Below are 68,864 nucleotides of genomic sequence, written 5' to 3' on the forward strand. Positions count from 1 at the left end.
TAATTAATGTATTAACTAAAAATATAATTGATTAAATAATTAATTAATATTAACATATTGACTTAATTTTATAGTTATTCACTAATTAACATCATTTCATCATCTCACATAGTATTCCTAATTAATTTATTTATTAACTTGTTAAAGCATTATTTTACTAATGTTTAGGTGCTTATTATTTAGATAAATCATTTTCGCTTTTAATCATAGTTACTCTTTTTCCTACTATTCCAACCCAATTATCCAAACATAATTTACTTATTCTTCAAAATATCTTGATGCTCATTCAAAACTCAAATTAGTTTAATTCCTGTTTATTTTAGAAATTACACCTATTCCGGAAGAAACAAAAATAACTTGTTTTCGAACTAAACTACACATTAGAAAAACAGAACTAACTTTCAGCAACAAGATATTTTGAAGAATAAGTAAATTATGTTTGGATAATTGGGTTGGAATAGTAGGAAAAAGAGTAACTATGATTAAAAGCGAAAATGATTTATCTAAATAATAAGCACCTAAACATTAGTAAAATAATGCTTTAACAAGTTAATAAATAAATTAATTAGGAATACTATGTGAGATGATGAAATGATGTTAATTAGTGAATAACTATAAAATTAAGTCAATATGTTAATATTAATTAATTATTTAATCAATTATATTTTTAGTTAATACATTAATTANGGCAGTTTTTAAATTTAAAATATACAATATCAATTTAAATAAAAAATTTATTATTTATATTTTTAGATCTATATATACATTTTTTAAAAAATTTTAAAAAAATACGGACCGGCCCGGCTCGGCTCGGCCCGGCTCGGCACGGCCTGTGCCTTTCGGACGCGAGGGGTCGTGCTGGGCTGGAGGCTAGGGAAGCCGGCCGAGCACGGCGAGGCCGCGATATTGATGTCGGGTCAGGTCAGGCCGGCCGGGCTAACCCTAGCCTGTTTTGGTCCGACACAATGTGGTCGTGCCGGCCCGGCACGGCCACATTACACCCCTATACGGAGGTACGGCTCACACAAAAGGATTATTTAGATTGATGAAACTTTTTGTGTGGAAAAACTATAGTGAAATTTAAGATTTTCTAAATTCTATTATCACTTCAGTTTTGCATGTTGATGAATAATTAACCAGAAAGTGAGTTATTATTACTTTTTTTTTTTTTTGTTGCTGAAAGTTAGTTCTGTTTTCTAATGTGTAGTTTAGTTCGAAAACAAGTTATTTTTGTTCTTCCGGAATAGGTGTAATTTCTAAACATAAACAGGAATTAAACTAATTTGAGTTTGAATGAGCATCAATTAAAAATTTTAAAATTTATAAAAATAATTATAAAATAACAAATATTTAAATTTATTTTAAAAATATATATGTATTATTTTTTTGAAAAAAAAGAATTAAGTGGGTTTTAGTCCATTGGATCAAAACCACTCCTCCTAAGGTTTGCAAGGGAGGAGATCTCTTGAGGAGGGCCAAGCAGCACTCCTCCCCAGGAGATTAGACCCAGGCTCAACTAGGGGTGGCAATCCAGCTCGCTGTTCGCGAGCTAGCTCGTGTTCGGCTCGAAATGAGCTCGAAATCGAATCACTCGTTTAGTAAACGAGCCGAACATAAGCCGAATTTTTCGGCTCGTTTATTAAACGAGTCGAACACGAGCTGGGGTCAGCTCGTTCGTGTTCGGCTCGATAACAGCTCGAATACATATATTTTATATTTATATAATTTATATAATTTATATTTATATATATAAATAAATAATTATATATAATATATATTTTTTTATTATTTAATTTTTAGAAAAATAAAATTATAAAGGCGAGCTCAATCATAAAAAAATTCATTTATATATAAAGTTTCAACTATTAGATCAAAATTTAATTGATAAGATTTTATAAATTTATTTTTTATATATATTCAATACAATCCTTTTAACTTATTGGCTACTAACATGATGATTAAAGGATAACAATACATGTTAAAAACTATATAGTACTAAAGAGGAATTTCGGTGAATTCAACGACTTCAACCCACCTAGCACGCAAATTTAACCACGGATCAAGGGGAACTCAGCGGGCACGTGCCTTCAGTCCCAAACCATCCAGAAGTACAAGAAATCCAACAAATCCCTATTGGGTTGAGCCAAAACAAAAATTGAATCAACAATCCATCAAATGTCGATTCGGTTCAGGAAAAATGAAATTCAGCATCACTCACCTTAAACCTGCAGTTGAAACCTAATTTTTCATGTTCGTCTCTACCTGAGGGATACCTTAGAAGCATCAAATTGCAGCAAGAAAGTCCAAAACAAAACTAATTTCCAAAAATACTTGCCGTTGTCCCTGCTCCAAGGCTGCTGTTGTAGTTGTCGCTGAAGCTGATTTCTTGAGGCTGCTGTGGCTAATTCGGCTGATCCACGGGGTAATCAAGGCATTGAGGAATACCAAAATACTCTAAAGTATGTTACCAAGATCCTAATCCACCAGAAAACTCACTTGATCACCATGAAATTCCCATGTGAAGGTGATTCAAACTAAAAAACGAAGAATGCTGAAATCAGTTTTTCTTTTGGTTCTCGACCTCAATGAAACCGAAAATCTCACTCATCTTACCTCCAAATTGGTTCAAACAAGATGCTAATCATTAGAGGATGAAGTCAAGGTTACTCCCAACCCTTCCAAAGCTCACTCCCTAGAAGAAATTCAAACGGATTTTAATAAAATCCAGAGTTGACGCAAATCTGTCCAAAAATTCAGCATTTAAAACTATCTTCAATCAACTTCAAAATTAGAGCTACTAACCTGGTTTTTCAACACAAGAAAGGTATGAACAGCTTCCCAACATCCCCTTACACAAATGCATGCCTTCAATTTGAAAATTGGAGTATCGAAACCCCTCCAATAAGGCTCTCTTTCTCCAATAACAGTGCTGCCAGCCTGCTGGTAGCTGTAGTTAATATCCCTGTGTAAAGGGTATGGTAGCTGAGAGAGAAGGAAAAAAAAGGAGGAGAAAATAGTGGCAGAGAGAAGGTAGGTCATGGAGAGAATGAATGAGGAACTAGTTAGGACCCGCTCGATGCGGCGGAAAAAAAATATGATAGTAAATTATTATAACTATTAAAATCATTTTTTTCTTTTATGTATTAATATTTTTAAATATTATTTATCTCAGTATTGAATAATTAAAAAGTAAAGAATAAATTAAAGAATGAAATTAAAATATATTTTTTTAAAAAATATTTAAATCTAATAAGTAAAATGAATAAATCAGTTTAAAACAAAATAAAAGATCATTACAGTATTAAGAAAAATAAATAATATTTTTCTATTATCATCAAGGTAGAATTAAAAAAAATAAAAAAATTAAGTAGAGTGAAAGTACTATCTTTAGTATTCTTGGCGGCAACGTTTTAATTGTGCCATCATTAACTTTTATCGTTGCACATACAACTAAAAAAAGTATTTGATTTTTAAATTTTAAATTAGTGAAGAAATTAGTAGATAATTATCAGAAGCGCAAAAAATAAGACTAATGAAAAGACATTTGAAATCAAAATGGATATTTTTTACATTGTAAAAAAATTTAACTATCAAATATTATATTATTTTATAAATTAATTCATAAAAAAATTATTCGTGAACTAAAGTGAAAAACATGTAAAGTTTAGGGAATAGGGGCCAAAATAAAAACAGAGCGAAAAGATTGGGGCCCAATATGTAATTAATCTTTTAAAAAATTGATGTAAGCCCCACAACCCCCAAAATAAAGGGAGGTCTTTTTTTGAATTCCAAATTAGTATATTTATTTATAAATATAAATTATAAATAAATAAATATTTATAAAGTGTGTGAGAGAGAAAGTGAGAGAGAAAAAAAAAAAAAGGGCCCCATGGGGCACCACCCAAACCCGGAGAGAGCTTGAAAAGGTTGTCAAATAATAAGTTTATAAATTTTCAGCCATAAGCTACAGTCCAAACTCCTCAATTTGGGGTAGTTGGGCTGGGTTGAAATGTGCCAATGGCACAATTTCGCCAAACCTACACTTGTGCTGAAAGTAAACTACTTTTTAATTTAATTTGCGACGCTAATTCGCATCCAAATCAAATCCGAATCATTCCGACGCCTTTCCGATGTGTGTCAATTAAACCACATATCGCAATCATTTCGGAAAAACTCTTTTAATATTTTTCCTGTGCACTACAGTTTAATACTGTAGATCATTATCGGATGCTTTATTATCGAAAATAATATAAAAGTAAGCACTTTTGTTTACTTTTAAAAATTTTCTACGTAGATATGTATTTTTTGGTATTTTGTGATTGGACATAGAGTTTTAGTAGAGCTCGAATTCAGATAGTTCAGTTATACTCTTTTCAAGTTTACTCTAGGGGTGGGTGTGTTTCAATTTATTTTGAATTATAAAATAAATTAAAACCAAATCAATCAAAATTAGAAGGTTTAAGAAATGGCATGTTTGGTTGCCTGAAAGTGTTAGCAGTGAGAAAAATTATTTCTACAAAAATAACTTCTATAAAAGTAATTTTTAAGTTCGATTGTTTGGTTTTTGGCTCTATAAAATAAGAAATAGAAAATTATAATTTTGTGATTTTGACTGTTTGATTAGTTGATTGTAAATATAAAAGTGAAAAATATAAAAAGACAACTTATGCCTCTAATTTAAATTAAATTTATACTTATATTTGAAGTTTAAAATTAAATTTTAAATTTTAAATTTAAACTTAAATCTGAATTAAATTTATAATTAAAATTTAAGACATATAATTAAATTTTTAATATGAATTAAAGATTAAGTTATAACTGGTAATTGAAATTAAATTTATAGTTCAGATAAATTTAATTTAAAATTTAAAATAGAATTTAAATTTAAAAACTGAAATTAAATTAATTTAAACTTTAAAACTAGAATTTAAAATGTAAATAAAAATTTAAATTTAAATTCTAAAATTTAAAAACAAATTTGCAAATTTGAACTTAAAAATTTTGTATTGAATTTGAAATTGCAAATAAAATTCAAAATGTGAAATTAAATTTATGATTTCAATTCAAAGTTGAGCTGAAATTCAACTCTAAAAATAAAATTTAAAGATTAAAGTTAACAGCAAATATATCATTTTAGATAAACTCTTTATTTTCCGTGACTTTGAAATTTTTTTCAACCAAAGTCAAAAAGTGAGATGTAATTATAACTCTTTTAATCTAAGAGTGACTTTTACAATCAATTTTGTGAACCAAACAACTCATAAAGTATTTTTTTTTTAAAGTACCACTCATTTTCGGCCAACTAAACATGAATTGAAGTAGGGATGTTTGGATTTGGGGCAGGTTTTCAATAATCCGTACCCGAACCGGCTATCAAACCCAAAGCCCAAATGCGAACCCAAATCTGAACCAGATTACTAAACTTGAAATCCGAAGCCAAACCGAATCCGATAGAGTTTAAAAATCTACAGCTAAATCCGAATCTGACCAAAAATTAAAAACACAAACTCGAAACCGAAACAATTATATTTCTTTACCATATTTTCAAAACATATTATATTAAACCCGAAATTTTAAAATAAAAATTTAAATGTAACATCACATCATATACCACGTAATATAAAATCAATTTGGGTTCGGATCGGACATAGAAAAATTGATATCCAAATTCAAATCCGTTGGATTTTTCCTTTTTTATATTCGTATCCGAAAACTATTTTCGTTTAATATCAAATAAATATGTTCTGTTCAAATTCGGAGTTAGATTCGAATAAAATTTCGGGTAACCGTACGGATTGACATCCCTAAATTGAAGTCAAAACCAAACTAATGATATGAAAAGAGGAACCATACCGAACCGAAAATTTTAATTTGGGGTTTTTTATTTAGGCTTAGTTTGGTATTGAGATCTATCAAACGCTATTAGATAAAATGAAGTTAAGGAAAAAGTATATAAGGATATGCTCCTGCGTTCTTCGGTAGGACCGCAAAAAATATATCGTAACCGACTCATCGCGATATACGGAACGCAATATTACGTACTGAACCAAACAGGATATTTTTCCAACGTATTTTCTCACGCACGTAGCGCAATCTCCCTACCATCCCAAACAAAGCCTAAAGTTCGTTTGGTTTAGATGTTTGGATTTTTTTTAAAGACAGCTGAAACGGTTTGCATGTGAAGTTGATTTTGTTCAGCTGAGAAGTGCGACTGGAGATCGCTGTTCCGTTACCATGTTACCACATGGGCTCTTCCGGACCGATCGACGGTCATTGCTGCTGGTACTAGTAGTCGTATAGTATGCCGGGCAGGCTGACCGCTCCGTCCAGCTACCACCGGCACGTCGTCTGCCTTCTGGAGCGATGCGCGCACATCGGCCAGGTCAAGCAGCTCCAAGCCCACGTCATCACCTCCGGCGGTGGGCAGAGCCAGTTCCTGTCCTTCAAGCTCCTCCGCTTCTGCTCCCTCGTCCTCTCCGACCTCCCCCACGCCAGCCTCATCTTCCGCTCCCTGCCCGCCCCCAACGTCTTCCTCTACTCCGCCATGCTCTCCTCCCTCCTCTCCCCTCCGGCCGCCGCCGGGGCCGCGGCCGCTCTCGAACTCTTCAACCGACTGCGCCGCCTCGGCCGACCCCGCCCCAACGAGTTCGTTTACCCCCTCGTCCTACGCGCCTGCGCCGATCGCCCCGATCCCAGCATGCTCAGATCCATCCATTCCCACCTTCTCAAGACCGGCTTCGATGCCTACGGCGTTGTGCAGACGTCCCTTCTCGATTGCTACGCGAGACGCGCCGACTTAGCGACCGCGCGTCTCCTGTTCGACAGACTGCCTGAGCGAAACGTGGTCTCTTGGACCGCTCTTATCACCGGGTTCGTGCGAGTCGGTTTGGTAGGGAATGCCCTCCTTCTGTTCGAGGAAATGCCTGCAGAGAGGGATGTGCCGTCGTGGAATGCGGTAATAACAGGCTGCACGCAAAACGGGCTTTTCTCTGAAGCGGTCGAGCTGTTCTGCAGGATGGTCGTCGAAGGGGTCAAGCCGAACCACACGACAGTCTCTTGTATCCTCTCGGCTTGCGGTCACCTCGGAATGCTCCGTGTGGGTAAATTGGTTCATTCGTACGTCTGCAGAAGCCAGCTCGGCCTCACTCCCTTCGTTTCAAATTCTCTTTTGGATATGTATGGCAGATGTGGGAACTTAAAAGAAGCCCAGTGGATATTCGATGTTTCGTCAGATAGAAGCCTGATTGCGTGGAATTCTCTAATCAATTGTTTCGCACTCCACGGGCATTGCGAGAGGGCGATAGCAGCATTCGATAACATGAAGTTGGAAAGAATTGAACCAGATGAAATAACCTTTGTAGGTCTCCTGAATGCATGCACGCATGGTGGACTTGTTCAGCGGGGGCTTCAATATTTTGATTCTATGAATGCTGACTACAAAATTGAGCCAAAAATCGAGCATTATGGATGCATAGTGGACCTTCTTGGTCGGGCAGGGAGGTTCGAAGATGCAATGAATATTGTCAAGGATATGAAAGTAGAACCTGATGAAGTCGTATGGGGATCATTGCTTCATAGTTGTAGGCTTCATGGTAACATGATGTTGGCAGAATTCGCCATTACAAGGCTGTTGGAAACGGACCCGACGAATACAGATTACGGACAAATGTTGGCGAACTTGTACAGCCAACGTGGCATGTGGGAAGAGGTGAGAAAGGTGAGGAAGGTAATGAAGGAAGTGGGAGGGAAGAAGTTGCCAGGGTGCAGTTGGATCGAGGTTAACAGAAAAACTCATCAGTTTTATTCTGGGGATAAGTCCTGTAGAGGAGCCGAGGAGATTTATAAAGTTCTTGAAGATTTAGTTGAACTAATGGAAGGTTGACAAGTATAAAGCTAATGGCAAACCTCATTCCTGGATTAGCGATAGATGGCAACCCCTAGGATTTCAGTCGACAGTTCAGATTAATCGAGTATTAAACCCCGGTTCCTGCACATGGTGTTGGGAAAATGACATAAATCTCAAATTAGAGAATCCACAATGATTAGGATTAATCAGGATGAACCTGAGATATCATGGTTGGAATTGATTGATATAAGCATGATTTGTGAAACAAGTCAAGTTTAAGTTGCTTTCTTAACGCCCAGAGCACAAAATTTTGGAGTATATTCAAGTACTTGATCTCAAGTGGTTGCATTGTAAGATAACATGTGAGATATGCTTCAAACGGTTGCATTGAAATATATTTGTGGGGTTAGTTCCAAGTTTGAAAGAATTCTGCTGAGAATTACTGAATACTGCAGCTATAGAGAACTACAGTACCAAGATTGGTGGTGCAAGCTGTATAACCGTTGTCTTTCTTGCAAGATTAAGAATTGGCATATAATTTGTATCTTGATTTGACAACATTACTAATACATCATATGTTTGGGTAATCTCAACTTTGTGCCGATTCATATGTACATACGTTTGGAGATGTTCATATGAAGATTGCTAAGAATTTATTTTGAAATTTTGTCAGTTGTTGGTGATTCAGCTCCTCTGGTGGATTATTGTGCGCTATCTTTAAAACGTAGAAAGCAGTGCACTATAGTAAGATGGTGAGGGAAAACATCTATCTAACAATGTTTAAGAAGAACTATTTTTTGGTCCCTTTCCTCTGATGGTTAGTTCGTAAACAGAAACTATGAACCTTCTTTCTTCATCCCATCGGGTAAAGAGAAAGACTCAGGGCTCTATAGAATGAAGCATCCGGTCAGTCAGGCAGTGATTTCCTTCGTGATGCGACTCTTGGGCTCGAGCAAAAAAGAGCTTGATCTCGTGTCCAATCTACCCGATTCTCTTTTTGCTGAGAAGGGTAGACCTGTGAATTAAACAGAAACTATGAACCTGCTTTCTTAATACCGTTGGGTAAAGAAAAAGACTCAAGGCTCTATAGAACAAAGCGTTCAGTCAGTCTGGCAGCGATTTCCTTCGTGAAGCAACACTTGGGCTAGGCTCTATAGAACAAAGCGTTCAGTCAGTCTGGCAGCGATTTCCTTCGTGAAGCGACACTTGGGCTTGGGAAAAAAAGAGCTTGATCTTGTGTGCAATCTACCCGATTCTCTTCTTACCGGGAAGGGTAGACTTGTGAATGAAACAGAAACTATGAACCTACTTTCTTAATCCCGTCGGGTAAGGAGAAAGACTCGAGGCTCTATAGAACGAAGCATCCGGTCTGTCTGGCAGCGATTTCTTTCGTGATGCGACTTGGGCTCAGGCCAAAACGAGCTTGATCTCGGGCACAATCTACCCAATTCTCTTCTTGCTGAGAAGGGTAGACCTGTGAATTAAACAGAAACTGTGAACCTACTTTCTTAATCCCGTCGGGTAAAGAGAACGAAGCATTTGGTCAGTCCGACAACGATTTCCTTCGTGATGCAACTCTTGGGCTTGGGAAAAAAGAGCTTGATATCGCGTGCAATCTACCCAATTCTCTTCTTGCTGAGAAGGGTAGACCTGTGAATTAAACAGAAACTGTGAACCTACTTTCTTAATCCCGTCGGGTAAAGAGAACGAAGCATTTGGTCAGTCCGACAACGATTTCCTTCGTGATGCAACTCTTGGGCTTGGGAAAAAAGAGCTTGATATCGCGTGCAATCTACCCAATTCTCTTCTTGCCGAGAAGGGTAGACCAATTTGAATAGGGATAATAATGTGAAAGAATTTCTGCACTCTTTTATAGCAATGTGTGTGGGAACTCAGTAGAATCCCGATTTGAAATCTACAATCCTATTTCTTCCCCCTTTGTTTTTTTTACAATAGAAGATTAGGTTGAAATTGCCCAATGTAGGCAGCCCCACGAAGGCAACAAAATATCACTCGGCAGCACTAAAATGTTCTTGCTCTGCAAGAAGAGATGAAATCTTTTAAAGAACTTACAAAGATCGAGATGAATCTCAGGTAAACAATTTACTCATGTTTTTTGGCTAAAATCATGAACTTCATTAACAACTCGGTAGTGTAAACAGTATATATGTCACGCCCGGGTCCCAACGGAAGCCAACCCGGCACGTGCAAGCACAAGGTACCTCCCCGGTGCACACAAAGCGTCCTCTACAAAACATTAAATAGATAAAACAAGGAATATAACCCTAGCATGGTAATCAAAGCATAAGTATAAAACTAATCCATAAAACAACAAGTAATAAAGGAAAGTAACAAGTTAATACAACTAAAAGTACAACTATCCCAAAAAAGAATATAGATCATGTCACCACAAAAAGATACAACTGGGATCATAGGGTAGTCTCTATATATAATGGCCAGATACACCTCTCAAAGCTAAACAAAAGAAAGGTGTCCATCTATACAGGTATCCCCCAAAAGGCTCTAGCTAGACGCAACTCTATTGCCCTGGTCCCTAGCCTCTCCCGCAGTTGAAGGCTTTGAAAATAAAAACAACAAATAAATGGGGCTGAGAACTATTAAACAATAGTTTCCAGTGGGTAAGCCGCCGAGAAAAGCGAATTACACCACTAGGTCAGCTGAGGCAACAATAGAAAAAAATGACTAATAGTATAGCATGAATAATCTGTGAGAATTAAAAGTTCTAGCACTACTATGCCTCCAATTTACTATGTTAGCGCGGGTGATAAAGGATTGTTAAATCATAATTCTTGAGCAACTCCTTTATGTGTAAGTCGGGTGAGGGGAGTAGACATTTTAGCAAATCCCTCAACAAATCTTCGGTAGTATCCTGCTAGACCAAGAAAATTTTTGATCTCGGCAACACTAGTCGGCCTACGCTATTCCTTAATTGCTTCAATTTTCTTTGGATCCACAACTATCCCAGCCTCTGAAATCACATGTCCTAGAAAGGCTACCTCTCGAAGCCAAAATTCGCATTTCTTTAACTTAGCAAACAGCTTCTTTTCTCGAAGTACTTGCAACACCAATCTCACATGGTTTTCATACTCCTCGTCACTTCGAGAATAGATTAGCATATCGTCGATGAATACTACAACAAACCTGTCCAAATAAGGCTTGAAAATACGGTTCATTAGATCCATAAAAGCTACCAGGGCATATCACGCCCCGAGCTTCGCCAATTTGGTCGGATTCGAGCACACGACAGACGCCGAACGGACAGTACCTCCCCTGTCCGCCCAAGGCTCCAACAACAAGTATATTACAAGCAATTCAACAAGAATAATTGCTAGATATACAAGGTTTGCACGAGGGCAAACAACAATCACAAGCGAAAGCATCGAACTAAACAAAATATCCTATATACATGTCATTTGATTTTATTTGAATCAAACACAAGTAGTCTATATCATTCATTTACATCACAATTTTCTTTAACCAAAACATAATTTACATCATTTATATTTTACATCATTTTTCTTTACCTTACGATTCCAACATACAAAAGTTGAATACACAAGTGTAGGGTATGCCTATATAACTCCGGGGCCGCTATCTATGGCGCGACTCCCTTGCCTCGATCCTCTGCCGCCCCGCTCGCGTACGGATCTGCAGGGTTAGTGGTAATGAGAACTAGAACGAAGTTCCCAGTGGGTTCGGCCGCCGACCACGCCAATTCGCCCACTAGGTCTAATTCAGGCATATGTATTTCAATAAAGAAGAATAACAAACCAACTAATGCACTTCTAATACAATGCCTGCAAGAAAACGATTCACAGATAGATATTCACATTCAAACACATGATTATTATTTGCATGCATGTTCTTTTTATTTTCCTTTGGCCTTTACCCAATCAACCTGGGGTGCTCCTGGTTTACCCCAACTCACAGTCCACATATCCCGTCTAACGGGGGAGGCACAAGGCACAACCACCCGAAGGATCTTCGCCAGGCACGTCTACCCGTGGTGCATTTCTTCTCCGGAGTACACCGCTCGTGGAGGAGCGACCTCGCACAAGCCGGAACCAATACAGTGAGTATGATCCCATCCTCAATTTGAGGAAGTATGGCCAACCTGTCACAATTCCCACTATCTCAATGCCGATGAATGGTTACTACCTATTCATGCATATAGTGTCACTTGCTAACGTCGTGGTGGTCCTGATGCCACAATACATATAATGCCGCTCGGGTTAAACCTTGTTGAACTATTCACTTATCGATATCAATCGAGTCACTAATGTCCATGTCGCCTTTGTTTACTACGATCACGGTCATTTCTTACATTCACATGCATATAGGGTCTTTTACTTTCCTTTTTCACATGGTTCTATATCACTGCAATGATCTTAAGCAGATAATTGTTACAACCAACATACACTGTTCATTACCCTACATGCAAAAATTCTATAATACCAATATGCTTAAATGAAAGAACATAGACATAGAAAGAGATCCGGTGTTTCCGAATAGCACCCTCCACCTTTATGTGTCACAAGGATGCCGCGGTTCCGATTTCACGATTTTTGGGCTTGGTCGCCGCGAGCTACGAGGATTTGTACTATTTTAGCTTGTTTTCTTAATATCTTCGCTCACGCTCGTCGTATCGCCGAACCGAGCGCACCGATGCGTTCGTAGACCTACCAATTAGGTTAAAATGAGATCAAATCCAAGTTTGAACCTCAAAATCACAAAACTCTAAATATAGGTCCTCCACAATATCATCTTCTCCAATCAAGCCCCTAGCTTGACAAAACATGGAGGAAAATACTATAATCCATCTTCTAGAAGCATACTAGAAAGAAAAATCCAAACCCTAGCTCAAAACCCATGAGAACTCACCTTGGGAGTCCAAGACTTTCCTTCAAAGCCTTGATCAAGCTTGCTCTTCACCTTGGAGAGCTTCTTCTCCAAGCTTTTCTCCTCCAAACTCTCCTTGGTTCAAGCCCTAGAGAGAGAGGGAGAGAGAAGAGAAGGATTTTTAGAGAGAGAGAGGGAAGGCTTGTGTTTGGGTGTGAGGGAAATAAGAGCTAACCCTAACCCTCACCCATATACAACCATCTCATGTAACATTTGCACTTAAACCCCTCTCAATTTCATTTTTGCAACCAGCCCTTACTGGGCATTTTCGGGCTCGGGGACCGGTCTCTACCTATCAGGGACCGGTTCCCGAGAGCTGTCCTGCAACCTGCGCAGAAAGGGACCGGTCTCTCCCTGATGGAACCGGTCTCCGGGGACCGGTCTCTCACCTAGGGACCGGTTCCCGAGAGCTCAATTTACAGGACTTAGCCGATTTTTCCCTCTGCTTGGCTGATCAACGTTCAGGAACCGGTCTCTCATCCAAGGGACTGGTCCCCGAGAGTAAAAATTCTGGAAATTTTTCAGAATTGCAGTTTCACTCTCTCAGGTCCCTTTATACTTCATATATAGGCTCCAATGCACTTTTAGCCTATAGTAACTCATTCCTTTCCGCGTTCCGCTCATTTCGACGAAACTCGGCACAACTTATGGGGAAGTGATATGTTACATTCCCCTGTTAGGTCCTATGTGTTGGCAAGTTTCGTGGGTCGAGTCGGAGTCTTGAAGAAGTTCGGAGCGGAGTATTGAAAATCGAAGAATTCAAGACTTCGAAGAATCGGAAAGGACGCAAAACACGCAAAACTTGAATCACGATGCGTAGGTAAGTTTTAAATCTTGTTTATGGTGATTCATACTTATTTATAGATCTTAGAATCATATTTTCAAGTTGTAATTGATTAGAAAGTTTCTAAGAGTTTGTAAAATCCGAAACAATGCATTTTCAGCGAAAATTGCATTGCTGTACCGGTACAAGGGTTTTCTGTCCAGGGTATAGCCATCAGCATTTGCGCAGAAAGTTTGATGGTTGTTCCGGTACAAGCTTCATGCTGTACCGGTACAAGCCCTGTTCCGGAACAAGCTGAAGCTATCCAGAGTACAGGAGCTTCGCGAGAAAATCTTCGTCATGGTGACTGGACAGCTTTCCTTGTTCCGGTACAAGGTGCTGTTTTTGGAAAGAACTTTTTTAGTCCTACTCTGTTTTGATTCTTAAAGTCTATAAAAAGCTTAGGGGTTCTCTAATTGATTAGCATCACGAAAATACATATTTGAGAAACCCTAGAGGCTCGGATTTCATCAAAAACCTATTTTCTTACAAAAAGCCTCTTTTAGATCGTATCGAGATATTGGAATTATTATATTAATATGTCGATTTGATCTCCGCTTCGTTTGGATTCTTTCCTCGTTTCTACGATAGTCCAAAGCGAAGGATCACCATAATCATGCATACTCTTCGAGGACGGCGTCGTGGGATTTCGGCGTGAAAACAGGCGGTTCGTGGATTCGGATCGTTGGCTCGGTGGATTCGAGTGCGTCGGTAGATTCGGCGTAGTGGAGCTTCGTGGGATTCGAAGTGAAGGCGTTCGTGGACTCGAACTGAGGGCGTGGACAACCTGGAGGGTAGCGCGAAGATTCATAAGAGGTTAAGAGAGTTGAGTCCGTGGAGTCGGTAATCATTTGTAATCTTTTCTCTTAGTGAATTATTTTTTTCGCGTGTTGGTCCCGTGTGTTTTTCTCCAAGTTGGAGTTTTCCCACGTAAATCTCGTGTGCTTTTTATTTTCCGCATTTATTTTTATTGCATCGAGATTTGTGGTTTTTGGCCGTTCACCTATTCACCCCCTCTAGGTGATAGGATACAAATCTAGATAGATCCTTGGGCTCGCTCAAAACTTTCAATGGTAATTAGAGCGGGATCTAGATAAATTGTTACTCTAATGGCCGAAGGTGGTAACATTAATCGACCTCCCGCTCTTCGACGGCACGAATTATGCCTATTGGAAAGTTCGCATGAGAGCTTTTCTAATCGCAATCGACTGAGCGGGTATGGAAAGCTATTGAATTCGGATGGAAACATCCTACCGAAGTTGTCGATGGTGCTACCGTCTCTAAACCACGAAATAAGTGGACAAAAGAAGAAAACGAGACATCTTCGTTTAACGGCAAGGGCATAAACGCTTTATTTAATGCATTGTCACAAACGGAGTTTACTCGCGTTTCGGCGTGTGAGACCGCCAAGAAAATTTGGGACACTCTACAAATTACACATGAAGGTACTAGTTTAGTAAAAATTCAAAAGCTCCAAATGTTGACTAGTCAATTTGATTCTATTCATATGGAGGAGCATGAATCTTTTACCGATTACTACACTAGGCTTCAAGATATCATTAATACATGTGCTAATTTGGAAGAGAAAATTCCGGATTCCAAAGTTGTTCGTAAAATTCTTCGAACTCTTCCGGAACGTTTTCGGGCTAAAGTAGCCGCGATCGAAACGGTCAAACATCCAGACGAGATGAAAGTAGAAGAATTAGTAGGAGCTTTACAAACGTATGAAATGACTTTTCCTACTAATCAATCTTCTTCCAAGTCTTCTTCTAAAAGCACAGGTGTTGCATTGAAATCTACAAAGGAGAAGAACGAAGACTCGAGTTCCGACGATGACTTATCAATTGCGGACTTTGAACAACAATTGGCGCTTCTCACGAAGAAGTTTCGTCGGAATTTTCGAAAGAAGAATAGATCGGACAAATCTTCATCGTCTACATTTAAGGAGAAGAAGCGTGCAAAGGCTTCGAAAGAAAAGGATGTCTTTGAAGGCGAGATCCAATGTTTCAAGTGCAAAGGCTACGGTCACATAGCTATGGATTGTCCCTCAAAGAAATCATATACTAAGAAAGCAATGCAAGCAAAGACGTGGGATGATACAACTTCGAGTGACTCAAGCTCGAGTGATGAAGAAAAGAATGATCAAATTGCTCTATTTGCTAATGCTCCCTCGTCGAATGTTGTGTGTTTATCCTCTTTTGCTACTAACTCCAATATTTCTCTTTCTTCACATGATTCTTCGAGCAACAATGGTGAAAGTGAGGAGGAATCAAACGACGACGACATAGCGGAAGCGTACAATCAACTTCTCATTGAATCAAAGAAGATGGCTAAACTCAACAAGAAGTTGAGACGTCGTTTGTTGGAACTTGAGGAGGAAAACAACAACGTAAAGAATTTGAATAAGGTTCTTGAGGAGGAAAGGGATTCAAGTTTGAAGATTAATTCGGACCTCCAAGAGAAGCTTAGTGATGCGGAATCAACGATCAAATCCTCTAATGACAAGATTGGATTTTTGGAGCATCAATTTCATGAATCGCACAAGTCCAATCAAGTCTTGACCAACCAAGTTCGTCAACTTCAATCCGATCTTCAACGATTTTCTTCGGGATCAAAGAAGTTGGACAAAATGCTTGGATTGGGTCAAACGAGCAAATTGGGTCTTGGATATGAACGGACATATGTTGAGAAGGATCAAACGGCGACATCTAAAGTCTCAACAACTTCAAAAGGCAAAGTGTGTCATCGATGTGGCATCGAAGGACACATCAAAAGGAATTGCCCAAACAAAAATGGCAAGTCACAATCGGCAAATTCAAAACATCCATCGGCATCATGTACTATTCGACATCCCCCACGGAATCAAAAACAAAATAATTTAAGTCGAGTGCCTCAAAAGAATCGGACTTCTAAGCCTAATCGTCAAGTTCTACCTAAGCCTCAAGCGAAGAAAACACCAACGATTGATCAAAGATCTAAGCAAACGGCACCAAACGTCGACAAGCCGAGAAAACCAAAGATCCGACAAGTTTGGATCCGGAAAGGTGATATCTTTCCTTACTCCTCGTCTTAGTCATTTTTTGATCTTTAGTGTAATGCTTTGATTGGTGCTTGTTGTTTATTTTTATTCATTGCATTACATATTTGAATGATTTTTGGTGCATTGATTTTTTTTTATCATTTGAGGAGAAGGTGTTTGGGAATTTCAATTGGTATTGAAAAAGGAGATGATTGAGAATCGTTTTTGGAGAGAAAGTTTTTTTTTTTTTAAAAAAATTGTTTAAATGGGTTTTATCTTCACAACCATATTAAGTTAAATTCATATTAATTATCGTCTTTACTCCACTATTTATTATTTTGACGATAATTTATTATATGATTTCTTAATGCATATATTCATCAAAACTTTGAAATCAAATTTGATTTTTTGGTGATTAATTCATCTTGGTTGTGAGCGTTGGATATGATGAATGGGTATTCTCTAATTGACTAAAATTCGTCAAAATTATTTTCAATTGTGAGATTGTCTAATTTAGGGGGAGTTTGAAATTGTTTAAAAATAAAAAAAGGAGAAAAAGAAACTCCTAAGTTTAAAAAGATGTGGAAAGAGTTACATCCAAAAGGAGTGTGAAAACTACCACCACATGTAGGAAAGAGCTACCACCCCGGTCGTCCGGCAAGTGTGTGAAGCTACCACATGAAGATTAAATTGGATAAGCCGAAAAAGGTTGGAAAAATATAAATATTTTAGAATTTTCGGAGTAATAAGGTGCTAGTTTGAAAAAGATGCTCAAAGAGCCACCCCCGGTGCCATATTAGTTAAATCTCTATTTTGAATGTATTGCAACAAATTGGTGTCAATTTTGTTGAATTTCTAAATATCATTTTTCATCAACTTACATCTTGATGTTTTTGAATCATTAAATTATTTTTGATTTTGAAATTTTGATGTTTTGATGTGTTTTGAAATTTTATAATATCTTATTTTCATTACAATGATTTTTGGAGTAAAAGCCTTAACTATATGAATTTAATTTAAATGTGATGGATTTTTAAAGTATATTTTTCGGAAAAAAAAATTTTCACATTTTGGTCCTTGTACCGGAACAAGAACCCGTGTACCGGTACAAGGTCTGCGGCCGAGCGGAATATAACCGGGTATAACGCTTCGATCTTTTTCAAAACTCAATCGTTTTCCAAAATTTTTGGTTCTGCGAGCTCTAGAGACTCTCTTTCATTCGTTCTACACATTTTCCCTGTGAATTTGTAAGTTTTTAGCATCAAATTTGTGAGTTTTATCCCGATTTTGCTATTTTCACAGTTTTTGCGGGATAAGGGTTTGATCTCTGCTCTAATCCGTTTTTGATACAATTTTTTGCTATAGATCAGTGTCTTAGGCTATTACCTTGCTTGTAGAACACTTGAACAACATCAAAACAAGTTATTTTTCGCTGATCTAGAATTTATGCTTTAATATGCATGTAATTTCGGGATTTTTTTTGAAAAGTTCAATTTTTGCTGAAATTTTTTGCATGATTTGGTTAGAAATAGCATTTGTATGCATTCTAATGTTATTAGAAATTTTTTCGCTATTTTTATAGATTTTTTTTTAAAAATTTGTTCATATATGCAATTTTTGATATAGGAAAATGGGATTTTTACTCGTACTGGTGCTTTTGGTGCTTATGGCTGGGAGACGAAGCCGTGGCAGTGGTAGAGGTCGTCATGGGGTTTCTAAAAGGACACGTACCACTGAAGAAGCGTCCGGGTCTGATCCGGATTATCAGGAGAGCTCCTCTGAAGAATCTGAAGAACCTATTGCGCAACTTGACAAAGGCAAAGGTTTAGCTGGAGAATCATCTCACGGTGGTGGTTCTCGTACTCGTGAGGGACGTTCAAAACAAGCTGCAGAGGTTCCTCCAGCACGGCGAAGGTTGTTTGCATCAAAGTCGTGCATAGCTGAATGCTTTGTGAACTTCCATGATTTGATTCGGGAGGTTCCTGATTTTGGACGACTACTACAGCGCGTGCCTATTAAGCCTGTTGGACGGGTCCCTGCGAAGGCTCCTTTCTGTGTAGAACTTATTAGGGAGTTCTATATGAATGGAAAGGCGCTTGCTGAAGATAATGAAACCGGCACGTTTATCTTTGAGACTGTTGTGCGTCAGAGGAGATTTCCAGTTCTTTGATTTTTATTTGTGAGATCAAACCAAGTAGCTCTATATCATCATTTACATCAAATTTTCTTAAAACACAAACATCAAATTATAATCCATAATATTTTGCCTTTTTTCACATCATTTTTTCTGTTACCTTACATTCATAAATACAAAAGTTGAATACAACAAGTGTAGGATATGCATATATAACTCCGGACCGGCCCTATTATGGGCGGGACTCCCTTGCCTCGATTGCGGTTCTGCCCGCCGTCCGATCGCGTACGGATCTGCAGGCGTAGTGGTAATAGAACTAGAACGAAGTTCCCAGTGGGGTTCGGCGCCGGACCACCGGCAATTTCGCCACTTAGAGTCTAATTCAAGGCATATATGGTATTTCAATAAGAGAAAACAAAACAACTAATGCACTTCTAAGACAATGACCTGCCAAGAAACGATTCACAGATAGATATTCGAATTCAAAGCAATGATTATGTATTTGCATGCTATGGGGTTTTATTTTCTTTGCCTTACCCAATCAACCTGGGGTGCTCCTGGTTTACCCCAACTCACCGTCACATATCCCGTCAAGGGGGAGGCACAAGGCACAACCACCGAAGGAATCTTCGCTGAGGCAGCGTTCCCGTGGTTGCATTTTTCTTCTCCGGCAGTACACGTCGTGGAGGAGCGACCTCGCACAAGCCGGACCAATACAGTGAGTATGATCCGATGCCTCAAATTTGAGGAAGTATGGACCAAAGCTGTTCACAATTCCCACTATCTCAATGCCGTATGAATGGGTTACTACTATTAGAATATAGTGTCATTGCTATACGTCGTGGTGTCCTGATGCCACATAATATAATCCCGCTCGGAGTTAACCTTGTTGACTATTTCACTTTATCGATATCACATGAAGTCACTAATTGTCCATGTCGCCTTGTTACTAACGATCACGGTCATTCTTACTTCAATATGGCATATAGTGTCTTTTACTTTCTTTTCACATTGGTTCTATATCACAATGATGATCTTAAGCCAGATAATTGTTTACACCAACTAACTGTTCATTTACCTAATGCAAAAATTCTTATTATACCAATATGTTTAAATGAAAGACATAAGACATTAGAAAGGAGATCCGGTAATGATGTTTCCGGAATAGCACCTCCACCATTTTGGTCTCACAAGTGTATGATGACCGCCGCGGTTCGATTCCAGACTGGATTTTTTGGCTTGTGTCCGCCCGAAGTTACGGAGCGGATTTGTACTATTATTTTTTTTACGCTTCGCTTTTCTTAATATGCTGTCCGACTCACGTCGTGTATCGCCGGAAGCAGACACCGCACCGATGCGTTCGTAGGACCTTACCAATTATGGTTAAAATGAGACAAATCCAAGTATTGAAGCCTCAAAATCACAAAACTCGTAAATATAGGTCCTCCCCAATATCATTCTCTCCAATCAAGCATAGGCTTGACGAAACATGGATGAAAATACGATAACTCCATCTTCTTAGAAGACAATACTAGAAAGAAAAATCCAAACCCTTAGCTCAAAACCCATGAGAACTCACCTATGGTGTCGTGAGTCCAAGACTTCCTTCAAAGCCTTTGATCAAGCTTGACTCTTTCACTTCGGAGTGCTTCTTGCTCCAAGCTTTGCTCCTCCAAACCCTCCTGTGCCGTTCGCAGCGCTAGAGAGCAGTAGGGAGAGAGAGAAAAGGATTTTTAGAGAGAGGCGGGAAGACTTGTGGTTTGAGGTGTGAGGGGAAATAGAGCGACCCTGAACTCCGTCACCATAATACAACGATCTCATGTTAAATTTGCACTTAAACCCTCTCAATTCATTTTGCAACCAGCCCTTACTGGCATTTTCGGGGCTCGGAGCCTGTCTCTACTATCAGGGACGGTTCGTCGGAGAGCTGTCCTGCAACGTTTTCCCAGAAAGGACCCGGTCTCTCCTGATGGAACCGGTCTCGGTTGACGGTTCTCTCACTCTAGGGGACGGTTCCCAGAGAGCTCAATTTACAGGGACTAGCCGATTTCCCTCTCCTGGATCTGTATCAGACGTTCGCAGGAACCGGTTGTTCTGCATCAAGGACTGGTCCGCCGGCAGAGTAAAGAATTCTTGGGAAATCTTTTCAGAATTGCACGTTTCACCTTCTTCAGGTTCCCTGTTCACGTATCTCATTATTAGGGCTCCTCAACTGCATGTTTTAGGGCCTATATAAGCTGCGATTCCTATTCCGGGCCTCTTCCGTATGGAAGCCTCCGCATACCCGTTGCGCGACCTCATTCGATCGAAACTCGGCACAAACGTGCTCACACTATGGGGAAGTGATATCTTACTATTCCGCCTGTGTAGTACCTATGTGTGGCAAGTTTCGTGGGGTCGAGTCGATACAGTCTTGGAAGGAAAGTTCGGAGCCGCAGTATTGAAAATCGAAAGAATTCTCAACGACTTCGAAGAATCGGATAGAAAGGACGCACAACGCAAAATTGAAATCACGCATGCGTAGGTAAGTTTTAAATCTTGTTTATGGTTGATTCGATACTTATTTATAGATCTCTAGAATCATATTTTCTAAGTATCACACTTATGTAATTGATAGAATTTTAAGAGTTTGTAAAAAATGCCGAAACAATGATTTTCATGCGAAAAAATTGGCATTGGTACCGGTAAAGGGTTTTGTCCCAGCGTGCTATAAGCCATTCAGTATTTGCGCGAGGAAGGTGTTGTATGTTGTTCCCAACTAGGCCTACAAAGTTTCATGCTGTACCGGTACAGCCCTGTTTCCGGAAACAAGCTGGAAGCTATCAGAGTACAGGAGCTTCGCCAGAAAAATCTTCCGCTCATGCGTGCTACCCCTGGACTAGTCTTCCGGTGTTCCGAGTGGATCTACAATGATTGCTGTTTGGAAAGAAAGATTTCTAGTCCTAACTCTGTTTTTTGACTTCTTAAAGTCTATAAGATAGCTATAGGGGTTCTCTAATGATAAGCATCACGAGAGAATACATATTGAGAAATCCCTAGAGGCTAGTCTGGGGATTTCATTCAAAGAACCATATTTTCTACAAAAAAGACCTCTTTTTAGCATCGATATCGAGATATTGAAAATTGATTAAGTATGTCGATTGATCTGCCGCCTTCGCTTGGAGTTCTTTCCCTGTTTTTTCGATAGTCCAATACGCGAAGGATCACTATTAATCATGGATAATCTTCGAATGAACGCGCTCGTTTGGCTTCATTCGCCCGCTGTGAACAAAGGGCGGTTCGCTGGATGTCGGATCGTTGGCTCGTGGATATCGAGATGCGTCGTAGATCGGGCTGTAGTGGAGCTTCGTGGAGTCAAGTGAAAGGCGTTTCGTGCGACTCGAAACGTGGGGGCGTGTGCACAGACCTGGCTTGAGGTGCCGAAGATTCATAAGAGGCTTTTAGAGGGTTTGAGGTCCGATGAGGTCGGTAACATCTTGTAATCTTATTTCTTAAGGATGAATTATTTTTTCCTCCTGGTGTTGTCCCTGTGTTTTTCTCCATAGTTGGGTTTTCCCACGTAAATCTCGGTTGTGCCTTTTATTTTCCGCATTAGTTTTTATTGCATCTGCAGATTTGTGTTTTTTTGGCCGTTACCCTATTCACCCCCGCTCTAGGTGATAGATACATTAGATAGATTCCTTGGCGGCCCTCCTCAAAACTTTCAATTTGGATATAGACCGGGATCTAGATAAATTGTTATCTAATGGCCGAAGGTGCTAACATTAACGACTCCGCTCTTCGGACGCGCGACAATGTATTGCTATTGGAAGTGCGCTAGGGAGCTTCTAATCGCAAATCGTGCATGAGCGGGTTATGGAAAGCTATTGATTCGGATTTGAAATGCTACCGAGTTGTCGATGGGGTGACGTCGGCCTAATCATTCGAAAAAGTGGACTATAAGATGAAAACGAGTCATCTGCGTTTGAATGGTAAAGAATTAATGATTTTATTTCAAGCTTTATCACAAACGGAGTTACGGTCGAGTTTTCGGGCGAGTCATGCGAAAGGTCAGAAAGACAAAGTTGGTGATACTTACAAGTTTACGCATGAACAGGAGACAAGTTTAGTAAAGGGTCAAAAATTGCCAAATGCTAATAGCAACGTTTGATTCCCAATTCTTCATGGACGAAAAATAAGACTTTCACTGAGTAATATACATCGATCTACAAGATGTTGTGAACATATTGTGCTAACTTGGAGAGAAAATCCCGGATTCAAAGGTGGTTAGAGAAATCCTTTCGAACTCTTTCCGAACGCTTTCGGGCAAAGGTCGCCTGGATCGAGAGAACGCGTCAAGCATCCGGACGAGATGAAAGTAGGAAGATTAGTAGGAGCTTTACAAACGTATGAATGACTTTTCCTACTAATCATCTTCTCTCCAAGTCTTTTCTAAGCACAGGCTTTGACATTTAAATCTACAAAGGCAGAAGGACGAAGACTCGGGTTCCGACGATTGATCTATCAATGCAGGACTGGTTTGAACAACAGCGTATTGGCGCGTTCTTACGAAGAAGTTTCTCGAAATTTCCGGACAAGAATGATTTTGGGACAGGCGCTTTCATGTCTAAAGCGTCAATCTTTGTCTAAACGCATGCTTCGTCTTCAAAGTCTAAGGATAAAAAGCGTGCAAAGGTTCGTCAAAGGAAAAGGAGTGTTATTTGAAGGCGAGTGAGATCCAATGCACTTTCAAGCGGTGCAAAGGCTACGGCACCCATTTGCGCCGAGATTGTCCTTAAAGAAGACTTGACACAAAGGCTATGCAAGCAAAGACGTAGTTGGATGATGGCAACATCAAGTGAGATCATTCGTTCAAGTGACGAAGAAAAGAATGATCAAATTGCCTTATTGTAATACTCGTCACTCGAATGTGTGTGTTTATCCTTACTGTTGCCCTACTAACTCCAATATCTCTTTCTTCACATGATTCATCGAGCAACAATGGCGAAATTGAGAGGAATCAAACGACGACGACATAGCGTGAAGCGTACAATCATACTTCTTATTGAATCAAACGAAGATGGTTAAACTCCAACTCTAAAAGTTGCGAGTCGTTGGTTGCGAAACTTGAGGAGTGAAGAACAACAATCATGAACGACTTTTGATAGTAAACTCGCCGAGAGAAAGAGAACTCAAATTTGTGAAAAATAATTTCAATGCCATCCAAAGAAGAAGCTAGATTGAAGCGGCCAAGTCGATGCATCAAATCTCTCTCTACACGACAAGATTTGATTTTTGGAGCCGATCAATTTCGATGAATCGCACAAAGTCAAATCAAGTCTTGACCGCAGTCAATGTTCCTGTCAACTCCAATCCGCGATCTTCAACAATTTTCTTCTGGGCATCAAAGAAGTTGGACAAAGATGGCTTGGAGTGGCGTGCAAACCGATGCAAATTGGGGTCCTTCTCGCGATAATGAAACGGACATTATGATGAGAAAGGTCAATATCGGGGACATCTAAAGTCACGCCCCGAGCTCCACCAATTTGGTCGGATTCGAGCACGCGACAGACGCCGAACGGACAGTACCTCCCCTGTCCGCCCAAGGCTCCAACAACAAGTATATTACAAGCAAATCAACAAGGAGAATTGCAAGATATACAAGGTTTGCACGAGGGCAAACAACAACTACAAGTGAAAGCATCGAAACTAACTAAACATCCAATATACATGTCATTCGATTTCATTTGAATCAATCACATTTACATTCGTTACATCATTCTTGCATTACCCAAAATAGAATTTACATTATCCCTATATTACATCACTTTTCACTTTACAATTTCAACATACAAAAGTTGAATACACAAGTGTAGGGTATGCCTATATAACTCGAGGGTCGCTATCTACGGCGCGACTCCCTTGCCTCGATCCTCCGCCGCCCCGCTCCCGTACGGATCTGCAGGGTTAGTGGTAATGAGAACTAGAACAAAGTTCCAAGTGGGTTCGGCCGCCGACCACGCCGATTCGCCCACTAGGTCTAATTCAGGCATAAGTATTTCAATAAAGAAGAATAACAAACCAACTAATGCACTTCTAACACAATGCCTGCACGAAAGCAATCACAGATAGATATTCATATTCAAATACATGATAATTATGCATGCATGTCCTTTTCACTTTCCTTTGACCTTTACCCAATCAACCTGGGGTGCTCCTGATTTACCCCAACTCATAGTCCACATATCCCGTCTAACGGGGGAGGCACAAGGCACAACCACCCGAAGGATCTTCGCCGGGCACGTCCACCCGTGGTGCATTTCTTCTCCGGAGTACACCGCTCGTGGAGGAGCGACCTTGCACAAGCCGGAACCAATACATGTGAGTATGATCCCATCTTCAATTTGAGGAGGTATGGCCAACCTGTCACAATTCTCACTATCTCAATGCCGATGAATGGTTACTACCTATTCATGCATATAGTGTCACTTGCCAACGTCGTGGTGGTCCTGATGCCACAATACACATAATGCCGCTCGAGTTAAACCTTGTTTAGCTATTCACTTATCGATATCAATCGAGTCACTAATGTCCATGTCGCCTTTGTTTACTACGGTCACGGTCATTTCTTACATTCACATGCATATAGGGTCATTCACTTTCCTTTTTCATATGGTTCTATATCACTACAATGATCTTACGCAGATAATTGTCACAACCAACGTATACTGTTCACTACCCTACATGCAAGAATGCCATAATATCAACATGCTCAAAGAAAGGACATAGACATAGAAAGAGATCCGGTGTTTCCGGAAAGCACCCCTCACCTTTACGCGTCGTAAGGATGCCGCGGTTCCGATTTCACGATTTTTTGGGCTTGTTCGCCGCGAGCTACGAGGATCTGTACTATTTCATGTTGTTTTCTTAATATCTTCGCGCACGCTCGTCGTATCACCGAATCGAGCACACCGATGCGTTCGTAGACCTACCAATTAGGTTAAAATGAGATCAAAACCAAGTTTGAACCTCAAAATCACAAGACCCTAAACATAGGTCCTCCACAATATCATCTTCTCCAATCAAGCCCCTAGCTTGACAAAACATGGAGGAAAATACTCTAATCCATCTCCTAGAAGCATACTAGAAGGAAAAATCCAAACCCTAGCTCAAAACCCATGAGAACTCACCTTGGGAGTCCAAGACTCTCCTTCAAAGCCTTGATCAAGCTTGCTCTTCACCTTGGAGAGCTTCTTCTCCAGGCTTTTCTCCTCCAAACCCTCCTTGGTTCAAGCCCTAGAGAGAGAGGAAGAGAGAAGAGAAGGATTTTTAGAGAGAGAGAGGGAAGGCTTGTGTTTCGGTGTGAGGGAAATAAGAGCTAATCCTAACCCTCACCCATGTACAACCATCTCATGTAACATTTGCACTTAAACCCCTCTCAATTTCATTTTTGCAACCAGCCCTTACTGGGCATTTTCGAGCTCGGGGACCGGTCTCTCCCTATCAGGGACCGGTTCCCGAGAGCTGTCCTGCAACCTGCGCAGAAGGGGACCGGTCTCTCCCCGATGGAACCGGTCTCCGGGGACCGGTCTCTCACCTAGGGACCGGTTCCCGAGAGCTTAATTTACAGGACTTAGCCGATTTTTCCCTCTGCTTGGCTGTTCAACGTTCGGAAACCGGTCTCTCACCCAAGGGACTAGTCCTCGAGAGTAAAAATTCTAGAAATTTTTCAGAATTGCAGTTTCACTCTCTCGGGTCCCTTTACACTTCATATATAGGCTCCAATGCACTTTTGGCCTATAGTAACTCATTCCTTTTCGTGTTCCGCTCATTTTGACGGAACTCGGCTCAACCTACGGGGAAGTGATATGCTACATTCCCCACCCCTTAAAATTGTTTCGGCCGCGAAACTAAATCATTCGTAATTCAAAATCCATACCTCAACTTAGTTCCTCGAAGAGATAAGGATGACGCTCTTTCATCGCGTCCTCAAGCTCCCACGTTTCTTCTCGTTCGCCGTATTCGCTCCAATGGATCTTAACATACGGAATTTCTCGATTCTGTAGCTTTCGCACTTCCCGATCAACAATGTACGCCGGGAACTCCTCGTAAGTCATGTCCTCTTGAAGTTCTGTCGGTATATACGAGAGAACATGCTCCGGATCGTAAACATACTTGCGGAGATTGGATACATGGAACACATCATGCACCCCCACAAGCCTCGGCGGTAATGCTATTCTGTAGGCCACCGCGCCAACCCTTTCCAAGATCTCGAAGGGCCCGACAAATCGGGTACTTAACTTCCCCCGAACTCCAAACCTCTTAACACCGCGCATCGGCGATACCTTTAGAAACACGCGGTCTCCAACCGCGAACTCAATGTCCTTCCTTCGCTTATCGGCATAGCTCTTATGCCTTGATTGCGCTGTCGCTAATCTTTGCCGGGCAAGACGAACTTTCTCCTCCGCCTCCCGAACAACTTCTAGGCCAAGAACAACTTTCTCGCCCACCTCGCTCCAATGAATTGGCGAGCGACACTTCCTTCCATAAAGGGCTTCGAATGGCGCCATTGCAATACTTTCTTGGTAGCTATTGTTGTATGCAAACTCCGCCATCGATAAGTAATCGTGCCACCCTCTACGATAGTCAAGCACACATGCTCGCAACATGTCCTCTAGTATCTGAATAGTTCTCTCAGATTGTCCATCACTCTGAGGGTGAAACGCCGTACTAAAATCGAGCCGCCGCTACCTCCGGATCCGGCGAGGCCCGTGAGTTGAGGGGCCAGCTTGTGGCCCTCACTGACATGGTGGCACAGTAGACGGAGGTAGCGCGCCGACAGGAGACGCGAATGAAGTGCTTGGAGGACCTCCTACTTCAGTAGGCTGCTGCTAGAGAGACTCAGGTTCCTACGCCACCCACACCGGTGGAGGTGGTTGCACCCCGAGGGTCGTCCCCTGCACTCGACACATCTCGAACGACGCCTGCGATAGCACCACAGGAGGAGGCGATTGCGGCACCGCTAGTTCAGGTGCCTACGGCGGGGGCAGTTTTTCCCGTGACGGTTGTTGGAGAGGAGAGGGATAGATTGATGGAGCGCATCAACGAGTTCAGGAGGTACAGTCGCCGAATTTTTGATGGAGAAAAGGTCGACCACTGGATCGTGGAGAAGTGGTTGATGCATATGGAGAAACTCTTCCACGACACCTTCGTGAAGGAGAGGGATCGAGTTTGGCTCGCAACTCACCACCTGGACGGTGAGGCCTATCACTGGTGGTTGGATTGTCAGGAGAACCCCAGCACCGACTTGGCGGCTATTACTTGGAAGAAGTTCAAGGAGCTTCTTTTGGCACACTACTTCCCGACCAGCATCAAGAGAAAGATGGAGCAAGACTTGCGCAACTTGCGCCAGGGAGACCGGACTGTAGCCGAGTATGAGAGGGAGTTTTCTCGGCTTCTGCACTGCGTGCCTTTCGTCGTGTGGGACGACGAGGATAAGGCCCGCATCTTCGAGCGAGGGTTGCGACCGTCGATTTTTCGGTTTATGCAATCCTCTAACCTCCAAACCTACCGGGAGGTGGTGGATCGTGCGCTCATTGTGGAGAGCGGCGCGGCAAATGTTCAGGAGAGGCGAGAGGCCTTGGATAAAGGCAAGGGTAAGAGGCCGACGGCTGAGGGTGCGAGCCAGACGCACTCTAGGAGGCCGCCGAAAAACCCTCGGAGCCAGCAGCGTGGGCGCGGCTCGGCAGCACATCGAGGAGGATCTGATCGCCGCCGGCCTTCCTGGTGTGTGATCTGCGGTGGTCCTCACTACCCACCGCAGTGTCCACAACGGGCGGGCGGGTGCTACCAGTGTGGCCAGGAAGGCCACATCCGGACTGAGTGCCCGAGAGGTTCGTCACCGGCACCGTCGACTGCATCGGCACCGGCCCTACTAGCCGCCAGCCAGGAGACTCCATCGGCACAGTACCGACCTAGGCAGTCATCCGTCCAGCGATAGAGCGAGGGATCTCGACAGGCCCCGAGTGGACGCATGTATGCTGCTCAGACCAAGGAGGCGGCAGCAGCCGAGGATGTGGTTGCAGGTATCATTTTACTTGATGGCATTCGAGTTCGTGCATTATTTGATATTGGTGCATCACATTCATTCATAGATCGGCTGGTCGCCGAATTGCATGGCATCCCATTGGTTTCTTTGTTGCATCCGAGACATGTTGTTGTACCCGACCATATTTTGGATATTAGAGAGTATTGCTCCAGTTGCCCTGTTCGGGTAGGAGACTGGATTTTGCCCGTGAATTTGCTAGCTCTGCGCAAGCTGGAGGATTTCGATGTGGTTTTGGGCATGGATTGGCTAACTAAGTATTATGCCACAATCGATTGTAAGAATCGCATGGTTACTTTTAGAGAACCGGGGCAGACTGAGGTGATATTTAGAGAATACTGGAGTTCGCTTTTTGCGATGACGATCAGCTCGTCTTGAGCTAGGCAGCTGATCGGCAGAGGCTGCATAGCCTACTTGGCTAGTGTTGTTGCGAGGGACGATGATGACACCCCTAGGATTGAGAATATCCCAGTGGTGCGGGAATTTCAGGATGTGTTTTCAGCGGAGCTACCGCGTATGCCTCTTGATAGGGAAATTAAATTTGTGGTAGATCTCGTTCCTGGGACTACCCCAATTGCAAAGGCACCCTATAGCATGGCACCGGCAGAGCTGAAGGAGCTAAGGGCGCAGCTGTAGGATTTGTTGGACAAAGGCTTCATTAGACCAAGCGTCTCGCCTTGGAGAGCGCCAGTTTTGTTCGTCAAGAAGAAAGACGGATCTTTACGCCTATGTGTGGATTATCGTGAGCTTAATAAAGTCACGATCAAGAATAAGTATCCGTTGCCGAGGATCAACGACTTGTTTTATCAGCTTCAGGGATCGTGTGTGTATTCCAAGATAGACTTGCAGTCGGGATACCACCAGTTAAAGATCAAACCCGAGAATGTATCGAAAACGGCTTTTAGAACACGGTATGGACATTATGAGTTCACAGTTATACCGTTCATGCTTACTAACGCCCCGGCAGCTTTTATGGATCTAATGAACCGTGTTTTCAAGCCTTATCTAGACATGTTCGTCGCGGTGTTCATCAACGACATCTTGGTTTACTCCCGAAGTGATGCGGATCACGAGGAACATTTGAGGCTTGTACTTCAAATACTTCGGGAAAAGGAGATTTATGCCAAGTTGAAAAAGTGTGAATTTTAGCTTCGAGAGGTGGCATTCCTTGGACATTTGATTTCGGGATCGGGCATAGCCGTGGATCCTAAGAAGATTGAGGCTATCAAGGATTGGCCGAGACCGACGCGCGTCACGGAGATACGGAGTTTCCTTGGATTGGCCGGCTATTACCGGAGGTTTGTCGAGGGGTTTGCTAAGTTATCTACTCCCCTTACGAGGCTCACGCATATAGGCATTAAGTTTATTTGGAACGATACTTGTGAAAGGAGCTTCCAAGAGTTGAAGCAAAGATTGACTACCGCCCCAATCCTAACCCTGCCAATTGCTGGAGCAGGGTATGTGGTTGATAGTGATGCTTCATTTAATGGATTGGGTTGCGTTTTGATGCAGGATGGCAAGGTGATCGCGTATGCTTCTCGCAAATTGAAGAATTATGAAAGGAATTATCCTACACATGATTTGGAGTTCGCGGCCATAGTCTTTGCATTAAAGCTATGGCGCCACTATCTTTATGGCGAGCGGTGTGAAGTATACACGGATCACAAGAGCTTGAAGTACCTGTTTACTCAGAAGGAACTGAACTTGAGGCAGCGCAGATGGTTGTAGCTACTCAAGGATTATGATCTGACGATTCTTTACCACCCGGGCAAGGCTAACGTGGTGGCGGATGCGCTAAGTAGGAAATCGACGGAAAACTTAGCGATGCATGTCGGTACTCAACCGCAGTTGATCGAGCAGATGAAGCGGTTGGAGTTATAGGTGGTGACTCCAAACACACCCTTGAGGTTGATGACCTTGGTAGTGCAACCTATTCTTTTGGATAGAATTAAAGAAAGACAAGTTTCCGATGTGAAATTGCAAAGGATTAGAGACAAAATGGTCAATGGTTGCACCGGCGACTTCCTTGTGGATGACCAAGGATTGATGCATTTTCGTGGATGGTTATGTGTACCGGCGGATTCGGGACTTAAAGAAGATATTCTTCAAGAAGCACACCGAGCACCCTAGGCTATACATCCGGGAGGCACCAATATGTATAAGGATTTAAAGTTACTCTATTGGTGACCCGGGATGAAAAAGGATGTTGGTGAGTTTGTTGCTAGATGTTTAACTTGCCAACAAGTGAAAGCTCAGCACCGATTACCCGCGGGGAAGCTTCAAAGTTTATCTATTCCCGTGTGGAAGTAGGAGATGATCACCATGGATTTCGTGACTGGATTGCCCCGCTCTCAGGCTGGGCATGACGCTATTTGGGTGATCGTGGATAGGTTGACGAAGTCAGCGCACTTCATACCTATACACACGACTTGGACTGGAGAGAAGCTCACATAAGTGTACCTTGATGAGATTGTGCGACTTCACGGAGTGCCTACCTCGATTGTATCTGATCGAGACACCCAATTTGTGTCTCACTTTTGGAGGAGTTTGCAGGACGCCTTAGGCACTCGACTGGATTTTAGCACTGCTTTTCACCCACAGAGTGACGGGCAGTCGGAGCTCACTATTCAGACCTTAGAGGATATGCTCCGAACATGTGTGATAGACTTCCAGGGATGATGGTCACAGCATCTACCAATGGCTGAATTTGCTTATAACAACAGTTATCAAGCAAGCATCAAGATGGCATCCTTAGAGGCACTTTATGGGCGGAAGTGTAGATTGCCACTTCATTGGAGTGAAGTTGGCGAGAGATTGGATTTAGGCCCTGATGTGCTCCAGGAAGCTTAGGACAAGGTTCGTATTGCTCGAGAGCGACTTTTGACGGCACAGAGTAGACAAAGGAGCTACGCCGATCGACGACGGCGAGACTTGGAGTTCCAAGTTGGAGACCATGTTTTCCTGAAGGTCTCGCCGACTAGAGGGATTAGGAGATTTGGGATTCGGGGAAAGTTGAGCCCCCGTTTTATTGGACCGTATGAGATCTTGGAGCGTGTGGGCCCGGTAGCGTATAGACTTGCTCTACCGCCGAACCTATCGGGCGTACACAACATCTTTTATGTATCGGTGCTTCGAAAGTACATCTTCGATCCGACTCATGTGTTGGATACTACACCTTTGGAGTTGCGGGAAAACTTGAGCTTTGAGGAGCTGCCCATGAGGATCTTGGCTCGCGAAGTGAGGAAGCTGCGGAACCGTAATATTCCGTATGTAAAGGTTCTTTGGAGCAACCACGGGGAGCGGGAGGCCACGTGGGAGCTTGAGAGCGCTTTACAGGAGCGCTATCCCATCTCTTTCAGATGGAGTCTTGAGGTATGTTGCATTTCGAGTTTCGCGGACGAAACTCCTTTTTAGGAGGGGTGAATGTAACACACTCGACCTTTGCAAATGGCGAGGTTTGAGTGTTTGATGAGTGTTCTGAGTTTTTCTAGATATTCTGAAGGGTCGTTGACAGTGTTCCGACCTATGGCTCGTATTTCGAGATTTATGGTATTTTAAGTTATAACGTATCGAAACCCGAAGACGATAATCGAACTTTAATCAAATTGGTTAAAGTGTCGAGAGAAATGGATTAGTGAGTTTCATTTTGCATTCCAACAAGTTTGGAAGGGCAAAAAATGAGTTAAAGAAGTGTTGGAATGGTTTTGGCATCGAACGACGCGAAGTAGAGTTGAGTCGAAACCAAAACAGCAATCTGGAGCATTGTGTACCGGTACACCATGGTGGTTGTACCGGTACAGCAAGCAACCCGAGCACAGACTGCTCTCGGGTTTGAGTCTGCGCGAAGGTGTACCGGTACGGGACCCCGTGTACCGGTACACAAGCTGCGAAACTAAGAGACTTTGCTCTCGGGTTTGGACTTTTGCGCAGGGCCGTACCGGTACAGGAGCCCGTGTACCGGTACGCAGAGCCTCTAGCAGTCGGGATTCGCCTGCTGCAGGATTAAAGTTGAGGGGCCTAAATGCCATTATTACAACATAATATTTGGCCAACCCTCTCCTCACAGCAGCACACACACCCCTCCCCTCTTTCTTTCTCATTTTCTCTCTCTCTCTCTCTCTCTAAAGCCTAGGCTAGGGTTTGGGAAAGAAGGAGAAGAAGCAAGGAGGAGAAGAAGAAAAGCTTGGAGAAGGTGCTTTTGGAGCTTGGAGAAGATCTTGTGGCTCTCCAACAAGGTGGATTTGGGTGAGCTCGTGGCAAAGGTGAGTTCTTTTGCTCATAGAACTCTAGGGTTTGGTTTTAAACCTTAGGATTTAGAGATTTGATCCTCTAATTAACCTAGAAACCCTCAAAGAGCCTTGAATCCATGAAATCCATGGTTTTCTTGAGGAGCTCTCATGGTGGATCACTAGGGCTCAAAGTAGATGCCCTAAGGATGGTTCTAAAAGCTTAAAAACCTTATTAGAGAGCTTCCCAAGCAATTTTATGCTTTTTTTTGCTTAACAATGAGATCAATCTAGGAGAAATGCAAAAATGGCATATTAGGGCATCCCAAAGATGTGTTTTGCCCAAGTTAGGTTTTGATCTATTTTGCTCATGTAGAAACCTAATTGAGGGTATTTTAAACGCGTTGGGATGCTCGGTTCGGCAATCCGACGAGTGTACGCAAAGTTATTGACAAAAACGTCATTTTTCGTACAGATAGCCGCAGCACGCGGACTAGGGCTTCAAAAATTTCAAAAAATTCACCGTAACATCCTTGTAACCATCTAAGGTGGGTGGTGCATTCCAAGAACCTCGGAAATCTTTTTATGTTTAAAGTGTCATATTTGAGCATGTACATATACATTGAGCATATCGCATAGTAGGGTTACTCATGAGTTTTTATTGCATTTTGTTGGTTCAAATGCATGTGGAATATCGTATGATAATTGAAAATTTATAAACCCTATGTATGCATGTTGAAGAACAAGAACCTAGTGGACTTAGAAAAACAATTGTGACATTGGACTTGACCATAGTGAGTGGCATTGACGAGTCTTGAACACTTAGAAAACAAGTGTGGTATCAATGACAAAGAACAAGAACAAGTAGTGTACATGACAATAGTAGAGGTTAGAGAATGCAAGTAAATTGGGTTAGTGACATTATGACATATTCCTTAGAGTTAAGGGTCATATGAACGCGGTTCTCCTTGAAGTCAAGGAATGGATTGAACTTGGAATCCTTAAAGTTAAGGATTGATCGTACTCACCTAATAGTCCTTGCTCGAGGGCGGTAGGTCCCCCTCGGGCGATGTGCTCCGGAGTTGTCATCACTGGGTCGTAGCGGCTATCTCCCCAGAGAGCGGTCCCGTCGGGTCGTAGCGGTTATCTCCCCGATAATAGGGATTTGGGTTGGTGAGTTTGTGAGGGCGAAACCTACTGGCTAGTCATGAGATTGGGTAATGAAAAGTTAATCTTGCATTCATCATGAGCATTCTATTGAGCATAGTTTTACTTATCGTTCAGGCATATTAGCTGCATTTGTTAGTTGGTTATTATCTATTCTTTCTTCTATTATGCCTGATTAGACCTAGTGGGATAGTCGGCGTGGTTGGTTGCCGAACCCACTGGAAACTTTGTTGTAGTTCTCACCCTACTATTTCCACAGAGCCGGGACCGAGCGAGCTGGCGGATGATCGCGGTAAGGGCATCACGCCCTAGGTAGAGACCGCCCGAGATGGTTATCATTTTGTAGTCACATACCCTTTACTATCATCTTTTATATTTGATGATTTTAGTATTATGAACTTGCTTTAATGAATGATGTAAGGGATATTTACTTTAAATGTCAAAATTTATATTTTGGAAGAAATGAGATGTAAAAAGAAATGATGCAAGAATGTGATAGACCTTGATTATAGTTGGATGCATGTATGTGATTTAAATTTAGTCATATTACTTGTATGTTGAATTATTAACTCTTTCACTTTGGCTATTGCTTGCCCTCGTGCAAGTCTTTGTGTATGCTTCCGCTTATGCAAATTTGTACTCTATTGATACTTGTTGTTGAGCCTTGGGCGGACAGGGGAAGCTCTGTTCGTTTGGCGTCTGTTTGACGCTCTCGAACCGGCCAAAAGGGATCGGGCTCGGGGCGTGACATAAGTAGCGCTAAGGCCACCAAAGAGGAGGACTTAGGCTGCTCTCGGGTTGCCTCTGCAGGGTTGTGTACCGGTACAGCCTTGATGGTTGTACCGGTACAGAAAGTGTACCGGTACACCTTTATGGTTGTACCAGTACAGATGTGGTGAACTGCCAACCCGAGGCTCGGGTTTGCATTTTCGCGGGATTTGTACCGGTACACTTTTCTGTGTATCGATACACTTTGGCAGATTCTAAGCAGTTTGAACTGTAAGGGTATTTTTGCATTTGTAGCACTTCTATATCATCACCCACGCCCCTTTGCTGCTTCCCTGAGCTTGGGAACAGATCAAGTTTCGATGGGTTTGACTTCATGAAACCGGGGCAAATTGCCCCTATGGGTGTTATACTCGTCGTAACGTGAAAATATATGCATATTCATGCTAGATAGAATTTCTATAAATTTTAGAATACTTAAAATGCATGCTTTATGTATTATGAAAATTTCACTCTATATAGTAGAGCATTCTGGGGGTTTTTGCATGCATGTGAGAGTATTCATATTAGCAATGGAAAAACTTGTCTTCTATGTTCAAAATGACTTAAATTATATATTCATGATCACCAAAATCATGCTTGAACTTGTTGGACAAAAAGTGCCATAAAGGGGCACTTGAACTAGTAAACTATGAAACTGCAACATAGAGACATAGTGATAGGCCATTGGACATCTACTATATTCCGTGTTTTAGACATGATGACATAGTGATAGGCCATCGACACAGTTGTTATATTCCATATTTTAGACATGATGACTTGAGACTTGGGACAGACATATATGCTTACTTGCCTTTGTGCTCATTCGCACATGCTTGTGAGGGTCGCTCCCTACAAGCCGGCACTCCGGAGATAGCCATCGCGATATATACTCGCCGTGCGGGATTGGGCGCCGAAATGGATTGCCGTGGGCAAGGCTCATTCCTAGAGTGGGGATGTTGACTACCACGGGGCCATTAGGCACGGCACCGACCAGACAGCCTACGGGTGGGTCTTCAGGCCAGATAGCCTTCGGGTGGGTCTTACAAGATTTAAACTTTAAGTAGTTGACATGCCAAGTGGACATTGACTAGAATAGTAAATAATGACATTGTACTCTTTAGCTTGTGGACATTATGTTAGTTACACTCATGTACTTACATGTTACAGTAGCTTCAGTACTTATGCAAATTCATACTAAATAGAGACATCATGTGGTAGCAAGTTTACATATTTATTTACATATCGTTCATATCACTTTTACTTGTTTACTTATCTATTTAGCTCTTTTGGGCCTAGTGGTGCTTTTCACTGAAGTCAGTAATTGCCCACTGAAAACTATTATTTAATAGTTCTCACGCCCTATGTTTGATATCTTTTTCAGAACCTTCAGCACCGGCGGAGGCACGGGATCGCGGCAAGGGAGTCGCATAGCTAGTTAGCGCGGAGCTTGCTTTTACTCCTAGGTGGTCTACTCTCTTTTTGGGTCTTTTCGTGAGAGAGAGTTTTGTTACCATGTATAGAGACCACCATTGTACCACTTATAGCACTTGTACTCGGATTTTTGTTGTTCTACTTTATGTTTTATTTTAGTGGATAATTGCTTTTGTTGTACTCTCCTGTTGTAGAATTTAGTAGTACTTTGCTCTTATATCGCTAGATCTCTTTGTATTATTGTTTTATCTATTGCTTTATCATAGACGCCTTATATGTTTTAGACATATGGCGGGTCTGGACACGTGCCGGGCGGGCTTTCGCTAGGCCCCGGGGCGTGACACAGGGCGCCACCGCGGCCTTTCTCTGATTGAGCCGAGCTCGGGCGGCCGAAGTTTGGTCGCCCGCCGTCGCCGCTATCGCTCTGTGCCGCACCTCCCCTCCCAGTGACCCAGGTGACACCCCGTCGCCGATTAGTGCCACCCCGTGGCTGCCGCAGCAGGGGAAGAAGCTCGAGCTTCTTCCCTCTGTGCTTAGGGGCTAGGGCATCGTGGCCCGCTGCACCTGTCGCCTCCCGTCGTTGGCCAACCCGAGTGTCGACTCCCCTTGGTTGGCCGCACTCGGCTACCGCCGGCGCTCCCGCGGCCGAAGCCCCTGCCGGCCGGACTAGAGTCGAGCTCTCCGTCAACTCGTGCGAGCATAGGTTGCTCCGCCGCCGCCGCCACCGCCTCCCACTGTCGGCAAATGTGAGCCCCGGCCACACCCACCTGCCGTCACCCACCTGCCGCTGGCATGGCCACCGTCGAGCCGCAACCCATGGTTCGGTAAGCTTATTTACAGCTTTTTGTGCACAGTCTCAGGTTAGGGTTGCTATTTCGGTGATCCGAGGGCACCCTGATGCTTTCAAAAGTGAGCACGGTGATCCCTGACCAGTGCCGATCATTGTGCTCACTTCCTTTGGGATCAGTGAGACCCCGGTTTGCGGGTTAAGCACGGTTTAGGCACTATGCGCGCAGTTCGCAGATTTTCGAGTCCCTCCCGCGCCTCTCACAGTGGACGGTTGTGCTCCGAATTATGAGCACCGCCTCCGGCATGTTGAAACCTGTCAGCATGTTTCTCGGAAAGCCCTTGATTTGTAGTATCGAACCGAAAAACTCCGTAAATCACATAAAATAATGTGAATCTACGTATTAGTGGGGACTTTCGTGCAATTGTGCACTTTGTGGCCGCTGTGGGCTATACGTGTGGGCTGCGGGTGACCTCTGGATTGATTGCCCAAGGTCTGATGCCCTTCGCAGAAATCAAATATTGATTTCGGTGCGTTATTCGACGAAATTGTCGGCAAAACGCGGTTTCGGTTCGGATTTCATCCGACGGTGTTTGAATGCCCTGTGTTTGGTTGCTGACCCTTATTGGCTGATTACTTATGTTGTTTCGAGGGTTTGGAGATGACGGGTGAGCAACGGTGGGTTCCAGTGTCGCAATTGACATTTTCGGGAACCTGGATCAAAACGATTATACGACGATAATCATTTCGAAGTGAGCTTATGTATTTGCTGCCAGGACACCTTTATTATGGTGTTGTGTGACAGCGGGTGACTCATGGTGTGAGTCGGTGAGTCCCGGGACACTTTGTGGGTCCCGGCGGAGTCCCAGTGCGATTTTCCGGACTTTCAGCGAGTTATGATAATCGGTTCTTGGAAACCGATTTCCGTGGGTTTATTTATGGGGTTGTGAGCTTACTATTTCATAGATATGGGTTGGATTCTAACCCGGTAGACCCTCCGTAGGTCCGATTGATGTTATTCCACAGTCGGGAGACAGGTGCTACATTCGTACAAGTGGGTACTTCGACCCAAAGTCGATACAGTGGTGTACGCTCGATGACATTCTCTTCACCCTTTCCTTACTATTACTTTGCATCCTATGTGTTGAGCCTAGCACCTTACTATCTCTCATTATTGCTCTACTTGGTTAGTTTGCATATCCAGTATCATGATTTGGAGGTAGAGCAGGATTTCGGTTGCACTTGAGATCTGAGACCTATTCGGTCGGTTCAGTGATTCTGGTATTGTGACCTATTCGGTCGGTTCAGTGATTATGGTATTGTGACCTATTCAGTCTGTTCAGTTACTTGATGACCTATATGGTCGACATACCCTAAGGGATAGGATTATCGGCTAGTTGCCGAAGGTTGGCAATTGAGCATATCAACATGGTCGCCCAAAACTCATACGCATTTCACGTACACCAACGGTTTGACCATCGCAAGGGGGTGTTCTTTTCCAAAAAAAAGTGGTTGGGAGTGCCAGCCTGTGAGCCCAGTGGCCTAGGCTGGGTTATATGCGCCTGTGAGCCCAGCGGCCTAGGCTGGGTTATATACAGGTAGAGTGGCAATGGCATAGGCTTGAGGTCTGTGGACCGACACGGCAGGTTTATGATTCGGTGTCTTTGGACTTATCGTCTCGTTGATGCATGCATACAGTAATGATAGTGGTTTATGTATATCATGTTTTCTTATTTATCATTGCTACTGTATTACCGTTGTTTATACTCTTAGTTATCCTCCGTGACTGGTGAGTACTCTCACCCTCGTCGGCTTGCGGTACCTACTGGAAGGGAAGACATGTGTACATGTTCTCACCCCCCACCTCTTTCAGGTAATATTGTTGGTCCGAGTCGAGACGGTACGTGAGGCGCATGATTAGTGGTCGTAGAGTATTTCAGCCCGGTGATTTACGGTTAATTTCTAATCTGTTTTCTCATGACAAGTACTTAGATATACTATGGTTTAGTTGCTTTTATTTTAATTGGATATATATGATTTTGTGAAGTTAAATAAAGTACTTGTGATTTTCATGTGAGATTATGAAAATGGTTTTCTACCCCTCGTGGTAGCTGATTTTTAAAGGAAAAGGTTTTCATATGGAAAACAATTTTTTTAAAAAGGGTTTTCATGGTTTCATGATTCTTAGCATTTCAAAATGAGTTTTCGGGTTGGAAATGTTTTAAATTGATAGATGCAGAATTATGAATATCATATAGTGAACTTGCGATGGAACGAATGTGAATGTGGTTTAGTCATGTGGTGTTTGTATGTGGATATATATACTGTGTAGTTGTATCTTGTAGTTGTGCGACGCCGTGCAAATACAAGGAAGACTCTGTTCGTGTGAATAGTGTACTCCCTGTATTTGTGGCAGATCTGCTGTTCTCTAGGGTCAAGACTTTTACAAAAAAAAAATTTGGGCACTTCCGCATCGGTTTTAAACTTAAAAAGGGACCCCGGGGCGTGACAGGTAGCCTGTAACACATCATATTTAGTTCGAATACAAAATTGGAATAATGGTGATGGGGCAAAATATTTATTAAGATTGATACTTCTAAAGTTATAATGTATAGGCTCCATTCTATTAAGTCCTAAAAATATATCAATGTGGCGAAAGAAAATAATACAAGTATTTAATTATAACATTTCAAGTAAAAAAAATAATCACACGGTCAATATTTACTTTATCAAATTTTACTCTCATACTCTATTAAATAACTAAAAAAATAAAAAAAACTTCATATCACTGTAAAAGAGAGACTTAAATACCAAATCAAAGAGGAAAATTACTAGATAAAATATCAATAAAATTGTTTCAGATGAAAAAATTAAACGTAAGAAACTTAAGAGGAACATTAATCTATGATCTATACATCCACTTATTCAAGAAAGGATAATTCTATTAACACAAAAAATTGCTAAGAATAGAAAATTTTCAACAAAATATAATTATAATAAAAATACGTCATCTATTAATTAGTTGATCATAGTTTAAATCAGTGAAAAATTACTAAAATGATTCACCATAATTGATAAAAATATTAATTTACTAAAAATGCTAAAAAAAATATTGGGAAAAAAATTAAAGCAATGAGTTCAAATTAAGTAATGAGTTCAAATTAAAGAAAAAAATTACAATTTTACTCACAACTGCATGGGGAGGCAGTTTTTGTGAGCGGCGTATGCGCGGATTCGACTAAAAATCGCAGCTGAAAATGAGAGAGAAGAATGCAAAGGTGAGAACTAATTGGAGAGGAGAATCCGCGAATGAGGGTTAAAGACTCCGGCCGAAAATGGAGGAGAAAAACACATGGATGGCCGCAGTACACCGAGTTCGGTGAAGGATCGGCGAGGGATGAAGGAAGAAAGAGAGAGGAAGTGAAGATGGAGGAAACGAGGGAGGGACCGAGGGAGCGGAGGAAAAGAGAAGAAAAAAAAAAGAGTGAAGTTATCAACTATTTTTTAATAAATAATTAAATTATTTTCAACCGTTGGATTTTAAGGCACCGTTTGGATTAGGGATAAGAAGAGGGATAATCCCTTATCCTCTTTATACCCAAACGTAAATTTTTTATCCGAGAATAGTAGTTCTCGGGTATCTAAAATAAGCTGGTATAACTATTCCCACCAACACCTCTATTTTCTATATATAACTATCCGCTATTTTTCTTATTCCATATTATCTATGCAAATGCTATTTTTCTTATCCCGAGAACAATCCAATTTTCATCTAAACATTATTATTTTTATCCCTATATATATATCTATTCATATAATAGTTAATTTTTGCTTATATCCGAACTAAACGAAGTATAAAGGTATAGAATGTACATCCAAATAGGGACGTACATGTAGCATTACTCATTTATAAACTAGTCGTTGTTGCTCCTACCTCAAGGTTTGAATTTTGAAGACCCGGTCTACAGTCCGTGGTCCACGGGGGACAATTTGTCATCTACCGTCGCCTTCATTTCTTTGACTCACTTCCCTGTCCGACACTGCCCAGGACACTGAACACACTCTCTCCTCCCTCGCTCGCTCTCGCTCTCTCTCTCTCTCTCTCTCTCTCTCTCTCTCTCTCTCTCTCTCTCTCTCTCTGAGCGAACAAGTACATTCCGCTCCCAGATCTCATCCGAACATCTCCAAAACCCTAGCTTTATCCGAACCCTAAGGTACGTTCTCAATCTCCGCCCCCTAAATTACTACATTAACCTCCCTTTCTCGCTCGGGACCTTCGTCTCCGCCGATCCTCCGGCGAACCGCTGCTCGCCGGAGAATTTTCCGGTAGGTGAGGGACGTCGGGCTTGCGAAGGCGAGGGGAAGTGGTGTCGTGAGCAATGTGAGATAGGAGAGGGATTTTTGAAACTATTTTGGTGATATGGGTGTTAGATGCGGTGGTTGTTGGTGGTGATGCGGCGAGTTGGAGTGGGAAAGGGAGTTGATCTGTTGGTTTTGTCGTTGTTTCTGTTTGACTTCGGGATGGTGTTGGAGTTTCGTGTGGGGCATTAGTGGGTTTGGTGGTGGATGGGGTTTAGGGTTTTTGATATTGTGAGGCTTTTTGCGGCAATTGTGGTTTAGTTTTCTCTTGACGTGTCGTGTTATTCTCAAGAGCATGGATTTTGAAGGTTTTGAAGGGACAGAGGAGGGATTTGTAACATAAGGGTTGTACCATCATGGATAACAGTAGTTATCGTCCTATCTGGAGCACCCGTTTGGTGCGGCTTCTTTACCTGGCTGCTTTTCCCTGACAATTAGTGTCGACTGTTTAGGCCTTTGGCAGATAAAAAATCTCGAGCATCTTGGGAAGCTGAAACATTTTTCAGGCCCTCCAAGCAGAAGCTTGAATTTGAGACTTGTATGTCTAGTATATTTTCTGCCTTGATATTGCTTCCGTTATCAGCTGCTCAGCTGCCTTTCACTGGACAGAAGCTGTTGGAGGAATCTTAGTGTAGCACTTCTCCTAGTAGCACCTTCAAACAACACTTTGTTGAATAGAAGTACTCCTTATAGCAGGGTCAGAAAAACCCTTAGCTGCAATTTAGCTGTTGAATAGATTCTTGTGAAAACGATGTTAGTGCTTGTTCAAACAGCCTGCTCAGACATCAATTTGAGGCTTCACCTTGCCTAATTGGCCTTCATTCTTTTCTTCTTTACCTTCTTCAGTTCTTCTTTATATTATAATAGACAGTTGACTCCTCAATTATAAATACCAGGGGGATAATTTATGTACCCAATTGTCTCTTTTGCTGTTGCTAACATTCATATTATATCACTAGATTGATGCGGCTTCCGTTCTAACGCTATTCAATTTCGTCTTTAGTCCTCATGATATTTCTGGTGCCTTGAATAATTTCACATATCGAGGTAATGATGGATCTACATTGGCTTATAGAAATAATAAAACTAAATACATACCAATCCCCCTGATCATAAACAGAATAAAATATAACTCACAGAGTACCATAGAGAAGAAATTCTTGATCAATCTGCGGAAGCGTAAAATCCTGCTGCGATATGAACATCACTAACCGAATTTGAGTAATCTCGTTTCTCTTCCTGTCTGAAGCACTCTATCCTATGTGTGGAACAGATAGTAATTTTTCACCAGAATGCACGTGAGAAGGTGACAGGACCAGTACATCCAAAATTCGTCATAATTCGATCCAATCACTTCATACAATATTAAATTTATTACTTATGGATTTGATACCAATTGATAGATCTACATTGGCATGTAAAAATAATAAAACTAAATACATACCAATGCCCAGGATCATAAAAATAATACAGTATAACTCACAGAGCGTCGTAGAGAAGAAAATCTTAATCAATCTGCGGGAGTGTGAAGTCTGGCTGCGATATGAACGTCAAAAACCGAATTTGGGTAATTTGGTTTCTACTTTTATCTCAGCCATTCTCCCGTATGGTGTGGAACATATGATAATTCTTTATCAAAATGCACGTGAGAAGGCGGTAGGACCAATACCCCTTTTATAGTCCAGATTGACTTTCTATCAAAATCTGATTATGATTCTATTTAAATAAATGGAAAGAGATAAAATATACTATATCAAACAGTTCTATATTTGTTAGGATTTGGCCTTTAGTTATAGTAAATCCAGATTTGAATATGATTAATTGGGCCACATTTATGGAAATCCCAACAGATAATTCAAGCAATTGTCAATAACAGTGCATGTTTCATCAACCCGCTGTGTTTACCCGCCTTTAGGTTGTATAAGGTATGTACTAATAGATTCTATTGATTCCTTCTCATTTCTGTTGTGAAGCTATTGCTTATCTACTTGTGAAGCTGTTGCTTATCAACTCATCAAGACTTCTCTCATGTAGGTTATTTAGCTACAATGGCTGCAACAGGAATTGGCAATCCCTTGTTAGGTGAAACCACATGTGGGTCTCTGCTGCAACAGTTGCAGGTGATTTGTTAAATATTTGCTTAAATTTTTAGAAAAATTATCTATTTACATATATCTATATTATATCCCGATGAATTTTTGTATATGCCCTGCGTACACCTTGTATACCCTTGTACTTTTAAAAAACAAATCTCTCTCTAAAAGACTTTCTGTTATATAAAGCGATTTTCTTGCATGGACTCTCAAACTTAAGGGTATTTTTGTTAGAAACTACACTTTTATCGGTATATATGAAATTTGGCTTTATAGGAGTCATATATGTAAATATATGATTTACAATGCGACATGTGTAAAGCCCCTAACGTTGGCATATAGTAGTAGACTGCATGATGTAAAGTTATTTGTTTTCTTTCTGTATAGATAATATGGGATGAGGTTGGCGAGAGTGATGATGAACGCGATAGGATGCTGCTTCAGCTAGAACAAGAGTGCCTGGATGTTTACAAGAGGAAAGTCGATCAGGCTGCAAAGTCGAGGGCACTGCTCCTACAGTCCTTGGCTGATTCCAAAGCAGAGCTTGCCAAGCTTCTTTCTGCTCTTGGAGAGAAGTCATTTTCTGGCATAGTAAGTGTACTGTTCTTTACTAGTTTACCTATTGCTCTTATATTATAATTATTTTGTCTTTGAAAATGCCATATTTGAAGCAGGTTCTATTCTAGTTGTTTTTGCCAAGTGAAAATGTTGTAGCAAGTAAATTGGTATTATCATTCATTGTTGCATACCCGAGTGATGAGATGGATCGCCTCTTTTCTAGTAGTCTGGTTTGGCCTTTCACTGTTCATAATGGGGCTAACAGATCACTAAGAAAACGTAGAAGAGGATGTGAAAAACAACAAAGGTAACTCTCCTAAGAGTTCTGAACAAACAATTTAACTGATAGAGCTTTGAAAACTCAAATATAAGAGATTTTTGCCGTCATTGTTTATCATTTAATAGTGATTTAAAAGTGATTAGATTGTTTGAATTTAGATTATAGTATCTAGATGGCAAAGATGGGTAACTCATAGAACCACCAACTAGGTTTCTCTTGCAAACATTCGTACCCATGTGCTGAGGAAGAAATGAAGAGGATAGATCAAACAAAGTCAAAGAAACTGATCAAAATTGCTGAAACTGCAAAAAGCTGAACTATAGGAGCCTAGACCAAAGCCAAAACTAAAGTTATATTTTAAACTTTAAGGTCCTGCTTTTGGGATTATTTCTGTTAGTGGCTTTCAGTTATCTACTAGGGTCCACCTTGGACACTTGATTCTTTTTGATTTCGCCGTTTCGCTACGTAAAAATATCTGCAGGGACTTTCTACTTAGTAATTAGGTTAGTCAATAAATGATTTTTCACTAAATACTCTTTTATTGTTGGATTTATTTGTTCTGTTTTGACTATCCTAGAACTGTCTAATCTTAAATAAATGCACAAAAAAGGCATCCTTTGTGCCATATTCTCCACCTCATTTATTGTTCATGTTGCTTTTTGATGCCTGTTATCGGTAGTGGAGCATGGTTAGTATAAGTTATCCTTTGAACGTGTAAAGGGTCTTGCTGAAGTCAACAGTTTGTACGCAGAATAACAGATTATTTTCATGAAAAATATTACAAAACTTTCTTCATGCTTTTCTTTTCTACAATCATCTCATTCATATTGGCCTTTGGCGTTCACAGCCTGACAAGTCATCTGGGACTATCAAGGAACAACTGGCTTCCATTGCACCAGTATTGGAACAGCTATGCAAGCAGAAAGAAGAACGGATAAAGGAGTTCACTGATGTTCAGTTGCAAATTCAGAAAATTCGTGGAGAAATTGCTGGCACCCTGAAGAATGGTGAGCTGACAGGAGCACCGGTAATTGATGAGGAGGATCTATCACTAAAGAAGCTGGATGAATATAACTTTCAGCTGCAGGAACTACAGAAAGAAAAGGTTCTTACTATATACAAATTTAGGGGTGTTTCCATATATATCTCCTTCAAATTTTGTACATTGTGCATGCAATTGCATATATATGTCCTGTGAATTTAGAAATTTCACATTTGTCCCTCACAGTTTGCAATTGTCACATATACTCTTCTAAATTTTAAACTGTGCCAACTGATTATTCTTGGCTGGCCACTAATTTATCCATTGTTAAGACTGTTATCTTCTTGAGGAAAAAAGTGCCTTTTGAGGGGGTTTTTTTTTTTTGGTTGAATGTTTTAGTATTTAGGGTTTGCATAAAATGGCATAAGATATGATAGAGAAGTTAGAGAGAAATATGAGTATAAGTATTTTAAAAGATATTTTTTCATGGGTAGAATGGTCATTTGCATAAGAAAAACTAGTTTTAAGCATTCAACTGTTGGACAGGAAAAAATTTGCAAATTTTAAAATTAAGAGAGATATATTTGATAATTAAAACTTTGGGAAACTAATTGACTCCACTACTTTGCTGGGATATGTAGGCAATTTTTGCTTAACTTTATCAGATGTTTATGGGATTTTTAATGTCTATGTACTTGATTTGCAGAGTGATAGACTACACAAGGTTCTTGACTTTGTCAGCACCGTGCATGATCTATGTGCTGTCTTAGGAATGGATTTCTTCAGTACCATAACTGAAGTCCACCCTAGCCTTAATGACTCTATTGGTGTCCAATCCAAGAGCATTAGCAATGAAACCTTATCCAAGCTATCTGAAATGGTTCTTGCACTTAAAGAAGACAAAAAGAAGAGGCTTGTTAAGGTGATTGTTGCATCCCGACAATATATAACGCAAATGTTTGTATTTATGCTTGAAAGTTATGACTGGTTTAATTGTTTTGTCATTGTTTATGTGTTGGATAAGAGTTCTTTAATTTCTCGTATTTATTTGTCTTGTACTTACCTGATAAGAATCGTTGCTGTCTTTGTAAGATGCAAGCCAGTGGCTGCTAGGCAATGAATGTACAGTTCACTTAGATGAAATTTATAAGCTACCTGTGTTTTTCATTGAATTCAGTTAGCAACCTTCATTATAATAACATCGAATCATTCTATATACATGAGATTCCAACTCCTTTTATTTCATTAATACACAGCATGAAATTTAGGAAATTTTTACTGTAATATTTTATGTTGCAAGTTTGTATCCTTGTCTGAAGTGTCAACCATAAGCTCTGTAAGCTCCTTTCTTTAGATGTTAGAAATTGTCATCTAGAATTGTCAATTAGATAATGGTAAGTGTCTGCAATTTTAAGTTATTAACAACTCCAAAGTTTTTGCAATTGTGCTTTACGTCACTTTCAAATTTGTGTGCACCAGTAATTTTGCCATCATAATACGCCCCCTTAATTACCTCTCATCCATCTTTTATTTTCCTGTCTTGTCATGATAATCTTAAGCTGTTCTTTGTAAAGTCCTTTTAATACGACTCTACTCCTTTACGGCTTTAGCTCAATTCAGGAGTTAGAACAATGGCCTTTTTGAGTCAGCTTCAGCTGAAATGTTATCTCAGTAGAGTTGCTTGAGAAGCAAGTTATCCTCATAATCCTTTAGCAACATATTGTCAAACTCAAAAGAGAGACTCCAAATTGCTGCTCTCTCTTTTGGGATGATGGGAGATGAAGCTCATTTCAGATCCATAGTCAAGTCCTAAGCTCCAGAATTTTGGGTTTATCAAATTGGTGAAGTCCACTTCTCAAATTGAGAAGCACTTAATATTCTAGGTTTGTTGGGTATAGACGTGCCAGCAGAGGAATAAATCCCGCTGTGGGACATGCTTACGTGTACATCTTTGCATAAGCCGGTCCCTCTAGTGACTGTATACAGGAAATATTTGTGGAAAAAAAGAGAATGATGTAGGTCCCACTAATTTTTTATCACTGGAAAACCCACCCTCTGCTTTAATAAATTGTGCGAGTTTTTACTCTCAACTCTCACGCTACTCCTTGGTTTCAAAATCTGATGTCACATTTATGAACAGAGAGCTCATTTTGGAGTCTATAGAATGCTTCTCTGCTCATTTGTTGAAAAAGCGTTCTTCAAAATAAAAAAGAAAGATAAAGGCTGTACAGTAGTAGTTTGACTGTTTTAGATCTAAGTTTTATTATGATCCATAGGTTATACAAACGATAAATGTGTATGTATTCACAAAAGGTGACCTTTGATACCTTGGTGGCAGATAGTATGTGATGCAGTTTTGAGATAATGAATTCTGAACTGGAGATCTATGCAGATTTGAAACTAAATATCATTCGGTAGGATCAAACAAATAAATGTAAGTAATTCAATCTGTTAAAAAGTCTGCAGATGAGGACTTGAATGGAATAAATTAGCAGACATAAATGGTATTTATTGTAACATTGGTATTTATTATAACATTTTAATTTACTTTTGACCCTTCGACAGCTTCAAGAGCTTGCTGCTCAACTGACTGATCTCTGGAATCTAATGGATACCCCTTCAGAGGAGCGCGGTTTGTTTGATCATGTCACATGTAATATGTCTACTGCAGTTGACGAGGTCACCGTTCCTGGAGCCCTAGCTCTTGATTTAATTGAACAGGTCTGCAACTTAACACTCCTTCCAGGTTCTCCAGGTCAATCAAATTTTTTTTTTTTTTTTTTTTTAGAGATAGGTAGCACGCTACCCGCTTCGTTTATTTCATTTAGAAATAAACTTAGCTGGAAATGTGAATCAACTAGGATTCGAACTTGGGTCTCGGGTACCAACCACCAAGCCCTTTGCCACTTGCTCTAGGGACGGTCGGTCAGGTCAATCAACTTGATTCGCTTTTGGTGCATTCTGGGCATGTTTGGCCGAGCCGGAGCTCCTACAAAAGTGCTGTTAGAAGAAGCAATGGCAGCTTTTTATTATGAGTTTTCTGCATATATTCCCTTGCAAATATGTGAAATCTTGCAAGTAGCCCTGCAAACTTGGTAGTTGTGTGCATGTGAAAACTATATATATTTCCATTTTATGCCCCTGCCAGCAACATGTATATATGCCAAAAAAAAAGAAAACTGTTTGCGAGATACTCCCAACAGGAGAATAGATGTAAATAAACATGTTTTCACGGATAAGCGCACAAATAGCAACTTTGCAGGGGGTACAATTTCACATATTTGGAGCTTTTGCTTTTGGGGCTTGGAAATTCATTTCAGCTTTTCAGTTGACAAATATCTAGATATTATATCTGCAATTCTTGGCTGCGTTTGTTTCTTAGTAGAGAAGCAGTTCCAAAAGTTTAAGCCTACATCGTACGAGGCACTTAAGTCGTTTCCACTCTCTGTAAGCAGGCTGAAGTGGAAGTTGAGAGGTTGGATCAGCTGAAGTCTAGCAGAATGAAGGAAATAGCATTCAAGAGACAAACCGAACTTGAGGAAATCTATGCCCGTGCACACATCGAGATTGATTCTACTGCTGCAAGAGAGAGAGTATTGGCTCTTATCGATTCTGGTAATGTTGAGCCTTCAGAATTACTAGCTGACATGGATAAGCAGATTCTTAAAGCCAAAGAAGAGGCCCAAAGCAGAAAGGAGATACTCGAAAAGGTTGAGAAGTGGATGTCGGCATGTGAAGAAGAGAGCTGGCTTGAAGACTACAATCGGGTAAAGATGTTACTTCTTAATTTCAGTTCATTTTTGGGGCTTTTACATTTACATTCCTCCAGGTTCATTTGTAAACCCAGGTATCCCTTGTAAATTTGAAATTCTTATACAAGACCCTGTAAAATTGAAACTGTAATTTCATACAACAAATATCCTCGAGTGCCTTGGAGTCAGTTAATTCATAGTAAAAAAGCTATACCAGTAGTTTTTTTTTTCTTTCTGACGATAGTCACCTTTTAAGGACAAGGGTATATATGTAATAAACTTAAGTTTTTTGAATTGCATACATGGAAATATTTGTTCATATTTTCCTAGCTTTCAAACCTCTTAGATTAGTTATGTAGTGCATTATATACTGGGACATGGAACATTGGAACATGCCCTAATACTATGACAATTAAATTGATCACTGGAAAATATTTTTTTTCTTAGGCATTCCATTTACTATTATCTGCTTCGCAATCGATTCTTTTCTCTTAACAATATCTTCTAGTTTCTTTTTTATTCTTTCCAGATGTATTGCTTCTAATGCTTGAAAGAGAGAAGACATATAAAGTTTAGCAAATGCTTATGCTAAGTTAATCTTATTTTTATTCTGATTTTTCTTTGATGCAGGATGATAACCGATACAATGCAAGCAGAGGTGCACATTTAAATCTCAAACGAGCTGAAAAAGCTCGTATATTGGTTAACAAGATTCCAGGTACTTTATTGCACTCTGTTGATGCCCTTTTTACTTTTTTGGGTTAATTGTCACATAAAGAGACTGTGTCTGCTTAAGTTAACAGGCTAAGGAGAACTTCTCGATCAACAAGTGTGGATATTACTTTTCCTCGAAAAGTAAATGAAATAAATAACTTCATCAGGTTTCCATTGGTCTGGGGCAGCAAAAATCCATTTTATTTATCTATTTATTTATATTTGTGCACATGGCTTACTGACTATTGTGCAAAACCATAAGAGTCACGAGCCTCTTCTCTAACAATACACTTTTTCATTTAGGTTTTAAGGCTCTTTAGAACCTAAATTTTAATAGTAAGGTTGAACATCCCTTCTATATTCACTTTCAAATTTCTGAAATATCTAGTCATGCAAAGTAGCATTACAACATTATCTGGAGCATATGCCTGTTTATATTTGCTTAGAATTTGGTTTATCTATGCAAATGGTTTGCTGTCAACTAGTTCTCATTAATATTAAATTATAGCTGTGTGACTAAGGGAAGGATTTTGTCATCTTACCTATCGTCATCCATATATTATGTGATACAAACATAGCCATAGGTTATAGCATAATATATTAACACCATATTTAGTTTCAATTGTAACATATTTTTCTACTTTTAAGCTTTTGACTATAAATTTTTTAACTTTCTATCTGAAACCACCAGAATAAAAATTAGAACTGTTGAAATGCTTCATTTCAGCGATGGGTTAAAACCGAAACCTAAATCACATTTTTGAATTGTTCCCTATCTGCACAAATGTTGCAGCTCTACGATGTATGTGCAATTATAAGGTTCGAAAATGCTGCATCAAAATTTAGATTGGTGTCTAGAGTCAAATACAAGTCTTTAACAGGTAAAAAATAAATTGGTTAAATAACTGTCAACATTCAAGCCTTTTCTAACTGTCAACATTCAAGCCTTTTCTTGATCTCTATCGATTGACTAACATGCTCGTGACAACTGGTTTGCTTTCTTGTGAGCCTATGGTAAGTAGTGGAGTAATCTTTCTTAGGGTCCTTCAGTCTTTGATATAATAAAATGCTGCTGATTCTGGCTAACTTGAATCCCAGTTGTTTAGTTTCTAACCAGTTTTAAATTATTGGCATATAGCTCTCGTTGATACTCTGGTGGCAAAGACCCGTGCATGGGAGGAGGATCGCGGCATGCCATTTACCTATGATGGTGTTTCTCTTCTTGCAATGCTAGATGAATACACCATGCTCAGGCAGGAAAGAGAAGAAGAGAAACGAAGACTAAGAGTAATATTTTTTTTTCTACCTCCTACAATACGATAAATTTCAAGTCAGTCCTCAAATCTTTTATAATGTTATTTCACTTCAGTCCTTAGAACTTCAAATCATTGCAATTTGGTCCCTGACCTTTGCATTCCACTGCAATGATACTCCTCTATGTCAAGTTACATCATTAAATTGGCCAGAAATATCGTACTTTCTCATGTAATTACGTGCCAACAACTGTTGGTCATCTCACATGGCGATTAGATTAACATTTCTTAGCATAAAGGGTGTGTTGCAAAAAAATGCAAGGATCTTGTTGTAACAGTTAAAATCTTGGAGGTCAAACCGGTAAAAAGGTTGGGGAACCTTGGTGAAATTTATTTTTTCTTACATTCTACCTCTCACATTATCTCAACATTCTCTTTGTTTTTTCCTCCTGTTTTCAAAATTATTCAGGATCAGAAGAAGTTTCATGAGCAACTAGCAACCGAGCAAGAAACATTTTTCGGATCAAGGCCCAGCCCGGTCCGTCCGCTTGGCCCAAAGAAAGTGGTCGGGCCTAGATCAGCGGCCAATGGTGGTGCATCAAACGGCACTCCAAGCCGACGATTATCTCTTAATACACATCAGAATGGCATGAGATCTGCAAGCAGGGATGGGAAGAGAGATCTCAATAGGGCGGCTCCACCGGTAATAAACTACGTTGCCATCTCTAAAGAAGATGCGGCTTCACATGTGTCGGGTCACGACCCGATTCCTGCTTCGCCATGATTTATACAATCTTTATAAGTGCGATATTTATTGGTAAACTGTTTTTATTACATCGTATGAGGTCAAAAAGTGAGCTGTTGTCTTGTGAAGTAAATTATAGAGAACTGCTTATGTTGCACTCCTTTTAGGAGGATGGTGTGTTCTTGATGGATCTAATATTATTTTAGGAGGGCATGTAACTTGATCTTTTTACTATGAAGACATGTATTATTCCTTGATGTAGCTTATTCTGTCTCTCTGTCTCCCTTTCTCTATCTCTCTCTTCGTAGTATAACTGCCTTGCCATTTTGAAGTGTACGTATTTTTCTTCTGATTGGCACCCCTGAACCTTTTCTTCTTTTCATTTTAAGTTAGTTTGATCAATTAACTAAGAAATATAGCAATAATCTATCCTACTTTTAAAAGGGGGAGTTTTCTTGGTATTTTTTTCTTTCAGAGTTGTCCCTTCTTTTAATTTTTATACCAATCCGCTATATGGAATTATAATAGCTTAATGTGCATAGTAAATTATAAATTTTTATTTTTAAAAAGTAATTGTAATAGAAAAATTTTGGATGGTCTATTTTAATCCAATGGATAATAGAAAAATATGCATTATTTTTAAAGGACAATTACTTGTCTATGAAATATTTCAGACTTTTTTATTTATCTCGTTTAGAAGGCTAATATAAAAATTACTTTTTAACATTCAAAGTTCTTTGAAATATACCTTTAAAAGTTAAATTCTGTTAGTGAACCGTTAGAAATAACTATTTATATGTATGAAATTTTTATTTTGCTCTTTCAAAAATACTCTTCTACTATTATCAACTCTTTTTACTTGCCCTTAAGTTAGGGGGAAAAGAAGTATTTAGACTTCTTTTCAACTTGAGAGAAATTTAATTCGGATTTAACCCAAGATGACTTAATGGATAGTAATATGGGGATTATTTTTTAATAATAAAAAAATATACGATGAATATATATGAAACACAAAAAAAGTAAAGAGTATATAATATATTTCAATAGTTTTTGAAGGGTATACAAGTAATGACCCTATTTTTATTTCCAAAATTACCTTACATTTAGGTAAATAAAGCACATCCAAATAAATATTTGATTCGCTTTTAAAGGGTTTTTTTTGCATTTAGCCCTCTAACAATTTTTTTTATAAATAGTCCCAAAAAAATTATATTTACAAAATTGGTCCTTTCTCTGGCATGTGAATGCCTTGTGGTGGAATTTAAATTCAACATGGTAAATCATTCACAGTGTTCAAACAAAGTAAACGATTTACCTAAACACGGTGAACATTCCTTGTGTTCGAGCTGTTTTAAACCCAAATTCTCCATCTGGAAATCTCTCTATCTTTCTCTCTCTCCCCCCTCGCCACATCACTCTCTCTGTCTCTCTCTCTCTTTCTCTCACCTCCATATCTAGAGACCTCTCTCTCTCTCACTCTTTCTCTCCCTCGCCCCCCCATTCTAGAGCCCTCTCTCTCTTACTTCTCTCTAGACTATACTCCTCATCGTCTCTCTCTCTGCCTCTTCCTCTCTCTCTCTCTCTCTCTCTCTCTCTCTCTCTGTATGTCAAATCCCATCTTCCAGAGCCCCTCTCCCCCTCTCTTTGTCATCACCCCTTTCCAGAGTCGTCCATTGACAAGAATTCGTGCCAACCTTGTCCACAAATTGATAATTTCATCTTTCACCTCTCCTCTTTTTGTATGTTCTATACGTTACCTAATATAATGTTGTGATACTTTTGTATAAAAATTCTTATATTTTGTTATTTTCTAAATGCCCAAAACTTATTTAAATTTTTTAGAGATTTTTTATAGATAGAGACAACTCACTTATATATTTTGTAATATTGTTTACGTTAGAACATTATCTGTCACGCCCCGAGACCGAGCGGAAGCCCGCCCGGTGTGTGTCCAGACCCGTCATATGCCTACAACATATAAGGCGTTTACAACAAAGCGATAAATAAAACAATAATAAATGAGTATCTAGGAGTATCAGAGCATACAACAACTAGATTCCAGAATAAGGAGGTAAATAAAGGAACTAATCCACTAACATAAACATAAAGTAATACAACAATAAAATCCAAATACAAGTGCTAAACATAAGAATATGGTGGTCTCTATACATAGGTACAAAACTCTCGCTCTCTACATAGATACAAAAATAGAGAGGTGGACCACCTAGCAACAAAATACTCCTCGCTATCTAGCTAGTAGCGATCCCTTTACCACGGTCTTGAGCCTCTCCCTGCGCGGAAGGCTCTGAAAGAATACAACAAAACAGGGGGCGTGAGAATTATTAAACAATAGTTCCCAGTGGGTAATCGCTGACCTCTGCGAAATGCACCACTAGGCCAAAAAGGCAAAAGTAGTATGTTCAACTTGAAAAAGAAAAGAACAACATATATTTAAAACATGAAATAAACTTACTAACTACTATGCCTTTACTTTAGCATGAATTTCCACAAATATAAATGCTATTCTAACATGAATATGCATAAGTATAACCAACATGATGCCCACAAGTGTAACTAGTAAAATGTCATTGTTTACTAATTTGTCCAATGCCCACTTGCATTTAAGTTCGATAATCATTCCCATCCTAGGAATGAGCCTCCCCCACGGCATGCCATTTCGGCGCCCAATCCCGCACGGGCGAGCTTATGTTGCGATGGCTATCTCCGGAGTACCGGCTTGTAGGGAGTGACCCTCACAAGCATGTGCGAATGAGCACAATGGCAAGTAAGTGTAAATATCCGTTTCATGTCTAATGTCATCATGTCTAAAACATGGTATAAGAATTAGTGTCCCAATGGCCCAACACTATGTCATCATGTAGCAATTTAACCATTTACTAGGTTAAATGCCTCTTTATCGCATTTTTATCCACTATGTCACACATGAGCTCTATGTCCAAGAGCATGTTATTCTAGTCATTTCCATTGCAAGAAACATAATTCCAAACCATATAATAGAATGCTATTCTCATGCATGCTAACAATGCACATATCTCTTTCCAATATATAGAGGTAATTTTCATGAAACATAATATATGCATCTTAAGCATTCTAAAATTCACATATGCCCTATCTAGTATGAACATGCATGATTTTTTTTTTATTTTATAATAATTAAAACGACATAGGTGGAATTTTTCACATGTCGGTGAGGTCAAACCCACCGAGACTCCTCGGATCCCCTTCGTTTGCACCGACGAAAGTGTCCACAAGTCTCCTAGTTCTTTTAAAAAAATTCTAAGAGGGTTAGACGAAAGGAACGAACACCCAAAGTGTTCATTTTTAACAAACCCAAAAAATAGTTAAAACTCACCTATAATGTAGAAAAACCCTCTCAAATCCCAAATGAGAGCTAGGTCCCTTCAAATCCAATCTAAACAAAGGTTCTAAACCAATCAATTGAGTTTCAAAAGCTTCTAATCAAAAATCCCCAAATAAACCCTAGATTTCTCATTTTTAGGGTTTCATCTCAAGAAATCCATCGAAACACGAATCTAATGAAAGAAACATGTTACTAACCTCTCCAAAGCTTCAAATTAAGCTAGAAAGTGAGCTAGGGTTGAAGATCTTCCCTTCAATAAGCTCCAATCCTCAATCCAATGCTTCTCCAAGGTGGGAAAACCAACAAAGAGCAAAGAAAAGCAAAAAGAGGAGATCAAACCAAGCTAAAACACAAGAAAAATGGGAGAAAACCAAGGGAGAGGGGTCTCACCTATGTCCTCCACGGTTTAGGGCTGTGGGGGGTTATATAGAGATGTAACAATCTCAAAAAAACCCTCCAACAATATGCAGACTGCATCTGCACTGCGTACCGGTACGCGGGAAAGAGTACCGGTACCAAGCTATAGACTGTGCAAACCTGAGCCTCGGGTTTGCAGAAAAATACACTGGGTACCGGTACAAGCCCGATGCAATACCGGTATCAGGTCCAGTTCCGATACGGGCCCGATGCAGTACCGGTACTCTGCTCTGCAGAGTCCAACCCGAGAGCAGCCTAAAATCTTCACTTTAGAGATTTTAGTGCTAAGTTTTAAACCTCGATTCTCAGGATGCGAGCCATAGGTCGGAACACTATCTACGACCCTCCAGAATACCTGAAAAAACTCAGATCACAGATCAAACACTCGAACCTCGCAATTTGTAAAAGTTCAGTGTGTTACATTCCCCCCTCCTAAAAAGGAGTTTCGTCTATTAAACTAAAAAGGCAAGTTATCTCAAGGCTCCATTTGAAAAAGATCGGGATAGCGCTCCTGCAGCGCGCTCTCCAACTCCCACGTAGCTCTCGCTCATTGTGGTTGCTCCAAAGAACCTTCGAAAAGTGAAGAAATCCGAAAGCTGGTTTTGCAAGAAGCGCATCAGTCTCCCTATAGTGTCCACCTGGGCGGCACCAAGATGTATCAAGACTTGAGGTTGCTCTATTGGTGGCCGGGAATGAAAGCTGACATTGGACGCTATGTGGTGCAATGTCTTATTTGCCAACAAGTCAAGGCGAAGCGCCGATTTCCAGCGGGAAAGTTTCAGAGCCTACCTATCCCCATTTGAAAATGGGAGGATATTGCCATGGACTTCGTGGTCGAATTGCCCTGTTCGTCGAGTGGCCACGATGCGATTTGGGTAGTGGTGGACCGTTTGTCGAAGTCGGTACACTTTCTATCGATCCACACTACTTGGTCAGGTGACAAGTTTGCGCAGGTATACCTTGATGAAGTGGTGAGGTTGCACGGGGTTCCGAAGTCCATCGTGTCGGATCGAGACCCTCGGTTTACTTCGCACTTCTGAAAAAGCCTGCAGGAGGCACTTGGCACACTGCTCGAGTTTAGCACCGCTTTCCATCCTCAGACTGACGGGCAAACCGAGAGAACTATTCAAACTCTGGAGGATATGTTGCGAGCGTGTGTCATTGACTACAAGGGTAGTTGGAGTGGTCACCTGTCGATGGCAGAGTTCGCCTACAACAACAGTTACCAAGCTAGTATAGAGATGACACCATTTGAGGCTCTCTACGGGAGGAAGTGCCGATCTCCTATATATTTGAGTGACGTGGGCGAACGGGCGGTGTTAGGCCCCGATGTCTTGCGAGAAGTGGAGGAGAAAGTTCATCTCGCTCACCGACGGTTGTTGATAGTGCAATCGAGACAGAAGAGCTATGCGAATAAGCACTGGCAAGATTTGGAGTTCGCGGTTGGAGACCACGTCTTCTTAAAGGTTTCACCTATGAGAGGTGTGAGACGATTTGGAGTGCGGGGAAAGTTAAGTCCCCGGTACATTGGACCTTACGAGGTGTTAGAGCGGATTGGAGCGGTTGCATACCGACTCCCATTGCCGCCGAAGCTTGCGGATGTTCATAACGTGTTTCACGTCTTCAACCTTCGCAAGTATATTCATGATCCCGAGCATGCTCTGTTGTTTGAGCCACCGGAATTGCAAGAGGATATGAGCTGCGAGGAGTTCCCAGTAGCTATTCTTGCTCGAGAGGTGCGGAAGTTGAGAAACCGCGAGATTCCTTACGTCAAGGTTCTGTGGAGCAATCATGACGATCGCGAAGCCACGTGGGAATTTGAGGACGTGATGAAGGAGCACCTATTCGAGTTTAAAAAAAAATGAGAGAAGGCGCATATATAAAAAAAAGTATAGATCCTAATTAGAGTAGATGTCATATTCTACCTAAATTCAAAAAAAGGGGGGAAACAAAAGAGGGAAAGTATTCAAAATAAAACAAAAGGAGCATAGTCAGTTGATTGAGGTTTGTTTCCTCAATAGGTTGATTTTTTTTTAAGTTATTCCTAAATAGGAATCATCTTGGAACCTTATATAAAAGGAGCTCCAAATTTCGAAATCAAAGGGGGAGGGAGAATTCTCTTTTGAGCAAGAAAAAAAAAAAAGAAGATCCGAAGAAACAGAAGAAAAGAAAAAGAAAAGAAAAAAAGAGGTGAAAAAAAAAGGGGAGTTTATATACTCCTTGCCTCTCACTCTCACTTTATCAATCTTTCTCACTCTCTCTCTCTCTCGGCTGACAGAGGAGGGGTGCCATGTACACCCCTCTCCAATTCGTACACAAAAAAAAAGAAAGAAAAAAGAAAAGAAAAGAAAGGGTTTTGACTCTAACGACGACGCAACGGCGACGACTTCGACGACGGCACGACAACGACGACTTCGACAACGGCAACCACAACGATTTCTACAACAACAGGAGATACGCATGCGTACGCATAGCGTAAGTGTGATTTTTTTTGTTGGTTTGATCAACCCGACCATCTTCGTGATAGGTTTCGAACCGATCAAATCTAACATCGAATCGTCACTTCCGCCGTGCGTATGTATTGTTAATCTCCAAGCCGTGCGGCCATCTTCGCGATAGGCTCGACATGGTCAAAATAATTGATCGAACCGGAGGTTTTATTACGTAAGCCGTGCGGCCATCTTCGTGATAGGCTCGACATGGGTATAAAAAAAATCGTGCGGCCATCTTCGCGATAGGCTCGACATGATTAAACTCTGCGTACTTGAACAAAACGCGATAAAAAATAATAATAATAATAATAAATGAACGGGTTCTGTTTCGATTCGCTATTCTCGTTCGATCCGATTGTATGACTCGACGTGATCTACTTCGTTTATTTGGACAAAACAAAAAAAAAAGAAAGAAAAAAAAAAAGAGGAGAGCAACCCTCTCTCTCTCTCTCTCTGTTTCTCAGTGTCGTATAGAGAGAGAGAGAGAGAGTTGGGTTGCAACTCTTTCTCTCTCTCTCTCTGTCAGACCTCAAAAAAAAAAAAAAAAAAGAAAAGAAAGAAAGGGGAAACACAACACAGCTATAAAAAAATAACAAAAAAGAGAATAATAAAAGTGAAAGAAAAGAAATTTCTAACAGAAAAGATAGAAAAAAAAGAGCATAGAACAAACAATAAAATAGAAGAGTTTTTATTCCTCTTCCAGTAAAAAAAAAAAAAAAAAACAAAATCTGAAGAGTTATGGGTTTGAATATTTTGATAAAATGGCCCCAAAATATATACAATTTTCATAAAGAAGTCCAAGTATTAAAAATAATTTTTATAATTTGACAGAGCCTCCACTTTGGTATATTCTGTGTCTCATATATTAAGCCCTAGAATTATCTTAAAGCTCGCGATAACCCGATCAGCCCACTACAGAATTTGGTGCCCCCGATACATTATATTATATCCAAGATCCCCTATTTCAGTCTCCACCTGCAGTATTGGGTCTAATAGGCCCTAAACTGGTATAAGTCTTGAACCTTTTTATATCTAATATCTCTACTTAATCAGACCTTCGTGTTGGGTCTCTTATTTGGCCCAGACCCTATATTAATTTGCCCCTGAAACCAATCTAACCCTCATTCGCAGATTTCTGGGTCCCAAAATATAATAATATAAAAACTATTTTTATGTTAATTGTGATTGCTTTAACCCCCAAAAACCCAAAAGATCCAAAACCCCAAAAAGTCTACGAATAAATTCAAAATCAAAAGCCCACCAAACAAAATCCCAAAAAAATCAATCTAATAGGTCCACCAAACTAAAGATCTCGCAAAAACGCCAAGATTCCATTAAATCCAACTTTTACATCCCAATAAATATTCTAGATACTTCTCCAATTCAATCCAACTACAAATACCTATGTTCCATCCCAATACCTCAACCCAACCGACTTCATGGCCCCCTTTCCAATGGGCCCCTTTACATTATGAATTAATTCTATGAATTAATTTCCTGGGCTTTCCAAAGGCCCCCTCTATCATGAATTAATTCGACAAATTAATTTCACGGGTTTGCCAAATAGGCCCTTTATCACGGATTAATTCTATGAATTAATTTTATGAGCCCTCCTTGTCATAGATAAATTTCATGAATTAATGGGCCCTCCAAATGGCTCCTTATCACAAATTAATTCAATGGGCTCTCCAAATGACCCCTATCATGAATTAATTTCATCAATTAATTCAATGGACTTTACAAACGGGCTCCTAGCATGAATTAATTTCATGAATCAGCTTCATGAACATCTCGATTTCAAACGACCGAAAATTCGTTAAACTAAACCCAAATTTCAAACGACCGAAAAGTCGTTAAACTAAACCCAAATTTCAAACGACCGAAAAGTCGTTAAACTAAACCCAAATCCAAACGACCGAAAAGTCGTTAAACTAAACCCAAATTTCTTGAACCATGAACCAAGTCCATACACCAAATCTATGAACCATATCCAAGTTTATGAACCAAGTCCATACACCAAACCCATGAACCATATCCAAGTTCATGAACCAAACCCATACACCAAATCCATGAACCATATCCAAGTTCATGAACCAAGTCCATACACCAAATTTATGAACCATATCCAAGTTCATGAACCAAGTCCATACACCAAATTCATGAACCATATCCAAATTCATACTCAAATCTCATGAACCAATACCCAAATCTCATCGTGAACCTTTTTTACTCTGTCACATATACCTAGAGTAAAAATTAAATATCGACTACTCCTAATACATATACTTAGGGCTAAATCAATCGCCTTACCACATATAACTAAGGCAAAAATCTCCAAATCGACAGAGTTTTAAGTCATATACTTAGAATTCAGTCAAATGATATCAAGTTTATTCGAACTCTAACATATATACTTAGAGTTCATCCGACTAACCCTAACACATATATTAGGGTCTAGTCAGCCTTTTGCTCTAGCACATATACCTAGAGTGGAAGTCAAACCATGGTCGACTAACCCTAACCCATATACTTAGGGTCTAGTCAGTCTTTTGCTCTAGCACATATGCCTAGAGTGGAAGTCAAACCATACTCGACTAACCCTAACACATATACTTAGGGTCTAGTCAGTCTTTTGCTCTAGCACATATACCTAGAGTGGAAGTCAAACCGTGCTCGACTAGTCCTAACCGATATACTTAGGGTCTAGTCAGCCTTTCGCTCTAGCACATATACCTAGAGTGAAATCCTTATCCGATCGAGCTCTAATACATATACTTAGAGTTCAAATCCGACTACCCCTAATACATATACTTAGGGCTTAGTCAGATCTTCATTCTAGCACATATAACTAGAGTGAAACTCGGTTAATCCTGATACATATACTCAGGAATTAGCCACTCCCTACTTTCGGGTAATTCGACCCACCTCAATACATATACTTAAGGTCTGGTCACATCTCCATCTTGGAACATATAACCGAGGTGGACATAATCGGACTCTAAGACATATACTTAGAGCCAATTAGACTCTAATACATAGAGTCTAAGATTGACTAGGTCTTAACACATATACTTAGGATCTAGTCAATCTCAAATCCAACTGAATCCTAATACATATACTTAGAATTCAATAAATCAAAACTTCTTCACTAGATTGGACATTTAGTCTGATAAAATTCATGTACAGTGGGGGAATGCCCCTGCTTAAGCCATGTAAACGGCAAATTATATCAATAAAATTTTATTTGCCTGTTTTGTCTCTTTTATTATCAGCATTTATATTTGGTATCTTAATCGAGGGTTCCTTAACACTGAAAGTGTGGGGTAATTAACAACAGATTCTTGAGTCTGTTGGAAGCCATGAACCTATAATCCTGATTTCAAAATAAAACATAAACAAATTTAACCTCTACCATGAATGACCACTCGCCCTAAAAACAACCTACGGCGGGGCCGGTTCGTTCGCGGCAGACAAAATGGCATGCCAGGTGGGACATGCCTTCACCCTCCATCTTTGAGACCTAATTAATAAATGCTGATAAAAGATCAAAATATATTTATATACGCGACTGACATTTGTTGCCCTATATGTGCAGAGCAATGGCATCAAACAACACCACGGTCAATGCAGCGCAAATCCGATTTCCCGCTTCTATGATGAAGAATAGAGGCTGCAGGTGTCACCATCCAGTTCGGCACCATCACTGAGGACATCCTAGCTACTGTCATGCCCCAATCAGCCACTCAAATTGGTGGGGGCAGGGCTTCGATAGACGAAGCTAATCCAGTTCCTAACAGCCGTGTGATTTCTCGCCTTCCATCACGTGGGAGGCGCCCGAACGTCATTATCCCGAATCCTCCTCGTAGGCCCACTAAAGAACGACTAGCTGTCCCTTCTGCCACAACAAGAATGGTGATGGAGGGTCGACTCAAATTTTCTGATGGCCGGCTTGCACGGACATCTGTCTTTAAAAGATTGGCCCCTGTCAATTCTGAAACTATTGATACGGAGACTCCAAGAAAATCAGTTTTCGATAGACTGACGGCCTCTACGGGTGTAGTTGCTGAGATGACACTTCTTCCAAGATCCAAATCTTTTAAGAGAAACGCCCGACGTTGCTTAAAGAGAAGACGGGTAAGGGAAGACAAGGGGACAGAAGCATTACCGCCGACCAAAGTTGTAGTCGAACCGGCGGGTCTCATGCACAACAAGTTCGGCCCACTTAAGTTTGTCAGGAAGAATTCATCCACTGTTGTCATTCGTCCTGAGAAGGAAATGGACCACCCACGGCCTGTCGACGAGGCCTTGACTAAAGAAACAACTATATTTCAACGCATTTACGAGGCCTTGAAAGAGGTCAAAAGGCGTCGTTTGGGCGAGAACATATCTGCAATCAGGGGGCAAAAGCAACCATTGCAGGCGAACAAGAAAATCGCGAAGCGGTGGAGGGTAAAGAATACTGTTAAATCACTCAATGATCAGGAGAAACAAATAAAAAACTCCAAAAGATCGACTGTTCACACGGTGAGGATGGTCAATCATACAGAAGGAGATAGTGATGATGACAATCCAACGCTGAGAGAGATAGCTACGAGAGCTGCCCTCCTGCGCAAAGGGAAGAAGGCCCTTGAAACAGGAAAATGTGATTCCTCTCAAGAGATAACAGAACATCCCAACACTGACTTACCTCAGCACCCTAATATTGACTTACCTCTAGACCCGTTTAACATGGAGGAGAATGAAGAGGAGACCGCTTTTCTTCCCTGGGATCCTAAAGATCTCCTAATCGATTCAATGAAAAAGAAACTGGAGGAAAATGATGAAGATATATCAAACTTGAATAGGAAGTTAGACGAGGTATTGAAAATGGTCATCAACATGCAGACACACATGGGAGTGCAACTGCGTAATCCTGAAGTTCAAGTTATACCGCCAACTTTGAACTTATCCACACCATCCACCGAAGAAAATCAAACAAATCAGTTGACTACAACTGCTCGCATCCAGAAAGATACTCATGATATGACTAGAAATGAAATATCAGAACTCATTGCCATTCCACTGAAAGCACAAATTTCGACGAGTTTTTATCCTTCTAGATCTCGGAGGGAAGATGAAGAGGAAGCTGAAGCCAAAACCACTCATCCGATAACCGCCTACGCTAACAATATTGAAAAAGAGAAGAAGCCTAATACCTCAGTTGGGCCAACGTCTAAGCCAATGTTGAGCGGTGGTACCTATAGGATGACCATAGAGGAGAGAAAGAATAAAGTCTACTCCTTTAAAAGAGACAAAGTGAAGAAAATATTCAATGATGCTATCAAAAGTGGTTTGTAGTTACCAGAGCCGAAGAGACCAAAAGATGTCGGTAGAACCGATGACTCAAATTATTGTCTCTATCATAGAATAGTCAGCCACCCTATTGAAGACTGTTGGGTGTTTAAAGACTGGGTTGAGAAACAATATAAAACCGGTGCCATCACTTTCTTTCGTTCAGTTTTGATAGATCCGCAAACGGAAGAAAATAATGCAATTAATGCAGAAACAGAAGAAAACCCTTTTCTTCTAGAATTTTGGAACACTTTTGTAACTAAGAAGGATCGAAAAATGCTTAAGCAGTTAAAGAAAACGTCAGGAATTATATGGCGAGGCCCCTTAATTCCAGAAGTGCAACCGATCCCGCTTGAGGGTTACCCTTCATCATCTTCCAAATCACATAACCGTCCGGACCATCAGGAACGGGGGCATAACCTAGAACAATATACAAAGGGAGATCAAATGCAACCCTCAACTAGTAAAGGTTTCAAGAAGAATCAAGTTACAAGGGGTACAAGATCCCTAAGAACATATCCACCATATGATGAGAACGAGCCTATCATCTGCGACTTCTGCGGAGTTAATGGCCACTCTTATAGAAGTTGTCAATATTTAAAAGAGCTATAGGAGAAAACTCTCAACAGGGAGTCTTGTAGGGTGATCGCCATTTCTGAAGATCACTCTGAAGAATCTATTAACAAACGGAGACGAAATAGTAAACAACCAGCAAGGTTGAACGAAGAAGGTGACAATGCGTGGCTGGCATACGAATCTACCTCCCAAAATCAAGAATTAAAAAGCATGGAAACTCGTATCCTGGAAGTAGGAAACGATGTGAAAAGACTGCAGCTAGACGTCCATTCTTTAAAGTTGAATCTAGACTGTGTTGCTACAGCAGTGGAAAATATAAGCTCTCAGACAAGGACGATAATAGATATGCTTCACTCTCATGAAGGCGAGAGCTCAAAGAAGATTCAGAGTGAGATTTGTAGGGCAGTCGATGTCAGTACTGATTCGAAAATTGATGAAGGAGATACCTTGCATATAAAATTAAGGTTTGGAAGAGTACTACCACAAAGACAAGGTCCAGTTCAGAATAAGAAAGACTGATGCCACCGATCAACGGATAATTTTTAAAAAATACTATCCGTAAAAAAAAAAAAAAAAAAAAAAAAAAAAAAAAAAAAAAAAAAAATCCTGCTGTGAATAAATTTCTCAAAAAAAAAAAGAAAAAAAAGGAAGTCCCTGCTGTGAGAAAACCTGCATCGGGTTCGCAGGCAAAAGTTAGGGGAAAGGTCTCTAGCGAAAACCCTCACAGGCGCTAGCTTCCAATAAATTTAAAATCCACATCTTTTTCCGCCGACGATGAAACGCTAATTCACCCTTTGGGGTCGGTTATGCGCAGCAATCTCAATACCGAGTTGCTTCCGGAGGCCAAACAAACTTAATAAAATTCTTTGTTTCCCCTGCCGACAACGGAATATTAACTCACCCTTTGGGGTTAGTTATGCGAGGCAACCTTGATATACCAAGTTGTTTTCGAAGGCCAAACAAATCAAACAAAGCACATTTCTCAAAAAGGAGGAAATACACTTACCTTTCAAAGCTGAATAAAGATAAGGGGGCAGAAAATTAAGAATAACAATATGAAAGGTATAAAATTACTACTGTCTTGAGATAAAATCATAAACAAATGAGTGTTCTGGTTCAAAAAAGAGAGAAAAAAAAAAGAAAAAAAGGAAGGGTTCTACAGAAAATGGAGGCTCATAAATCAAACTCCTTGCAATGGAGTTCAAAATCCTTTATGAGATCAGAAAGGTGATTGAATTCCACTGTCGTGCTATGACTACTCTTGATCACTCCAAATTCTTCAATTTCTCCTTCTATTGTTGCCATAGCTTTATCTTTGCCCGAGTCAAGCCGAGAGATACATTCGTCTATAATATTGACCTTGTCGTTCAATTCTGCTTTCTTTGCTCGCGCTGCTACAAGAGTCTTCTCTAAATCCTCAACCTTTTGGCGCTGTTGATCAAGTAAAGTCAAAGTATCTTCCTTAGTTCGGGTCAGAGAACTCCTTTTAGAGTCATAATCTTTGAGCTCCTTAGTGACTCGATTCATGTGCTCCTTGGCCTTCAAAATATAAGCTGACGAAGAATAAGATGGATGAGCTGCAACCTCTCGAATAGCTTCTGCTTCCTTAAATAACTGTTAGAGACGCGTACTTAAGCCTGAGACGTCAAACCCTATACAGGATAGAATTTCACAATACTTGATAACTTTTTCTTGGACAACAGGGTAAGTGTGATAACTGGAGGTTCTCACTATCTCGATCAAACGATCTATCAAGGTGGGTCTACTTCCCTGTCCAATGCCAAGGTCAGAAGATATTGGATGACCTACACCATCACCTTCTTTCGAAAGTACGTTCTCCGGCAAAACGCTCACAGTCGCAATAGGATCATCTCCATGTACAGATTTAATCTCTACACCTCTTGTCGTAGCAGTATCATCAACATTATCCCCAAACTCATTTATATCTAAGACATCTTCATCGACCACCCGCTGAAAAAAGGGAGAAGAAGAACAAATCAGTCATCATTATACTGGAAACATATGAGTGGTCTTCAAGATTACCGTATTTTGAGGCGAGTCCGAATTATCTTTACTAGCTGATGGAGTCGGTTCATAATTGACTTCAGGGTTGTATCGAGAAGGGATACTATCTTCGATCTCTGCAAACAAAAAAAGGGGTAGTTAGGAGACCTGCTCATATTTTAATTCAAAAAAAAAAGAGAGGCACCTTGTGGGGAAGCGATATCCTGAGGATCCGCCACAATAGTCTTGGCATCAATCAAGGGATTATGGTTACGACCTACATAAACAAACATAGGGGAATTAGTAAAAAAAAAAAGAGGAGAGAAATGGATGTTGAAGAAAGACTCACCACCCCCTTCGAAAGAAGCATGAACCAGAGGAGGCTCTACTTCGTTGCCGATAATAGGAGAATAAGTATTCTCGTTAAGATAGTCTACAAAAAAAGAAGAAAAAAAAAGAGAGATATAAATAAGTAAGAGAAAAGGGGAAAAAGAAAGGACAATGCATAAATGCTTACCTTTTTCTCTTGTAACGCTCGTCGTGGCCATTGATGCATCAACACAGGGTCTTTTCGGGTCTCTGCGGCTCGAGTCTTCGGGAAGCCCTCTCTTTGCAGTGGTCTGATCGTTTACTATATTGGGTTCGAATCGATTATGCACAAGCAAAGATGAATTAGGAACGTCCGGAATCTCGTGCATCTGCTGAAGAGAAAGATGAGCAGATTCTGCCAAGAGATTTTGCTTAGCTGTATGAGCAAACAGACTTATATCATGAGCACCACGCCGAGACTCAACAGGCAAAAAGACCTAGGAATCAATTCATGAGTTTTCTTTGGGTTTAATTCATGCTCAACCAACGAATCAATTCCGGATGAGAAATAAGGCTCTAACATACTCCTCCACCAAAGAGCGTACAAACGTGTTGGTTTTCCAACACGATTCGCATCTCGAATAAAAAATCTAGTAAAATGACGGACTCTTATGAAGTGTGACCAATATCCTCTCAACACACCAGCTGAAACAACCCTAACTATATTGTCAGCATCTCTAGCATAGTGTTGATCAAAACCAAATTGGCGAGCAAACCTGTGAGGATTGTAAGGTTGTGCATGGAGTATATTTCCCATACGAAGTGGTATGATGCTATGACGGATGGACATCAGGTACTTCTTGATATTATCTGGGAACTCCATCATCCCCACCAAATTAACTATTTCATGAACCCAACCTTCTATGGATGGAGCGAATGGGAACGGGCGCCAAACGAATTTATCCTGTTGCCATAGATGTATCCTCGATTTCCTTGCGTCTTGGTGATGTCTTCTCGAATTATAAGAAGTAATTCTCGCATCTTTAAATCGCAACATTTCGGGAATTTGCATGCAATTTAGCATCCTTATATCCTCGGCATCGAATTTTATGCGGGTGCAAGTACCTCGGAAGTGAGAATGAATCTACGTTGCCAAAAAATGAATGGGGAAGCGGTAATTAGAATTGGAAGGCCCCCGCGGATCAGAGGCCATGTGACCTAAAGCCACTTAAATTGAGCATAACACTGCAGGAGCTAGAGCGACTTTGAGCCCCTCACCCAGTTTGGAGGCCATAACAAAGACCTCTAGGCGAATCGTATCCCTTTGGCCTGATGGCATAATGAATTTGCAAAGCCACAATGATAAGAACGCAGCCCTGTAACCATTGTCCCTGATGGGTGGGCCAATACAATGCTCATCATCGCTAATCAAACGTGGTCGAGAAGAAGACGCGATATCACCTCGATACCAATAATCAATCCAGTGATTGTAATAAACCGGAACCCCTTGGTTTCTGATAGTAAGCCATTCATATACTGTAAGTAAAGAAGTGAGACTAGCAGCATAGATATCAAGATCATAGTTTCTCAGTATGAACTCTTCATACATCTCTCCGAGAATAGGAATGCCTCCTAATATCCTGATATCCCAAAGAGAAATACCAATCTCCCCATAAGGAAAATGAAAAGTATTAGTCTCAGAACACCAAGCTTCCACTAAACCCTTGAATATTCTTGAGTCTAATTCATATTTACCCCCAAAGGCGATAATTCCTCCGAGAATATCAGCTGAACATAATGTGGTTTTAAATCATTGGATTATGTCATCTTTCCATTCTGTAAGGCCGTTCAAGACAGTCCCGTCGCCCAGAATTCGAAGACCCCGCCAACTAGGGCGACCCTGTAAAATGCAGAGGCCCAAACAATGCACGTCCTCTGCCCCGCTTGTATTCCCCGTGGGTTCTAGTAAAATAATATTATCCGATCCGGCATTGATAAAATATCCTTGGGTGAAATTGGCCATCGCAGAAGAACGCATAACTGCCCACTAGTTCAATAGAGTCTCTCGTAAAAAATTTCTGGGCCACAGTCAAAAAGTGGACGAGCGCGAGAAGTAGGGGCTCCGATATAAGCATAGCATTCTTGAACGCTCTCCATAGACATCTAAAACAAAAGGAGAGAAGAGAGTTAAACTCTACGGCCATATATATATATATGTGAATGAGTACACAAAAAGAGAAAAAAAAGAAGAATCGAACTTTAAAAAAAAAAAAAAAGGAGAGGCGAAACGAGCTCTGACAACAAGAAAAAAAAAGAAAAAAAAACGAAAAAACAAAACAAAAAAAAAAAAAAAAAAAACAAAAACAAAAACAAAAAAAGAAACTGAGGATCGAGTAAAAAAGAAGAAAAAAG

General features: G+C 40.6%; 2 protein-coding genes and 1 long non-coding RNA gene across 4 annotated transcripts; 2 read left to right on the forward strand and 1 right to left on the reverse strand.

The window, feature by feature from the left end:
* LOC109718108 lies at window positions 2,346-2,933 on the reverse strand. The gene is made up of 3 exons (XR_002218380.1): window positions 2,803-2,933; window positions 2,614-2,692; window positions 2,346-2,534 (listed from the first exon to the last, which is right to left on the reverse strand). It is a non-coding gene; the product is annotated as an uncharacterized LOC109718108 (long non-coding RNA).
* On the forward strand, window positions 6,169-8,433 carry LOC109718037 (pentatricopeptide repeat-containing protein At1g33350). Its single transcript, XM_020244029.1, has one exon. The coding sequence runs from the start codon at window positions 6,302-6,304 to the stop codon at window positions 7,880-7,882; it is 1,581 nt and encodes a 526-aa protein (XP_020099618.1). The 5' UTR covers window positions 6,169-6,301; the 3' UTR covers window positions 7,883-8,433.
* Window positions 41,260-52,214, forward strand: LOC109718802 (65-kDa microtubule-associated protein 1-like). Of its 2 annotated transcripts, XM_020245211.1 has the most exons (11): window positions 41,260-41,419; window positions 43,415-43,489; window positions 43,599-43,684; window positions 44,045-44,248; window positions 45,343-45,600; window positions 46,184-46,399; window positions 48,043-48,198; window positions 48,933-49,244; window positions 49,860-49,947; window positions 51,082-51,230; window positions 51,666-52,214. In XM_020245211.1, the coding sequence occupies exons 3-11, from the start codon at window positions 43,613-43,615 to the stop codon at window positions 51,978-51,980; spliced, it is 1,770 nt and encodes a 589-aa protein (XP_020100800.1). In that variant the 5' UTR covers window positions 41,260-41,419; window positions 43,415-43,489; window positions 43,599-43,612; the 3' UTR covers window positions 51,981-52,214. The 2 variants fall into 2 exon arrangements, with proteins under 2 accessions (XP_020100800.1, XP_020100799.1); XM_020245210.1 differs by lacking the exon at window positions 43,415-43,489.

This window comes from Ananas comosus, linkage group 12, assembly GCF_001540865.1.
Source record: "Ananas comosus cultivar F153 linkage group 12, ASM154086v1, whole genome shotgun sequence".
Taxonomy (NCBI): domain Eukaryota; kingdom Viridiplantae; phylum Streptophyta; class Magnoliopsida; order Poales; family Bromeliaceae; genus Ananas; species Ananas comosus.

Bases quoted from the DNA above. Each gene is read 5' to 3' on its own strand.
- LOC109718802 (XM_020245211.1), top strand. From the start codon at position 43,613: ATGGCTGCAACAGGAATTGGCAATCCCTTGTTAGGTGAAACCACATGT. The intron at 44,249-45,342 runs GTAAGTGTACTG...TGGCGTTCACAG, and splicing joins AGAAGTCATTTTCTGGCATA to CCTGACAAGTCATCTGGGAC. The intron at 45,601-46,183 runs GTTCTTACTATA...CTTGATTTGCAG, and splicing joins AGGAACTACAGAAAGAAAAG to AGTGATAGACTACACAAGGT.
- LOC109718037 (XM_020244029.1), top strand. From the start codon at position 6,302: ATGCCGGGCAGGCTGACCGCTCCGTCCAGCTACCACCGGCACGTCGTC.